General features: G+C 26.7%; 2 protein-coding genes across 5 annotated transcripts; both read right to left on the bottom strand.

Moving 5' to 3' along the window:
• Positions 1 to 5,273: 5,273 nt before the first annotated feature.
• On the bottom strand, positions 5,274 to 6,706 carry LOC132923126 (uncharacterized). Of its 2 annotated transcripts, XR_009661100.1 has the most exons (3): positions 5,917 to 6,706; positions 5,662 to 5,826; positions 5,274 to 5,602 (listed from the first exon to the last, which is right to left on the bottom strand). XR_009661100.1 is itself a non-coding variant. In XM_060986959.1 (2 exons), exons 1-2 carry the CDS (start codon positions 5,840 to 5,842, stop codon positions 5,472 to 5,474), a joined length of 312 nt encoding a protein of 103 aa, XP_060842942.1. In that variant the 5' UTR covers positions 5,843 to 6,706; the 3' UTR covers positions 5,274 to 5,471. The 2 variants fall into 2 exon arrangements, 1 of the variants encoding a protein (XP_060842942.1); XM_060986959.1 differs by having other exon boundaries at positions 5,662 to 6,706.
• Positions 6,707 to 21,677: 14,971 nt separating this feature from the next.
• LOC132920033 (lysosomal alpha-mannosidase-like) lies at positions 21,678 to 42,630 on the bottom strand. 3 transcript variants are annotated; one of them, XM_060982062.1, is made up of 16 exons: positions 42,280 to 42,630; positions 39,179 to 39,281; positions 37,681 to 37,762; positions 37,393 to 37,578; positions 36,148 to 36,353; positions 31,200 to 31,336; positions 30,688 to 30,821; positions 27,075 to 27,294; positions 26,589 to 26,788; positions 25,511 to 25,928; positions 24,786 to 25,002; positions 24,579 to 24,696; positions 24,223 to 24,499; positions 23,893 to 24,132; positions 22,500 to 22,649; positions 21,678 to 22,116 (listed from the first exon to the last, which is right to left on the bottom strand). In XM_060982062.1, the coding sequence occupies exons 1-16, from the start codon at positions 42,382 to 42,384 to the stop codon at positions 21,889 to 21,891; spliced, it is 3,021 nt and encodes a 1,006-aa protein (XP_060838045.1). In that variant the 5' UTR covers positions 42,385 to 42,630; the 3' UTR covers positions 21,678 to 21,888. The 3 variants fall into 3 exon arrangements, with proteins under 3 accessions (XP_060838045.1, XP_060838044.1, XP_060838042.1); XM_060982061.1 differs by lacking the exon at positions 30,688 to 30,821 and adding an exon at positions 28,406 to 28,539; XM_060982059.1 differs by lacking the exon at positions 30,688 to 30,821 and adding an exon at positions 30,896 to 31,032 and having other exon boundaries at positions 42,280 to 42,629.
• Between the last annotated feature and the right edge of the window lie 18,318 nt (positions 42,631 to 60,948).

Raw genomic sequence — 60,948 nt, 5'->3', positions numbered from 1 at the left:
ACTGCTCTGTTGTATATATATTTTTTTTTTTTTTTTTTTTATTATAATATTATAAAATGTTTCAGCACACAGGGTGCTGTTACAAGTATTTTTAACGGTTAACAATTAATTAATTAAATTAGATTATACTAGGTACATGCATTATTTACATTGATACAAATGAGTTTATTATAGTTATAAACTTATATAATATAGTATAAGTGTAAATATATTTTCTATGGGTCTTCTGATGATGAATCTTCGCTATCCGTTAGGAGAATGTCTTGAGGGAGCCGTGGACGCAGACGTCTGTTTAGTGTTTTTTTCCCTAGGTTGTAGTGGCAGGCTCCGTCCGAATTTTTAAGATTGGTGTGAAAGTTTTGGAATTGTGTCTTTATCCATATGTTGATAAATGGTATACCCGTGTCATTGTGGGTTTGGCTGTTTCTCGTACCACTTTTTAAATTATTATAATATGTACCTATAAGTTCAAATATAACTGTAGAAGATGTGAAAACATCACTAATGGAACAGTTTGGCATTTTCATAATTCCATTATTATATTCACACATTGTGTTATTGTGTACTAATGTGTATAAATAAAAATAGCATTTAAAAATGTCGTTTTGATGATGATAGAATAAAAATACTACATTTCGTCATGCCGTTGCTACGCCTCTTGCTATATACATATTTAATACTTATACTTTATAGTGATTTAGTAGTTAATATATTATTATTTATTTTTATCGTGTTGGCTATTATAGACATAATATAAAACGTAAACAATATTTTATATTATAATTTATAATAAATAGTAATAAAATAATATTATGCTGGTTAATTAATATTTGTTATTAATTTTATTTTAATAAATATAAGGAACTAATAATAAACTATTTTTATTAATATTTTTATTTTTACTGTTATTATTTCTTATTATTATTTTTTAATTTCGTTCAAAAAACATTTTCAGTTTTTATTTTCATAAAATATAATATTTGTATTTTTCGATTTCTGTTTTTATTTATAATTTCTAAAGGTTTTCCCACAATTCTTTTTAACTTTCATTGTTTCTTTTTATTCAAGACGCATAATTTGTTTTTTTTATCCTTAATATAAATCATTATAACGTTATAGTTTCATAGATGCACACATCAACAACGAATGCAATTTTAAATTAATTATGGTTCCTATTCTCTAGAACACAGACCCGAAATAGTTTTATGAATCTACATCATTGTTACTACATAACAGTTAAACGTACACTATACAATAATTATTACGAGTCCGTGTGATGTTAAGAAATTACTTTTATATAAGTCTTAGGAAGGCCGGATTGGCTCTACGAGTTACCGAGTAAAACTCTATGCACGACGGTCCGCGACAATTTTGGGCCGTTCAAATCATGAGTAGTCGCTGATATTTTAAGAGTTAAAAGTTGAAGAAATGAAGATTAAATGTTGGATTTGCACAATTCTAACCGATTACAGACACAAGACTCACAAACAATTGCACCCGATTTTAAACGCAAAACCCGTTACTCATAAGATTTTTACCCGGATTTTAATACAAAATCCAACAAGTTTTAACTCATTTTAACTTCCTGAAATTACCATACAATATGATTAATAATTATTTAGCACCTGCAGCAGCTTCACTTATTTCTTTAGACGCTAGTAAGCTGGAAATAGACGTACGCGTGCTAAGACAAAATTAAAATGGTAGATTTAAACCAATTAACATCTTCTTATTAAATATTGTATAATTCGATGTTCATTTGTTTATATTACATATATATCACGTATTACTTATTATATTGGTGTATAAGATGCATCTTTTTAAAACATTTTTTACATAAGTGAGGAAATCGTAAATTCTTACATGTGAGTAGCAGGTAAAAAATTACATACGTTAATTCCCACATAAGTGATGTGTTAATAATAGTTTTTTAGTTAAAAATTAGAAACTTTTGGACTGTTCACGCTGACGTTTTTGCGGAATCAAATTGTTATATCGCTTAAGTGTGATATCGGATCTCTCATTAATATTTTAGGTTAAAGCTAGCTTAATTATCCACCTACTCATTACAACTGAGTTACATTTTTATTATTTTTTTATTTAATAAAAATTCTTGTAGTTTTAAAAATTTAGACTTTTTTCATTTCAATTACCATGCTTAATTTATTAAAAATCATGAAAGTAAAATATGTATGATAAAAAACTGTTTACATTTTTCATAGTATTTCTCAAATAAGATTTTATTCTGAATAATTTTATTTAATATAAATACTATTATTATGAAAAAAAATATATATTTTTTTAAATTTTATGATATATTTTTATGTAATTTTTTTTTAAAATGTATTATAACTTAAAATATTTCAACACCCTGGGTATTATTACAAGTATTATGGCAATTTTAAAATGTATAAGTAACATATTTATAACATAAGTAATATTGATAATAAATAATTAATATTTTTGTAAAATAATTGAGATTGTTATTGGGAATACAATTTGACGTTTTGGACAGAGTTAATGAAAAGTGATAAGATTATGGAGTACTGATATTAGCTTTAAGTGCATTTAGGACTGAGAGATAGGGGAGCCAATTAATGAGTTTAAGTTTGAAATAAAAGTTGATATAGTGTCGGCGATGTTATTCTCCGTGTGTAATAATTGAATTTTTGTTGCTTCCGCATGTTTGGTCTTAGACTGTGCGTTTGAATCACAGCCCTTGGCTGGACGGATTCTTGTGACTGTTTTTTTGAAAGTAGCTTTGTAAACTGGGCATCCCTTGAAATTTGCAATGTGTTCCGTTGTGCAAAGGACGCATTTGGGCGGACTATGACGGTCTTTGGACCGTGGTGATTCGTGTGGTGATTACTACCATACTTTACGCATTTAGGTTCGTGGCAGCAATTGTTTCGTGTGTGTCCGTAGAGTTGGCAGTTGTGACATTGTGGTGGGCTGCGTACCTTTTTATGTGGTTTCTCAATCGAAACTTTGGTATTGAGTAGAAACTTGATGTCAAGAGCATCATTGTTATTGTCTTGTGTTATTATATCCACAAAGAATTAAGGTAAAGGTTATTTGTTTTTATTCTTAACATTGTATATGTGTTTAACTGAGTGTCCTAACTCAGCTAAGGCACTAGAAATGTCATTACTTAAGGTGAAAAAGTGTAGGTTTCTGATAACTATTCTGTATGGGCGAAGGTGATGGGGGGGGGTGTTGAATGGAAACTATAGCATTTGTTTCATGTAAGTGGTCAATGATTTTATTGAAATATTCCCGATTTGCAAGTTGTATATGATGATGTATGACGTCGTTGACTTACAGGTAAAGCCATTTGAGCCGGTGATGTTGGTTAATACCTTATTGAAAGCGGAGTAGTTTTTTATATTTTTAACATGGATTGGTGGAGCTGGAGGTCCCTTGTCTCGTTCAACGCGAAGCAAGTTCACAGGATCTTCCTTGAGGTTGATTAAGGGCGTAGTTGTTGCTACGTCGTTGGTGTCATTAGTGGCGAGTAGGACGAAACGGTTTGGCGTAATAGAGACTTTGGTTTTTTTGCCATTTTGACTTGGCACGAGGATGACAAATTTCGTTTTGTGGGTTTTGGTGTATGTAGCAAAGCGGGACCAGTTTTCTGAACGTTGTTTTCATAATGATTTCATTATAAAATTGGAACTGTTAGTCAATATAGTGACCGTAATAAATTACTAATGAGCGCGCACAGTGATAACGGAACGAATACGATACGATACGATGCACACGTGTTCATGATGAACGCTATAGCCGAACTGTTTAATTAATTGAACATGGTGAAAAAATGTCAAGGAGGGGGGGGGTTGAACCTCCAAACCCCTACAGTGTGTCCTCCAAACATAATTTGTGTGATCACGGAACAAAAAAAAAGGATTGCATAAACTGGGAAAAAATATGGTTTAATTAAAGGATGGTTCAGTAGTGAATGTTTGAAAAAATCAACAACTCAACTTCTCACTTCTGACCAAATTGATAAAAATGTTGAATTTTTGGTGTGAAAAATTGTTCATGTAAGGCAATAACTCCTTGCTAATCAAGTAGGTGTGCTTGTTTTAAAAACAATATATGTAACAGTTGATGCGATGATCAATTGACAATATTATTGTTTAATTTAATCAATTAATTATTTTGTTAATAAAAAATATAAGAAATATAGGTAAATAAAACTTACAAATTACTCATAATATGACATAAAAATTACAAAAAGTGTCCTTTAAAATTAAATAAAATATTAAAAAAAAAAAAATAATAAAATTTAGGTATAATAATATTCACTACAACACGACAACGACGACTGTAATCGGTGAGATAAAATTAGATAGGTACTAATCTTATTCTTTGGTAATTTCAAAGTTCTAAGTAAGTTATGAGCATAATGATAAGAAGTGAACAAATGTGAAATCAGTAAAAATGACTAAAAATGTGGTAAAATGACCTAAAATGTCAAAAAATGACTTAAAAAGTAATAAACACCAAAAAACGAAAAAAAAAAATGCATAATAAAAATTAGTTGTTCAGATTCACATACTAATGAAACACATTTGTGGCCAGGAGAGCATTGTCTAAAAAGTTCCAAAAAAAAAAAAAAAAAAAAATGCAAAATGCATCAGCTCCCGAGCCCTACAGTAATAGCGTTCGTTCTCGTCATTGACCATTCTACTAACGTTTGTGTGTATAGTTGTAATTTTACAATTTAAATTATCATGTGTTTTAATTATTTCACTTAAAATGTAACTTCTTTGCTCTGTCTATATTTTCTCTGTGGACTTTCATCCTTTGGATTCAACACAGAGAAGGATCACCTCTACTCAAAGTATACAAGTAAGTGATCATACTATAAAAATCATCAAGCGTAAGGAATTTACATTGAGTGTGATAAAACAATAAGGTTTTATCTATACAAATAATAAAGGGTAATTGTAATAATATATATATGTTACCGGAAATGTTGACATTTAGGAAATGATGACAATTCCTAGTAAATGTTGACAATTCCTAAAATCGGAAGGAAATTATATTATCGCCTAGTATATGTTATCATTTCCTAACGATAGTAGGCAAAGATGCCAGATTTTTAAATTTAATCTGACTTATTTAAATATTACTTTTATCAAACATAATTATTAATTAATCTAGTATCACCTTAATAAATAATCAATAAATAAACAAGTATTTTTTTAACATTTAAATTTATGTAATTTAAGCTTTTTAAAATTTTTCTTATGATTTTCAACGTAGGTATTCATTTTTATTTTCACATGGCAAACTTCTATGACATTTAGAATTAGATGCCGATCTGCAAGCACACCTGTTCGTCTTGCATTTTGTCTTACATTGACATCGGGTATATCCTTGTGCCCCTGAAATACTATTTAGAGTAGTTGCCTCCTGAAGAGATAACGGTTTTTCTGCTTGACCTACCGATTTTAAAACAGTACTTAGATCCAATAAATTTGCTTTGCAAGGATATATTTTTTATTGGATGTTTTAACCATTTTTAGTGCCTGTTTTTTTAAATTGTGTGCAGATGATTGACGTGCATCAAGTATATTTTGTTTTCGTTGATCAACTAAATAAATACATTATTAACTTAAACATATTAAACTATATTACATTTTTTTTTTTTACCAAGTTCTAAGTCACTAGTCACTTGTTCTGAGTTACTAGTACACGGTACATTTTCTTCGGCTCCCTCGTCTTTGTTTGACTTCAAAATACATTCAATATCTTCCTCAGATTTCAAAGAGCTAATTTCGTCTACTGGTAAACCAATTGATGCAACACCTAAACGAGCTGGACAACCACACATTGCCTCATAAGGTGATCGACCGATACTAAAAAGTATCAATTAAAATTATTTTTTAAATTAATTATTTATCATACCAGAATGAAAAGCACGATTTTTTCAAAATTGGATAAATTTTAATTCAGATGGCCAATCTGTTGATTTTGTTTCCGCCATCCATGTCGCCAACATATCTTCCACGTCCCGGTTCGCACGTTCTATAGACCCCTGGCTCTGACTATGTCTTGGTTTTCCGTGCACTATTTTAACAAACATCACCCCACATATTATGTAATTCATTAATTACACTATTAACAAACTCTCTCCCATTATCGGAATGTAGAATTGCTGGCGCTCCAAAAGTTGTATAAATTTCCATTAAGTTATATGCTATTTCTTCTGCTCGTTTAGTCTTTAGTGGTTTAAGTATAACAAATTTTGTCAAGTGATCCTGATAATTCATTTTAAATCTGTAATTGTTTATACTCTGCGATTGCATATAAATTAGATCTATTTGTGCACGCGAGTTGTATGCTGAATGCAAAATTGGTTTAGAAACAAGACCTCTTTTTGGATTAGATGATTTTTTATGACAGTCGGTACAAAGACTCAAAAAAATCATTATTGTTTCTTTTATTATATTACAATATTTTAACTTTATTTCAGCCATCATACGATCGCGGCCACCATGGCCGATAGCTATATGTCATATGTGTAGAGTGAAGAATATTGAATAGCTCTTCATTTTTAATGAAATAACGTATACTGTCATTATTATGGTTCATGGCTTTAATTAATCGCTCTTTATTATTTATTAAAATAACGTCGTACTTACGAATATTTCTATAATCTTTTTTGCATTTTGTTTGAGTCTTGGATAATTTTACGTCTTCTATGCGACGATCGTATTCTTCATTATTCATGAACGATTTGTTGTTATCACGTTTAGCATCAATAATTAATGAAATTGCTTTATTAAATTCATTTTGCATTTTATTTCAATCCATTTTTAAGCTTTTAACAAAATAAATACGTACTGAACTACTAATAACCCTAGGTACTACTAAACGGATCGTGTATTCGTGTTGAATGTACAGGTTATATATTAAACAGATAAATACTGCGATATGCGATATCCACGATATTTTTCAATCAACCATTTTAAATATTTTTAGATCTCGGAAAATATTGACAGTTGACACCAAACTTACTATTTTATGCCAGGGACACACATGCGTGTTTAAAATCGGTTATCGCAATCGACATAAACCCGTGTTTGATATAATAATTTCATGCCTCCGCACAGATATATAAAATAATTTTATAAGTTTATTTTATATACCCGTGTATCACCGTTTCTCATTTAATATGAGTTCGACAGCATTATTAGTTGCCTAATTTTTGCCCAATTTTAAATGTTGCCTATTAGTAACCTAACTAAATGCCTAACCGTATATTTTCGCTCTTTTTAAATTTCATTGTTTTTATTTTCGCTATCATTATTTCGCGATTTTAAATTCGCGGTTATTGTATTGCTATTTTGGCCGAATACCACTAACTATGTATATGATTGAAAATTCGTATTGTAAATCGTAAAGTTCTGTCAATCGTCATTATTGTCAATAACGATCCGGCTAAAATAGCAATACAATAACCGCGAATTTAAAATCGCGAAATAATGATAGCGAAAATAAAAACAACGAAATTTAAAAAGAGCGAAAATATACGTATAATAGCGAAAATATTAAATGAGAAACGGTGATACACGGGTATATAAAATAAACTTATAAAATTATTTTATAGGTATATCTGTGCGGAGGCATGAAATTATTATATCAAACACGGGTTTATGTCGATTGCGATAACCGATTTTAAACACGCATGTGTGTCCCTGGCATAAAATAGTAAGTTTGGTGTCAACTGTCAATATTTTCCGAGATCTAAAAATATCAGGTGGGTAAATGACTGATATCAATAAAATGGTTGATTGAAAAATATCGTGGATATCGCATATCGCAGTATTTATCTGTTTAATATATAACCTGTACATTCAACACGAATACACGATCCGTTTAGTAGTACCTAGGGTTATTAGTAGTTCAGTACGTATTTATTTTGTTAAAAGCTTAAAAATGGATTGAAATAAAATGCAAAATGAATTTAATAAAGCAATTTCATTAATTATTGATGCTAAACGTGATAACAACAAATCGTTTATGAATAATGAAGAATACGATTGTCGCATAGAAGAATTTACAATTATTTACAATTAATATGCAATTGTTTGAAATAATTTTGAAATTGTTTGCAACAAAGTCGGGGGGCCAACTTCATGTACGTGTTTGCAGCTTGTGTTAATTTGTTATTTCTTTTTTTTTTTTGTTGTTTGCATGCAAAATAAAATTAGTATTATTATTATTATTATATATTATTCGTGCCACTTTGTAATGCTACTATAAACTATTGTTTTAAGCGATCAGTGGAGAATTTGTTCTGATTTTGTAAACATATTAATGTTTATCATTACTAATATTTTGCATAATTGCAAAATAAAAATTATGATTAAACTATGTCATCAAATTCAGAATAGATTTTCCATAATCTCGTGCTTATTAATAATATTAAAATTTTATAGTGGTCACAAATAATATAAAATAAAATGAAGTAGGGATTCATTTGTGACTAAGGCCGGTTTTAATGAAAATAATTAATTATTAATTAAAAATTAATTGTAGAATATGAATATATTTATGCATTAACAATAGCTATATTGTCTTTGAATATGTTAATCCATATAAATACTTTGAGAATTAAGAGTAAAAATACTTTAAATTTTTAAATCGGCCATCATGCTAAAAAAAAAATATAATAATAATAAAGCTATACTTACCTAACCATCGCTTACGCGGATCCGGGGTTTGGCGAGTTCAAGAATACGCTTTGATGGTTCATAAACTAGTGACTTTGGATTCACGCGGTAATACTTATTTTTGTCTTCTCGTTTTCTTATTCGCCGGGGTTTGGCCAATTGTACAATGCGGTCCGACGCAATATAATTAAGCGCTGCGCGAGATATGCCTGATTTTGTTGTTTTTGGGAAAGGGAAGTCGGTGATTATACTTTGTTCAGTTAAATTTGTTTTCGGTTGCGACAGGAACTCTGTCTTTTCATTGAACGTATCTAACTGTGAAATATAATGATATTGTGATGAGTATTGTATGAACACAGCGTTGTAGATTGACGAAAAAAAACTAAAACAACGTTCGGATAAATTAATAAAAAAAAAATAATAATAATAATAATAATTGAGTAAGAAAGTATTTTGGCTGTTATAATATTTACTATCCAAAATAGTTTTATTATAAAATATTACGCATGTTATTATTGAAAAAAGTTCTCACCATTTAAGATATAAAATGGAATTTATATTAAACTGTTCGTTTTATATAATGAATGAACTATGAAATTAATATTAAAATATCTTAATATTTCGATTTTTTGTTTTTTGCTTAAAGTGTGCAGAATAAAAATATTGTTGGTATTTTTAATAAAATTGAACAAGACATACTAAATTACACGTATTAATTTTTACTACTTAAGGAAATAATTTATCAAATAACCAATTTGAAATTTATATTTAGTGTGAAATTTATTCCATAAGGGCACGTCCTTATATTTTGTATGTTAGAAGAGTAATTGCAATGGATATAAATATATATTTGTCATCAACCAATTAAAATGAATAAAATTCATAAGTCAAATATACCTAAATGAAATGTTGCAACGTTTATTATAAAACTTAGAGTTTGAAATAATAAGGAAAGATAAGGGCCTAGTATTGCATACTATTATAATCAACTGTCAATTTATTATGATATTATTTTTTTATTTTTATTTAATGTATAAACAAATGAATATGGTTAATGACGTCTTTTGTCAGACTGAGAGTAAGATATTATTAAATTTCTTGCATTACAATACACTATGATCAATTTAATCATAATAAATAAAATTGTATGAATATAGTATAACATATCAGTACAAATTTTAGGTTTTATAATAAATTACACAATCATATATTATTTTGTATTTACTTTAACTATTGAGACACGATTACTACTTAGACCAGTGTTTCCTAAAGAATAATATATCGCGGATTTAATGCGTTGTGTTAATTTTGATTGCGTGCGGTAAGCAATTGAGTATTCATTTATTTAGATCCATAAAAATAACTAAAATACTTATTATTAAATACATTATAAAGCATTATAAATATAAATATAAAAACTACTCGAGATACGATTTTTATTAGGAAAGAAATAATAATTATATATGTATATTGTATATAAAATGTATAAATGTGTACTTTAATTTTGTTTTTAAATGTTGTAATAATTGTTTTTTTAGCGTTTATTTCACCTTGACCCAAAAGAAATTCATTTTTAAGAAGTACAAAATGTGTATTGAAAATGTATCTCAAATTTCAGTGATTAGTATAACAATGTGCACATGAAAGAAAATCCGTTTTAGACCCACTGCAGATTTAGTTATACTGAAAACTAGCAGTATGCGTCTTTCTATTCCCTAACTAGAATGTATGTATAGTTTAAATTATGCAACCTACATCATAATCATCATGGTTACTCTTTACTTCATACGTAATAGATGGTTCGGAAAATATGTGTTCATTGAGTCCGCTCCTGAATCCTTGTTTCATTTTCTTGAGTTCCAATGCCTTAATCGTTTTGTTGATATCGATTGTTTTAACTGGTATGATGCTATCCTCACTTTCAGTGTCACCCCATTCTACCTGTTAATTATAGTTAATTTCGTACCAAGTATTATATCAAAGGAATTGTTATATTGAGTTTTACGGTTCGCTGTTCGAAATAGATGAAATAGTCCTTACCCATTCGTCATCTGAGTATTTGCCGTTGATATAAGTATGATACATATTATATGCACGTATTTCGATGGGTATTTCGATGGGTATCATTTTATGTCTTTTTTAAATATTTATCTACTGAAATCAAACTCAGGATATAAGAATTAATATTCGTGAAAAATAATAAATAAACACTTTGAATCTCCTATGATTTATATGCATAAACATACAAATGATTTAATTATTAATTGTTTATTTTTATTTAGACATGTTAAATCAAGTATGTTTACTTTAATAATAATAAATTCAATAAGTATAGGTTACTTACTTAATTTTATGTCTCAAAATTAATTAATTAAATAAATTATTATAAATGTGCGCGAAAGAAATCACAAGATTATATTAGAAACAAAAATGGTTATATTTATAGTAAAAATTATATTTTGTAAATTTCAAATTGTGTAAAAACTATTTAATTTTTATTTTAAAAATTTATTCATCAATAATTACTGTTCAATCTATTTATATTTTAAACAAGTAAAATAATTCACTATAGTTACCGGTGATTTATAAATATGTTACAGTTAAAACCTGAAATCTGTCGAAAATAGTTTTAACAAAACAAATTATTTTACAAAAACACATTAAACCACCCTAATCCACTCATTTCCAATCTCTCATCCGTCACTCTCCCAGATAACCCTTCACGTCGTCTAAAGCGAAATTGGCCCAGGGACCTCCTCAACCAATAAAAAAAAAAAAAAAAAAAAAAAAAAAGAAAAAACATAAATAACTAGTCAAATAACAGATGTTATTAGCAATATGATTATCAATTAAATATTTTTAAATACACCGCAGGTACAATTATTATTCTGGATACAATAGTAAATATATCAGAACGTTATCGATACAAATACTACTTTTAATTTTTAAATTATATTTATTACCTTTTTTTAAACCGGCCATCATGCTAAAAAAATATATAATAATAATAATTAAAGCAATACTTACCTGACCTTCGGTACGCGGATCCGGGGTTTGGAGAGTTCGAGAATACGATTTGATGGTTCATAAACTAGTGACTTTGGATTCACGCGAAAATATTTTTCTTTGTTTTCCCGTCTTCTTATTCGCCGGGGTTTGGCCAATTGTAGAATGCGGATCGAGGCAATATATTTAAGAGATGCGCGTGATACGCCTCTTCGTGTTGTTTTGCGGGGGGGTGGTGGATATACTTCGTCCATTTTGTAACGGGGAGCGTCAGGACCTCTTGTGGACCATGGTGGAATATATCTTTCTGTGAAAAATAATGATATTGTGATAAGTTATAAGTGATTATATGAACACAGCGTTGTAGATTGACGAAAGAAAAACTAAAACAACGTTCGGATAAATTAATAAAAAATAAATAAAATAATAATTATAATAATTGAGTAAGAAAGTACTGTAGCCGGGGCTGAATCGAGATTAAGATTTTATTTTAGTTCAATTATATAAAAGTTAAAGTTGTGATATTATTGTTATATCTTTAAAAAGTGCCATCGTGGTCGTATTTTATGATTTATTAACATGTAAATAGCAAAACTATACTTTTAGCGACGAATATTTTGGCTGTTATAATATTTATTATCCAAAATAGTATTGTTATAAAATATTACGCATGATATGATTGAAAAAAGTTCTCACCGTTTATGATATCAAATGGAATTTATATAAAACTAATCGTTTTACATAATGAATGGACTATGCAATTTATATTAAATATCTTAATATTTCAATTTTTTTTTTTGCTTTAAGTGTGCAGAATAAAAATATTGTTGGTATTTGTAATTAAATCGAACAAGACGTAGTTAATTACACGTATTAATTTTTATTACTTAAGGAAATAATTTATCAAATTAACAATTTGAAATTTATTTTTAGTGTGAAATTTATTTCATAAGGGCACGTCATTACATTTTGTACGTTCGAAGAATACTAATTGCAATGGATATAAATATATTTTTGTCATCAATCAATCAATTAAAATTAATAAAATTCATAAGTTTATGGTCTCTTGAGTAATTTTAATAATTAGACACTAATTGTAATAAGGAATGTATTTTAGAACTTTTTTCATAAGTCAGATATACCTACTTGAAACGATGCAACGTTTATTATAAGACTTACTTAGAGTATGAAATGATAAGGAATGATAAGGACTTAGTATACCATTATAATCAACAGTCATTTATGATATTATTTTTTTATTTTTATTTAATGTATAAACAAATTAATATGGTTAATGACGTCTTTTGTCAAACTGAGAGTAAGATATTATTAAATTTCTTGCATAACAATACACTATGATCAATTTCATCATAAGCAAATCATTTTTAAGATGTACAAAATGTTTATTGAAAATGTGTCTCAAATTTCAGTGATTAGTATAACAATGTGCACATGGAAGAAAATCCGTTTTGGAGCCACTGCGGATTTAGTTATACTGAAGACTAGACTAGGAGTATGCGTCTTTCTATTCACTAACCACAATATATGTATAGTTTAAATTATTCATCCTACATTATTATTGTAATGGTTTAGCTTACTCCTCCTCTTCTTGCATGGTTTATATTTAATTTTTTCAACCATAATAGATGCTTCGGAAAATATGCGCATTTCTTCCCAGAATCCTCCCTCGAATTCTCCTTCGAATCCTTCCCCAAATCCTTCCATTTCATCAAATTGTTCTTCCCTAATCTCTTCGTCATCAGATCTGGTTGATATTGAAAAACTTTCCCAGTCGTCCGAGTAATCCTCCACCTCCTAATTATTAGTTAAGTCAATTTTTTTTATAATTTCGAACCAACGATTATCCCAAAATAATTGTTATATTTAGTTGGACCGTTCGCTGTTCGAAATAGATGAAATAGTCCTTACCCCTTGCTCATCCAAGAATTCTTCGTTAAAAATACTCTTGTATAAAGCCAACAACTTTTTATGTTCTTCGTCGCTATATACCATTTTCTCCTATGATTTATATGCGTAAACATACAAATGATTTAATTATTAATTGTTTATTTTTATTTAGACATGTTAAATCAAGTATGTTTATTTTAATAATAATTATTATTATAATAATAAATTCAATAGGTATAGGTTACTTACGTAATTTTATGTCTCAAAATTAATTAAATAAATTATTATAAATGTGCGCGAAAGAAATCACAAGATTATACTAGAAACAAAAATGGTTATATTTATAACAAAAATTCAATTTTGTAAGTTTCAAATTGTGTAAAAACAATTTGATTTTTATCTTAACAATGTTTTCATCAATATTTATTTTTCAATCTATTTATGTTTTAAACAAGTAAAATAATTCACTATAGTTACCGGTGATATATAAAAATGTTACATTTAAAACCAGAAATCTGTCGAAAATAGTTTTAACTAGTTAAAACTAGTATTAACCGCAGGCTCAAATAAGTAATTAAATTTAGTTTTAATTTTAATATACGTCTTCGAACTTGAACTAACTACATAAAACGCACGTGACCACAGAAGATATATTCAATAAATATTGTTCGATAATTCGACCGGCCGATTATCAAATCAATAAAGATAAATTTAATTAGTCGTCCATCACTTAGATACGATAAGAAAATTCATCACAAAGAATCAAGTTTCGAAAAATCATATTTCCCTCTGTGCAGCCGCAACAAAAGCATCAACAAAAATTCAACATGTAAAATGCACATGTAAAACATCCCGCAGAACAAATCGCTGTTTATGTAGAAAAAATAAAATTCTATGTACATACCTCTAAATGCCACGATAGGTTTGTCCTGTTAAATGTAATAATATAATAAATGTCTGTATTTAATAATTATTCTAATATGTACTTATATTTCTACTTTTCCCTAGTTAAAACTAGTTTTACCTATCAATTTAAACAATATGGATTTTCATTAGATAATTTTAGTTTAACTAGTTAAAACCAGGAGTGACTAAAGGAATTTGTCGAAACTAGTTTCAACGGATTTCGGGTTTTAACCGTAACTAATATACACACCAAAATGACATGTATTTGTTAATGAATTAATTCAAAAACAATTTATTTTAATTCAGTTGTTCTGTTTACATAAATCAATAATTTTTGGTTTGAAAATATGAACACATAAACCAAATGTGGTTGTTTATTTTTTTACGCAACTTAAAGTTATTCAAATCCTAAATCAATTCAAAATATATAATTTACGTAGATAGTTTATGATCGATCTGCGTGAATGCGATTTTTAATATACCTAGTTACCACCCCCACTTTAATAAGTGTAATAGAAAAGTTTAACACAATAAGACTTCATAATCTGATATCCTTCAATCCTTTAAGGGTAAAAACTTAAAACAAAAAATAAAAGTTTGTTTTCTTACTTCTTGTAATATGTACAGTTCCATTAAATTGATTGATACTTTTTAAAATGTTTACAGGTACATCATACACATCTTTTTAGATTGTTTATGGTTAAAAATGAAATCTATTGGTTTTCTTTATTTATTAAAAATGTTATCATCCTACGTTATATTAATATCATCTATCAAAAATGTGAACCAATTAGTTATTTTTCTATTTTATATAATTTAGAGAAATACCAAAATAGCATAATAACATAAAATGAGTAATGTGTATAAATATTATTTTGAATAACATTTATGTTAAAATAAAATCCTTCTATGATTTTAATGGAATAAATGTATAAATTATTCTAAGATAATATATAAAATAAATATATTTTACATGATCTATGATAAATATTAATATTATTATTATTGCGACAATTTACTACGAATCTATTAATATTAAACTTATACTGAATAAGAGTATATTATCCTGTTCAGTGTTCACTGCAAAGTCTTTTGCTATAGTAAAAGCTCTTGAGTTAATTACCTATCACTGACTCCAAGACACCGCTATTTTCACTGACTCCCTCAACGCCATAAATAATATTAAAAATACATATAACCCTTCAGACATCGGCTTATATATCCAAGACAAAATGTTCACGCTGCTAAACATCAATAAATAGATAATTAAACTCTTCTGGATCCCCGGACACTCCAGCATTGTAGAAAATGAGCTCGCCGATCACACAGGCCAAAACCGCAATTACCTCCCCATTATCAACATTTACTAAATTCACTTCATTCGGAGGAACGTACAACTGTTAATAACAAATTATTGTCAACTAAGATGACAAGTTTCAAGTGTGTCATTGTTATATGAGGGAGATAAATTTGAATTCAATAATATATCATTCTATAATTTCTACGATGATTAAAAATATAAATTCACATTTATCATTATTTTATTATGTTATATTTAATTTTACATAACCAATTAAAATTAAATATTAATCATTTACCGTTATTCTTATTTTGTTATTGTAAGTACAGTACTAAGTAGCAAAGTATCAAATATTTTAATAGTGTGTCGCCGTAATATAAAGGTCGATAAATACTGATATAAAATATTGCGTTTGCTTAATTTCATCGGTATTTCATTAGGGCTAACTTAACTTAACCTAATCTTAGGCAAGCAAACTAACAGTTAAGACGAATTTTATTCACTATATTGTTGATTCTATAATTACATAATATAATAAATTATAGTTGATGCTTTGAGGACATTTTTTTGTCGTATTAGCTCCATGTTTGTTAAATGGTTTACGTAAAAAAATAAATATTTTTACAGGCTACTTCTGAAATAGATAATAAGCTTACTTTAAAGGTAACAATATTTAAATGTAGTCAGATGAAGCTAATAAAGAAATTATTTGAAGATTAAGCAGTGTGATATTTTAATTGAGTTTATGCATACATTTTCAAATTGAATAATTATTATAACTGGTTAAAATACTTGTTCATCTTATTTTTTATAATTGAATACAATTACGGTATAAATTATAAACTAATGAACAGTTAAAGGGAATTATTGTGTTTAATATTATATTTTATCTTCAATAATTTTATTTTATAAAAAAAATGTCTTGCTTCTAGTCATATTATTATATCTTCCATAACCATTCTTTATTTACTTTGTTCTGTGTTTTAATTATCTATATTGCCATTGTACTAAAAGTAATCATCATTTCAAATTAAAAAAGTAAAATAAAATAACTAGCAAAAAACAATATTTATCTTAGTAATACTCGAAAAAAATTATAAACATTTAAAGTCAATATTAATAGTAGAATTTTAATATATTATACAATGTATATATTATTATACATTGAACATCATTTGTTGTGGCGTACATATGTGAGAGTCATAAAAAGCTGCAAACAAGTTGTGTCCGAAATACTGAGATGTGTCCCTTGAGTTTATTCTAGTTACACGAGTTGTGTACTTGTGTTTGGTAGACTTGTTAGGTTGTTTGGTAGATTTTAAAGATATTAAATTCAAATATTCAAATTGAAAAATCTTTCTATTAACATTTTATAATATATTCTACACTAGAAAGACGTCATTTCGTCATATCTATACCTAAATTAAAAATAACGATAATTGTGGATATTTTTAAATAAAACAGCTTTTATAAATTAAAATCGAGAAGACGAGAAATGTGTCTATTTTAATATTATATATTAATATTATACTCGAAAAATGAAAATAAATAATATTGTTATACTAATAAATAAAAATAAAAATAATTATACGCCATTATATGGTTTTTAAATAAAGCAGTTAACCCAACCTACCAATAATAAAATTTAATATAGGTATTGTATATAAATTAAAATATATATGTATAAATAATTTTAATAATATTACACATAATACCTACTCGTATATTAAGTCAATTCATGAAATTTATCCATATTAGCATTTAATTTTTAATTAAGAAAGAAGTATTTTTCACGTGTCGTTTTTAATAATTATCAAGTTTTTTTAATTGCAATATTAACATCACATAAACAAAATTTATGACTTCAAGAAATTAATAATTAATAATGGCATAGGAAGGAAATAAGACAAAATTCATAATATAGTTATTTATTAAGTAAATTGTAAATTTTAGAAGTTAAAAATTATTTGAAACGTCATAGACATCAAATCAAACACAATAATGTACATTATTTCAGTTTAAAATATTACTCATTTTCTATCTATGAAGAATAGGCGGTTCATGTTTTTCATGATTATGGTTAATTTTGCGTACAATTATTTCAGTAAGATTATTTATATTTAATTTTTATAAAAGATTTACATGCAGTTTTAGTACCTACATCTCCATCTCTGCAAATAACAATTTAATAATTAATGAAAACAAAATTTTGTAATCATTAATTACCAATAGCATCTCGATTGTAATTTACTCAACATTGAACAGATAATGTTTAAATAGCAACTAATTGTATAATATTGTATTATACTATCCTATCGAATCTTGTGGAAAATACAAGTGTATAATACCCATTGGAATTTTTACATAACAGTAATAGTATTAACATATTTTTATTATAAAATCAATGATAAAACTCAAGTGTCTTGTTGTACTTAACATCAAAATCCTTTCGTCATCTCTCGTTTTGGTATTTAATCTGTCACCGATATAAAGTATCAGAGATAGAAAACATTTTATACTTACTTCTATCGAAAAAATGTTTGTAGTTTATTGCTAAACCTATTCATAAAACGTCTATAGCATTGATTTTGTTAGTATAGATTGTATATGTATATTATTGTGAGTCATCAATATATCTGCGAATCGAAGAGTGTACTTCTATGATCGACAATGATCGAGTAAACATTCACTTATCGGCCGTCAATGTGTTTCATTGATTGACAATAACATCACCGTTTTTCAATTTTTGTTACATTATTTTGTTTTTTATTACTCGAATGATTTTTATTTTTAAACGACAGTTTTGGCAATGGAAGTAAGGCAGTTAAGCAACTACGCGCAAAAACGCCGCATAAATAAAAATCAACCACCGTCTGACGAAGATAGGATGACTTTTCTTCTTTTCTCAAGTATTGATTTTAAAACCAAAAAATATAATTCTCGGTGATATGTCCCGTGTCTATCCATGGCCGTATAGGGTTTGCGCATCAACATATTTCATAATAATAGAAAACTGAAAGAGATTAGAAATTCTCAAACTAAATGTAAGTAGATCACTCACTAACTTTCAGCATATAATTTAATAGCGCTCGTATAACATTCAATTTTAAAATATTGTGGAAGTATTTCTGTTTAAAAATATACCTATACGTATACTAAAACAATATATGTAACAACTATAGGTACTTTAGTGTACGGGTTAGTGTGGACTCATTATCATGACCAATATATTTATTTTTATCGCAATTTGTTTATTGAATAATACCTATTATTCACATTAATAAATTGTGACTTTTGTTTAAAATTTAATTGAATAGTCCAATGTATTTTTTAATTTCATATGTATACATATTATTTGTGAATTATAATAAGTATTAAAATTTAAAATCCAATCAGAATTTTATATTAAAATAGTTCTTGTAACGTGTAACGTACTTATTTTGTACTTTTCAAAATGTATCAACACCATTCGCCTATTATTATTTAACCTATGTTGATTTTCAATAAATGATATGCGATATTTTAGCACAGTCAAAGAGGCAGCACGCACACGCACACAATTTTGCGCTATCCATCTCATACATACAATATTTATGCTTAGACATCGGTCGATTTGCAAATCAAATTATTCACGAGTGTATCAAAATGGGTTTTTTTTTTAATACATATTGTTCCTTTAGACACTTAACAGTCTATATTGACAGTCGTCTAGTACACAGTACACACACTATATTGTTTATAACCAGTGTTATACTTTGAACCCTCCCTCATATCAACACTTAAACTCTGTTGTTGACTCATCCAATAAACATTTGAATCCCTGATGAATTCAACTACAGAATAAAGTAAAGTTCTGATTGCGAAATGCGCCAAAGACATACGTATACACTATACGGGTCACCATAGAACCGCAGGTACGTAATACACATATATCCTAAAGTCCTGTTTCGCATATATTTATGAGAGCACAAATTTATATTAAGGACATAATAACATTTATTACAGTACGCATTCTAGTAAGCAGCGATTCAACGTTTCTGGAATGATATATTGATATATAATGATATATGTATATACGCGAGCCTTTACTTACCTACCTATCTACCTACCTAAAGAACGCGGAAAATCAACTTTGTTTTCATATTAACGATTTCACATATTGTTTGCATTTTATGAATATAATATATATTTTTACATATTTACGTTTAAATGCTTTTAAAATATCATATTTTATTAAGATATAAATTTATATCTATTTTCTAAATTTAGTTTTTTATTTCAAATTTCATTACAATACAATTACAGGATGGTAAAAATTATTACACATATTATATTATAAGCTAATATTTTTTTTTAATTTTAAACTTTGGGTATTATACATAGACTTATAATAGTTATAGTTTATAATCTTATATTATGTTGAGAAAAAATTTGGAAACTTAAATGTCTACATAAACTTTTTTAGGAAAACTCTAAGTGTATAATTATTTATACGTGCAATCTTCAAATCAATGTATTAACATATTATACATCATTTAATATCATTATATTTTATTTAATCATTTTAAATTATATTTTTCGCAAGAATAAGAGTTGATTTAATTGAATGGTTAAGCTATACGACGTTAATTGTGTTGAATTTTCCGTACAATTATAAAATATCTTATAGATATACAAGGCCGTAACTGAAAAAAAATTCGAGGGAGGGGGTCCAACATTTTTTTTAAATATAAATGCTGAAAATTTTTAGTCAATAAACTTTATTCACCACTAAAATATTTCTACTTTTAAAAAAAAAAATGTTGGGGGGTAAGGGGGTCCAGACCCTTTGGACCCCCCTCAGATACGGCTTTGTAGATATACCTGTACATAATGTGTGTTATATGATAAAAGTTTTAGAAAAAATATTTTACTTAATCATAATATAATTTATGTAATCAAAAATAAATTTGACTATTTTAATATAAAAAAATCTTTTTGTAATTTAATTGTGTACCTAACAAATTATGAATTATAAAAATATCATAATTTGATTATTATTTTAATACTATTCAATACTGAGTGAAATTATGATATTCCAGAAAGCTATTACTTTTACTTCAACGGTATGCATTTTTAAGTAATTGCTACCCTTTTAAAATACATATAATATCATTGATTATGACGTATAGATTTAGAAAAAATGTCTATGGTCTAATACTGAAAAATTGAGGGTATTCAACTAGAACATTTTAAAAATATACATAAAATCCGTGAAAAATGTGATATTATCAATATTAAAATAAGATTAGTTTAAATAATTTAGTATAAACATAAAAAACAATTTAATAATCTTATTCGTGGCCAGAAAATCATATTAATTTCGGAATTATGATGTCGTTTAATTTCAGAAATTTTTGATGTCTTAAACGGAAATTTCTGCTTAACTATTTAAATAATTTATCTTATTATCAGAAATATATAGCTATGTGTCATTTTTTTTATATTTCATCGAAATATAGGTTTAAAATATACCAAACTATGGTAAATTTGTTATTATTAAACTGCTTTCATCGTTTCTTTTGAAAATAAAAGATTAATTTGAGTAGGAAACAAAGAAATTATAATATGAAAGTATTAAAAAGAAACTTTGACATTGTTCATGTAACTCATAATTAAATTTCTTGTTCTTATTTCACGAATTTGAACAGAAATTATTCATTATTATTAAGTTTATACTATACAGTTATGCGGAATTTATACTTGTAAAATCTTAGTTGCCGACTAATCTATGCTAACTTTTAAGTTATAAATCGTTTGGTTTTATTCTTGTTTTTATAATCTTTATATGGTTATAAAAATAATTATTCATTCAATAAATTAAACACAAATTTGCTGTAGAAAAACAGTTTTAATTTCAGTCTAAATCGTACCTCTGTAATATATTAATTAGGAATAACCTATGTAAATGTATAAATTATAAATACCTTACATTCTACGAACCTAGATATAATAAGTTGTATCAGTAAAAATTATAAATATAATACTACCTAAGTAGTATTCTAAAATGCACTACACTACAATTTTTAGTAAGGTAACAAATCACGCAGTATTTGGAATTATCTCGGCTACAAACGTCCTTATTTGCATTGGAGTTAACATGATGTGCTTGGGATCAGACAATTTTTGTTCAGGCCTTGTCGGCTGTTCGGTGTCTGTAGAATTCTTATTTTCTGACATCCAAGTAAGTTTAGTGTTTTCCGAGAGCCATTGATTTCCACCTAATATTGTCTCCTTCAGTGAAGCTATACGGAACTTCGTAAACAAATCCTAAATCAATCAACAAGTCGTTATAAAATATGAAAAAAACAAAAAAACAAAAAGCGTATAATAAATTATGAAATAACAGATATTTCGATATATAATCAAGTTAAATACGAACTGAACCTTCATAGTCGTCCAAACTATGCAATATATTATATATAAAATATTAGAACGATATATAACATGTTCGATTTAAATCAAACTTAAAATTCATATATCAAGACCATATAAATATTTTAAATTAAATAAAATTAATTATTTTTTTTATTTTTTCTTTATTTGGTTATTATTTTTTAGATTTAAATATTAATCACATTGCCCTTAGTACATAATATGATCTTCAATTTACATTAATTTCAAACTAAAATGTAGTAATAAAAAAAACAAACCTGTACGTCTAAAACAACTGGAGTGGATAAATTTTTATCTTCATTGTACTCGAATATGTGCTCAAATCTTAATAACACTGACCCGTCTTTCCACGGTTCCAAAGTAAGTAACTGTACGTTATTTGGTAAAGGTCTTTTTAAACCAGAATACTAAAAAAATGAATTCTCAATTAAGATTTTACAAAAATAATTGAAAATAAAATGCATACCAATTAATTGCAAACTTAGTTTGTATTACCATTTTTGTACAAACAGTAAAAAATATACATGCTTAAAAATGTAATTAAATTTATATTCAGATTATATTTATTTTTAATGTCGATTTTATATTTTTGCGACTTGCAGTATGCTTCATTAATACAATTTACATTTTTTTATTTAGCTATAAACACTTATTATAATTATTCATAAGCTGTTTAATTCTACTACGAAACTGTAAAATGAAGTTTACTAAATGCAAGTGTTTTAATAAAACAACCAGAGTTAACAAATACGTAGTTAAAATGATAAGGTGATGGTAACTATTTAATTATTATTTTTTTTCTATTATTTTTTAATTGTTTAAGGTTATTTTTTTCAATACTCTTTAATTATACGTAGGAACTTAGATTTTTATTAAATATTTTGTGACTTATTGTTTAGAACAGATTTATTAAAAATTGTCTATTTTAATATAATAATATATTAATCAATGAATAATTTAAAAATTGTAAAAATATTAACAGTTGGCATTTTATGTATCATTAAAGTTGGAAATTTTTCAAGAATACGTTTTCGTTTTTATATAATTTGATAAGTTAACTATAAAAAGTAAACCTAATTTCATCCTTAATAATATCACTGTTTTTGTTATTACTTCGATTTAATAAACGATATCAGTTTTTTTCTATAATATTTTTACTGAAAATATAAATTATTTTCTTATGGGATTAAGATATCACATAGACCAGGAAAGCGAGTTTTCTTAGTTGATTATAATGTATTAGTTTCCCTTGTAGTTTTGAAATAATATTTTACAGAAGTAGTTTTTTTGAATTTTTATTATTTAATTAATAATATGTTAAGTATCCTTATTATAATATTTTGTATCTCGTTAATTTATTTGTATATTTTCTCGTAACTTAATTTTGTTTTTAACCAGATTATAACACGCAAGTAGTTTATTATTTTTTATACCTACATACTAAAATATGTATAATGTAGGAATACATAACGTGACCGTAGGTTTACAATATAAAATTTGAACTAATTATTATTACATGTCTATAAATATTCATGATTCATGTAATCTAATTTATGTACTATAAATATGTATCAATAGTATTATTAGAATAAATTCGTAGTTTTTATATTCAAAACGTATTTTTTGAGATAAATATTTATTTTGTTTTACCTGTAGAGCAGTGGATTTCTTTAGCTCTTCATAGGATACAACACTCTGTTTCTTTGTGAAAAAATATTGTGGTCGAATAAGTTTTCTTTGAGCCAATAGTCTTTCTACTGCAAATTGTTTATCAACTGATCCTAAAGTTAAATAGTGATTTCCTCTGGCTACCAAGCCCACTCCAAATGCGGTCTCATTTAACGCTTCGTTAACGCCAAAGGCATCGTCTTGGAATATTCTTCTATGTACCTAAGAATGATATTTAAAGTCATTATAATTATATCGCAAAATAATACTTGATACAACTAAAATTATAATATATATGACGTGTGCGAGTACCATGAGCTCGATTTCACCATCCTGAAGACTCGATCCACCTTGAGACCTATCATTGAGAATGGAAAATCGTGTTTGTAGGTCTGTCAACGATATGCGGGAAGTAATTGGATAATAGTTTCCGGATACGTTTTCCACGTTTTCTTTTAATGAGAATGAAGGTCTGTAGTTCAATACACGTTTCAACATTTCTCGGCCGTTAGAATCGGTATAGAATGTTTGATTGTTTTTGTAAAACGGAATGTGAAAACGTGATATGATTTCCTTTCCAATTTTATCGCTGAGAAAGAACAAACAAAATTAGTAACTTTTTATTGGTCTGATTAGGACTAACAATAAAAATTATTTTATTTACTTACTCATCTGGTATTGGTCCTACGAGCCATTCGAATTCGATATTATCATTTCCGTTGTATTTTCTTATCACCTGACTTACCCATTCATTACATTCTTTATGAATTTCTTGTACAACGGGTCCTGAATATAGATATAAATAGTACTATTATTTTATATTACTATCGTTGTGACGCTAATACAAATCGATTTAATTTAAAAAAACATCTAACCTGATACGCGTCGTGGTTTTTTCTGATTATCGCAAAGAGGTATAGGTGCACCGTCAGGACGAAATATATAAGCTCCCGAGGCTCTATGAGAATCTCTTTGGTTATCTCCGGACATACTTTTGTAATATAAAAATTCCTGAATTAGCGGTATTTCCTCGTTGTCGACGTGCAATACAAAACGCTTTGGGTCGCTTTCGTCGATTGTCAGACCTAAACGCTAAAAACATATATTTAAATAAACATATGTGTAAAAATGATCCTGAGTTATATAATTATTCGAGTATTTAGCAAAATAGTCATATGGAAAAATTATTATTTTTTTTTTTATTAAAACACGTGGTTTAGTGTGAAAACTCCAAAATAAAATTATTTTAATGCAATCATAATATTATGTAAGAAATATAAAAGTATGTATCCATGTGTATCTATATGTTAAATTTTTCTTGAATGAGATCAATTTTGGCAAGTTTTTATAAAAAAAAACTATTGAAAACAATTTTTGCACTATTTAATCGAATTGCATCTTTATTCTTTAATACAAATTAATAAATAGAAAATCTGTCATTAAAGAAATTATTTGAAGATGGAACCATAGAACATATGTTAACCCAATTTGTTTATTTCAAATGTAAAACATACAAGTTGAATATATATAGCACTACTTATTTAATATTATGCCATATACTTATGTCCTATAATGATGTTATAAGAACCGTGATGCTTACTCTATCGCCGACGTCCACGGGACCTTCGGTCTCTGATCCTTCTGACCTCTTGGCCCGTAAGCTGTTGGTATAGCTACTCGGTTGTTTGGTAATTAAATACGACTTGTACCCCAGTGGCGGTATATCTTCGGCCTGGAAAACGAGTTCGGCAGTGGCCGACGATTCGCGGCCTGGTATACGTAGTACTGCATCTGGCAACGGTACGAACTGCACCGTCAGATTTTGTCCCCAAGGATCGGTTACGGTATAGGCCGTTTCGGCGATTATGGGTAACCGGACGAATTCCGTTACCGGTCGACTCAACGGATTATAAAGAGTGAGTACGAACTGTTCACTGTGTTCGGATACTTCGCATTGGCTGATATTCAAAAGATGACAGGACTTACACCCTGAAGTTTCTATGCCGGTGGCTAAACCTCTGAAAACGAATGCGTCAACTACAGCAGTTGTTGTTTATTCGACGGATACGCCGTTATTATTATCAGTGATGTACATTTATAACTTGACGAATGTATAACTAAGATAAGCGACAGTGTTAAAGACCTTATCGTAAGTCGAAAAAAGTTGTCTCACTTCTGTCGTAATAAATATTTTGTCCTAATAACTGTGCAAATTGAGTACGAGATGTACACTTTGTACTTTAAGGGGGCCCTTTTTAGATATTTATTGAAAATACTTAAAAAAAAACCAAAATGAAAAATATTTACTATTCGTGGTTTTTATAAAAGCAATATGGATTGTTGTGTACGAAATTAAGAACTTCGAAATGTTCACACGTTAGTATGTGTAAGAGTATAGCAACTAGCAATCATGACACGTATGATAAATATATTTTAAAAGGGTAAACATTTACGGTTAGTGTTTATCGGAATCGTGAAATTGGCTATTGGCTCTTGAAACATTTTTTTGATAATCACCGGATTGAAAATTGCAAATAATTTTAGAATATTTAATTTACGAGACTAAAATGTGTGATGAGTATACGTCATATATCCTCGTAAAACACGGTGAGTAGGTACTTCCGTATCCCCCCCCCCATCCAATACATCACTGATTATTATTATTGTTTGTGCATTACGATAATATTGAGCACGACGCATCTTCGCACTCTTCGATCGCCTCGCTCAATAACCGTGCGTAATCATTGGCCACGTGTTGCTTTTCTGTACCGGTAATGGCATCGTGATGTTGCATCACCCCCATCGTTTCACGGAGCACTGTGATTTTTTGCTCATATTTAGCGCCTGTTAGGCTTTGAACGGCCAATTGTTTGCACGCCTAAAATATTATTAATAATCAAAATAATATTAGTTTCGATTTGATATTATTAAAACGGTGTTTCATTACAATATATTATTATTGTAAATGCTACAACACGCAGCTATAAACATATGTGTGTAATATCGCTGGAGTCCTATTTCGTTGGTATTAGTAGGTTGAGTATTTCGGTATATATTAAAACACGATTAGAAGAATTAATAAGCATATTGAATATGTATGGTGTACGTAAATGTTAAATAAATGTTTAGCACACTCAATGATTTCAATTAGTTGGGTTACGTACTTGTAAATGATTATTTCCCCTTCTTTCATAGTATTTTTGTGTAGGCCTGGACGTAAAATATCCAGTCCAATACGAATGTTTGTCACTTTTGTATGGGAAGAAGTCGTCTTGCTTGGTCGGGAACGTTATTTTCTGATCGTTTACAGCTTTCAGATAACATGATGGTGTAGAGTAAATAGCATTAACTTTACTTCCAGACGCTTGTTTTGAGTTTATATGTCTACAAACGATAAAAGGTTAAAGTTCGGAATCTGGGAATATTTTGATTAATCAAAGAAAATTAATTGTCCATAATATACCACAGTTGTTAAAAGAATTAATTTTATTTTTTGACTAAACCAAACCACCGTGTAAAATAGTTTTCAAATAATTGTATTGTTAATGGTGCAGTGGCAAACATAAAATATAATCTATATACTATATTGAGTGTCCTGATATAGCATTTTTCCCGTTTCACTACCGGCTGTGCGCCAGTGGCTTTGTTCTAATTAATAATATTTTAAAATTTAATTTTTGAAAAATATTGCTTTATTACACGATTGCGTTTACTATTATTTTTTACAGTAACTTTATTTTTCATAACTCGTATATATGTAGGTATATATATAAGATATAAATTATCATTATCAATCTTCTATAAATTTATGATTTGAATTGTTAAGTTTCATTAGGAATTTAAAAAACATGTCATAATAATAATACAATTATACAGTATTAATTACAAAATATTTAAATTTTAAAGGGTTTTATTTCTAAAACGAAAATAAATTTAAATTTAGATTGTATACACATTAATAATAAATAGTAATTAGTAGATTCGTTATCCAGTCTGTCATTACTTTTATCTGGGTGGTTAATTAATTTTGAATGCATTAAAAAAAAAAACTATTATTATACATACAAATATAATAATATGTCTTTTAGATGCGCGTACTTAATATAGTTATATTTAATAAAAACCTTTTGAAAGTACTATATGCATTCATTTCAGAATAAAAATAATATTTATAAAAATAAATGTTCCACGGGTAAAAGCCAGATCAAAGTTATATATTTAAAAAAAACAATACTAATATAACTGTAAGTTTATGTAGTTTATGATATTGTTATTATTTCCAAGATTATAAAAATGTAAAATGATTTAGTATTACGTCTTTTTAACAATTATTCCATTCGTTTTTCAATCGAGTTATAAATTGTTTACCTATAATATTTCTAAAAATACCCAAGTAAAATAATAAATAATTAAAAATAACAATATGCTCGTTCTTTGAATGTACCATTCAATTTGAAAAATTATGAATGCACATCATATACAATATTATACTGACTTAATTAGTTTATCCATGCTATAAAAATTAACAGCTGCATCTGTGTATTGGAAATCATCACCCATTGTTAATATAATATGATTAGTTCGATAGTGAGAGGACTGGTTGGTTGCATATGCAATAAGCCTTTGTGCCTGAAAACATTGACCGATATTAAGATTCCCGATATATAAAAAAAAAACCCATGCACCATATTTTAATTGTATAATATATGATCTACACTTGATTGATTTATTGAATAACTACAAGAAGCAATCGTATTTCGTTCATTTTAATGGTGGATAAAATGTTTTATTCCGACAAATAATATGAGTTACACTCGTTATGCTATTGTTTGATTTTTTTTAATAAATAATATATTATAATATGCTGTTTTTGTGGTGGCATAAAATAACAATATTTAGTGGATTTAATTACATAGGATATTTTGGCGAAAAAATAAGCATACAATTTTATCCATTTTATGAATAAACAAATAAATGCTAACAATTCAATATTGCTTTCATTCTGTGCGTCACTGATAAATCCCCGAACATTGTGTTCAAAACAAACGTTATTTTTAATCAATAATAATTTCCAAGTATTATAATTTATAAAAAGCTTAGTATTTTTAAGTAAATAAGCTATAAGAAATACCACCATAGATATTTTCTACAAAGTTATAACCAATGTTAGATAAGCTGTGCTTATTCTGAAAATGACGGATATGATAATTATTGTAAAATTAAAAGAATCGCAGCACTATCTTATAAAACAAATAAAATAAAGCATTGTTTAGTATTATAAAATATTGTTTACTATAAAAAATATATATAATTATTATATATTGAACTTAAGAAATCTTTTTGATTTTTATAATAGAAATTTTATAATTATTAAGTTATTTAGGATGTATAAAAAACTATGTAACGTATGGGCAAAAGCTGAAAAAACCTTTAGCTAGAAATTATTTACTTGGTCTTGTTTTAAATGTTATTGTTTTATTAAATAAAAATTAGAATGTATAATTCAACCGGGGAAAAAAATTAATAACTATACCTCATAAGTATATTATTGAAACTTTGTAAATAATAAAGAGGCTTATGAAAGTTTTGGAAAGTTGACACTTTGCAATACATACATATTTAATGTGTTGCCATTAAAAAAAAAAAAAAAATGTTAATATTTTTTTATTCTTTTTTATTTTATTTTATCCGGGGTCATAGAAATTAGAAATAATGAATCTAGTTTCTCATTATTTTAATACATATTTATTATGGCAAAAAGATAAAATAAGACGTGATAAAATATAAAACTCAAAAATCAATAAAATATTTTTGAAAATTGGAAGAGTTAATATTTTATTGAGTGTAATTCAATAACCTAACCTATTGATTTCAAAACATATATTTTATATTTTACACTTTTAGTTTGAGGATTTTCAAAAAAAAAAAATTGTTCTATACATAAAGAATATAATTATAACTTGAAGAATTTCAAGTTTATTACTAAAAATAATCAAAATTATTTGTAAGAAAACTTATTTTAAGATAAAAGTATATTTCTTATTATTTTAGCCTTTCTTCATTAAAATAATTTTGAACCTGACTTTTAGAACTTGTTTTACTTTAATTTAATATGAAATTCCAAAAAATAAATGTGGTTTAATTAAATGAAATATATGGTTACACGGTATACATGAATAAATTATTATAAATTATAATATTATTGGTTTCGCGCAACTTATAAGCATACATCAGTTAATTTTTAATCAAATCAAAATTATAATTATTTGAATTTAGGTTAACAATTTATAGTTGCTAAAATTTTATATTGTACTAAATATAAACGTAAAAATAATTATGTTCAGACTTTTTAAATTTCTCGTTAAAAAGATTATATTTAACTTCGAAATTTGTAATCATTATTTTATCTACCATAATACACGACGTACATGCCATTTTACCCATAGCAACACTCACATCATTAACACAATACCACGAAAAACTGCAATCCCGATCGTGTTAATATCATCATATACAATTTTAAAAACAAACCAAAAAATTATCAATTATTGTTGTTACGTTGTGCTAAACCAAAAAATAATGTATTAATATGTCACTGCAGGACGTTTATAAAGACGAATTACATGTCATATACACTTATTAATGTTATATACATCCGCACAACGGGTCATTTACGCGATTTAATGATTATTATTTCGCCGCGTGCAAGTGAAGTGAAACCAAAAAAAAAAAAAAACTATATAAAATGTGATTGTGCACCACGTCGAGTGTACTAACTTAATGAGTTTGTCCATACTACGAAAGTTAATAGCAGCAGAAGTGTACTGGAAGTCTTCGCCCATTGTTAATATCACACTGTTAGAGCGGTATTGAGAACTTTGTTTTTTAACGTACTCAATCAACCGGTTCGCCTGCGTGTGTATATACAACGTACGTCCGTACGTACATGTGCTTAATAATCGAATATATAACGTTAGTGATTTACTTGATTAATTTGTCTAAGGATTTGAAATAGTAATTGGCATCTTGGTACGTAAAGTCTCCGCCCATTGTCAATATCACGTTGCCGTGGTTCTGGTATGCGTTCTCTTGGTACCGCAAGTAATTGATCAAATAATTCGCCTAATTTATTTATTTTTCATGCAGAGTGCACAAAAATATAATATAATATATATAATGTATATATTATTAAATGCGCGAACAGCCAACGGAGTGATTGACGACAAAAATATGCATAAGGATCTTTGGGGAAGGGAAAGGAGGAAGGATTTTATTTTTCAATACTCTACCTTGGCCTCTACGTTGTACTCGGGACTCCTTATGTCGTCCACGATTGGGTTAACGCCACACACGATGTCGAAACAAAAGCCGTCAGGTGCACTGTAATAGTTGTAGAGAACTTGTGTGTAGAGATCTGCCGATGAACCTAAATCGAAAGTGAAACGATTATGAGATTGGTGAAGAACATATTAATGGCACTCAAGTACAACTGTCTATATACGCATATATTATAATAATTATGAACGGTATACTGCATGTGGTATGCCGGGCCACAAAATATGTTACCGATACAATAAGTTTAGGTTTACCGAATTTATGCCTTTGAAGACTTATGCATAATATTTTAATATAATGTATGGGTATAGTCTTTAAAACACGAATACGATCTAATACAATTCGTGTTTATGATATCAAATAAATATCACACGACTTAATTTAAATTAATTAAAATACAATTAAAAATTAAAAGTAGGGTCAACATTGGTGTTTGATATCAACCCTCCAATACACTCGTCGATCATAATATATACATAATATAAAAAATGGTGACATTTGGAATGTTAAAAGGAGCAGTGAATCGAGAATGGTAGAATTGGTGCAGAGAGCGGAAAAGTTTTTTTTTTATCAAATAAACCAGTGGACCGACAGTATTTACAATTCTTTACATACGTTGTACATGTGCGTGTTGTTGCCGTCTTACTAACGAATAATATAAATACAATTACATAACACAGTTTAAATTTTGTATTGTTAACCTAAATATTACAACTAGGGTTCTAAATTTGAAATATTTCAATGAAATATTAAAAAATATTTTTTCTTCTTTTAAACGTGTTCGGTTATATAGTTGATAAGAAATAATATATTGATAATACACAGAAAATATCCATAGTAAATATTCAAAAATATGCACTATAAATTTTTGATAATTTGTTCGTGGTGTCTGGAAAAGATTTTTAGCTCGCTAAGCAATAAATCAAATAGTCAAAAAAGAAAGTAAATATGTACAACAACTTCCGAGCCCTAGAATTTACCACTTGTATTATTAATTGGATCCTTATTGGTTATTATTTATTATACATATTTTCTTTATTTTTACACAATAAACCAACTTTTAAAATTTTTCACTTGCAAGTTGACGTGATTATAAACATTAAGATATAATAATTTATATTTTGTTTTTCATCATGTTTTTATCCTTCCGTCAATTGTGCGAGATACCTGCTTATTTACTCCGAGCTTATATGTGAATAAGGTATTATATTATAATATTATTATTCATTAATGGTAGACCAATTTTTGTGTAACTCTCGTCAATAGGTGTGATCAATGTTTTGATGTGAAACATCTAATGGCGCGGTACGGTGGTGAGACCGACTGTGGCGTGGCGACGCCCCACTCGTGGTTCATCGGCTCAATTCACCGAAGCTCGACAAAAAATTAATAATAATAATAATTTTCAACATTATTACAAAAAGAAAATTGTTAATGTTTCACATCTTCCAGGCAGATTTGAAGTTTAATGTTTGTGTTAAGTTTTGTTATATCTAAGTATTACATTACCGTCAAATACTACTGTTTACGTGAGTTCCTCGTGTGTCTAAATGTATACATTTTAGTGCCAATATAATGAATATGGTGTTTATATCCTGGAGAAATTAGGTAGGTAGTAAAAATATATTTTTATCTCGATCAATTATACTATGGAAATGTATTTTATTATGTTTAGCAAAGTTCTTTATTTGCTTTTATTTAATAGTGGTTTTACAATTTTAAAAATTAGGATTTTTTGGTTTTTATTTGTAAAATGTTAGTTTTTTTTCCATTAATATATAAACGGACTAACTATAGTATTTCTTGGTATCCATTTAATCATAATAAAAAAAACAAATAAAACGTAATTCAAATGGTTTAAAACAACAAATACTCGTACTATTGGGTACAATTATTTTATCCCACGCAATAACTAACGTCACAAAATAACGAGCGATTAACGAAGGGTTGGGGTAACCAACAGTACCAAAAATATATATGAATCTAATGAGTTTTTGGATTATTTCAATTGTATTAAAGAAAATACGATGCTGGGGTTATAACATGGATAATACAGACTTGAGTTCATGATATTTTAGTTTATAGGAATTAATACTTAAAGCTATAACATTTCAAATGAATAATTTAATTCAAGTCCCATCTGAGTCAAAATGTATGCCCGAAGCGAAATTGTACATTTTAAAAATTCAATCATCATCAGGTTTTCACCAAACACATTCTTATTGAACTTTTTGTTATTTAGCACGTAATATTCTCGTAAAACATCTATTAGTACCTTGTTTAGTATTTATTATTACACTTTTATCATTATGTGCTCATTATAGTAATCACATAGATACAATAAATATTATATTTTTTATAATTATTTATGAAAAAATGTATTTAACTTTATAAATTATAAAAATCAATGTTGTGAACATTGTTAGTGGAAATAAAGACATTTATAAGAAATATTATGATACTGGTAAGAAACAAATTAAAGAAAAATCAAAATCATATTTATAAAAACCTATGTTGATATTAAACAAAAATCATATTTTTAATAAGCGCCAATAAATTTTTTTAATAAAATTGTTAATAAATACTATTGTTGTATACACAAATACACATTCACAATGTTAAAATCAATAAACATATATTGTAAATTACTGATTTAAGATACCACTAGCAATATTTATGTTTTTAATTGAATGAAAAAATGTTCGAGTCAATAAACACTACTAATGTCTTTAATTAAAATTTATATTTTTTATTCGTAACATTTTTTATATTATTTTTACTATGTTCATACTTAATCGCGATCTAAATATTTATGATATTTTAGGTTTTAATATTTGTATTATAATTTTAATAATTATAATATTTTATCATAATAGACATAATAATGTCATTGTAACAATAAGCAATTATAGGTATACAAAATGATTTATATTTTATTGTGGTTTGTAATGATTGAGTTATAGCCTATAGTAAAAACTAGTCCACGAATAACATATATTATATGAAGTGAAAATTATAATACAAACATTTAAATGTACCAATATATTGATTCCGAATAGTCCTAAATGAATATCATTGGTCAACAAATTTAGAATGTAATGAATAATTGAATCCATTTTTTGAACACTGGAAATTAAAAACATTTCTGAATATATTCAACTAACCAAAAAAATGTGATAATACAATTACCCAGTTTATTTAGTATTATCTAGTATTAATTTTAAACAAATGAAAAATCACAACTAACCAGACATTACATTTACACATGAATTTCTCGTGGGATAGAGCGATAACCGAATGTATACGCTATGTTCACGATTATTCAAAGATAAACGCTACGGAAAAAATGTGAATTTGAATGAAGAATATAAAGAGTGGAGCAAATTAATTAAAGTTGATGAATTGAGTAGGTGGTAACACTTAGGGGGGTATTACCTGGTAAAAATATGATACATTTAATTTAAAAGATATAAAATATTACTGAACGAGCGGCTAAGCTAATTAAAAATGTTGGCTCAAAAAAGAAAGTCTGCAATAACACGAGTAAAACGAAATTAGATATAAAGTTGAAGATTATCCTTCAAAATATACAGCTTGGACATTATGATCCATTTTGTAAACACGACTTGTGATAATAACAATGAGTTTAATAAAACAAATTGCATTGTGTACGTGAGAAATTTATTAACGCGGTTAGATTAAAGATTTCGATTCGTATTGAAATACAGTGGTTCCTGGATGTAAATAATCAACAATAAATGAGGAGATTGATTAAATATTGAATAATATTACCTAAAGATAAACACTAAATAATATTATAATGAATAACGTTGGTTTACTGTTAGTACAAAATTATAATTATGTTTACCGCACGTTTTTTAAATAAACAAATCATTAATATCTGTCTTATTTAACTAAAACTAATTTTAGACTATATCATTTAATCATGTATAAACAAATTCGATATAATATCAAAAAATCATAAATTAAATTTTAAATAAACTGTGAATCGTAATAATCCTATTGGTTTACGCTTGAGCGCGTTACTAGTAGGTATTAAGTATGCATACCAGTATACCTAGTAAATTTATAAAGAAGCGATTGACTAAAATTGTCTGGAAACAATACTGAAATTATTAAATTAAAAATCCATAATTATAATATTGTTCTTTAACTCGTAAGTATTTTAATGCCATTCTATACAAAACTGTGTACACCATTAAGTAATTAAAACAAAACTGGATATTGAGCATTGGTTTCGCTTCCTATAATATGATTTGAACTCACAGTATTCTTTTAGGTGTGTATTTATTTATTATTTTTTAAATTTTAAAATGATCTTGCATTTAAAACAATATTTTAAATGGTATTTCACACAGGTTTATCTAAAAATTGTACACATTTTGTTCAAAAATGATGTGTTTACAAATATTCTTCTCCATATTTTTATCACGCTATTTAAAATACATTTTTTAAACTAAATACTCTAAAATTGTTTTCTTCGAAGTAAAATCTTTAGTGCTCAAATTGTCTACTCCGAGAAAAAAATACTTTTTAAAAATATTGTAAAACCAATAGCCTCGAGCTTTATTCGTCTTGATAAAACGGAATTTAAAATATTTTTCTTGTTATTACTGTCGTTGTATAACAAAAAACGTTATATTATAATATAATTATTTATGTTGGTTCGAATTACCGCATCTGGTAGTTTACTTCAAAGTCCGATCTCGTAATATTTCGTTGACGTTAAAAGATTTAATCTTTCTTTGCGTACGTATAAGTTTACTTATCATTACAAAAACAGATGTTGTTTTCGTTCTTAAAACACAGATAACACATAACAAACGAAATCGGTCCGATGAACAAGTTCTCTAGTATATTGTTGTATAATATTATAATTACCAATATTAGGACTGGATTGCCATATCATTTCCGCCGTCTTATTCGTCAGCCTTTGTATTTTGTCCTCGAAGTCCAATCTTCCAAAAAATAGTCCATCGTAACCGAATTGTGAAAACAATGTGGCCATTTGCCTCGAGTGGCCAAATGGATCGATTTGCCACCCGATGTGAGGTCTTCCACACTCGCCGAACGTATCATTTAATTTTCTGTGATCAAGCCAATGATTTTAGTTGATAATCAATTCCATACATTATATAGGTAGATGTACTTATGGACAAAATAAAAATGGAACTTGGAAGGATTTAGACTCTACTTTAAAAAAACTCTACTAAGTCCTTATAAAGTAATTACTAAGTAAATATCAATTTGTCTAGAATTTTTAAATCAAATACAATGAATATCATTGAAAAAATAAAAATAAATTTAAAATGTTTTTTTTATGGCACAGTATTTTAGATATGTGATTTAAACACGGACAATAAGAATTGTTGAGTTTCCACAAAATATGTGGTAAAAAAATAATTTTAACACACAGTATAAGTAATATTTTATCACAAATATTAAATATTGGTGTTTTTCATTTTATTCCGTTTGCTTAATACATATTGGATAGATATGAGATAGATATTGCATGTAAATTATCTTATAATTAACAATTTGTATTTGTATACCAATAACCATAATTGGAGGAGGTGTGGTACTATAAATCCCGTTTTAATTTTAATAAATACTACGGGGACCTGAGTCTCCTCAATCAATGGTAAACATTTTATACAAACAAAATCGGTAAACTATATGCAATGTTTTTAATTATCAATATTATTACCGATTAAACGGAAATGTTTATAAAAAATATATATTTTTTGAAATGTAATATTATCTACTTTGGTGGTTTAGGAGCCTATATAATATATTTTACACTGGTCTCGGACTGTTTCGTATTGGTCCCGAAATTCACACATACATTTTGTTCCGGCCTTGGTTCCTATTGTATTATTCGAAAATTCATGCGAAATAAACGTCAACCGAAATTTCTAATGAACGTCCTTTGTCGTTACTCGTCAAGTATACGAACGACAAATGATCATTACCATGAATGAAATTCAAATGGTTACCAATTGGGTGGATGCTAATTTTATTATTATAGGTACCAGGTACGGTTAACAATCGATCTGCGCGGTGACGACATAAGCGATTTACGCCGTACCCGTTGAGCTTTGCGAATCGGACGCATTTATTATTTACCTTAAACCCCAAGTAAACTGGTCGACAATGGACACATAATTTGAAGCGGCTTCGTCGTTCATGCTCCACGCGCCGCCGATAAACTCCAACCGCCCGGACGCCACTAGGTCTTTTACGATACTCTGCGTCTCCTCGGACTGATCTACCCACCATTTCCAGAAGAATGCCGTCTCTACGTAGATGAACCTGAGACATACAACACGCGTTAATTACAAGAGTTCGGGGGGGGGGAAGGATATTACTTTTATCAACAGCTCGTAACAAAATATGTTTATCTTTAGAACCTACCTCTTGTTCGGGTCTTTTGCCAGTTCGTTAACTACAGAGTCTAAAATGAATTGTACGCCGGCCAATTGAATGGAACTGTTTGCTAAAAAAAAAAAAAAAATGATTAATTAATAAAAAAACTATCATACGAACATTAAACAGCCATTCTTTTGTTCTTTTTCTATACCTACATCAGTACATACAATATTGTATTATACGCTATGAACAATATGAACTTATATTAAAGCAAAGCAGAATAATTAGTTGTGTCATCATAAACTAAACGAAAGAGTTTACAAAGTAATTAAATTTACAGCACAAATTTAATACTGTGAATCGGTATACATGTTTTTAGTTTACATAATATTATGTATAATATTTAAATGTATTAATTTAATTATATTATTTTTGCACGTAATAACATGAGCTCAAGTTGCAGAAGCTCTTATAAAAAATAATCAGTATTTATTTTACTAAGTATTAACTGACATTTTAAATTTTTTAAATGTTCTTTGTATCTTAAATTAATTTTTTTTACAATAGCAATAACAATTTTTCCAATTATAACTCAATAATATTTAAATATTATACCTGAATAAATTTCAGGTGATTTGTTAAAATGTTTTATCGCAGTGTTTTTTATGTGTATTTTTTCAAATGGCAACCCATTAATTTTTTAACATTACGTTCTGAAGCAGAATACTCATTTGACACTTTTAGTGTTTAAAATATCAAATATCAAACTAATAATTTATTATAGTATATTATATTATTTTTAAGCTTTTAGATAAGTAGATAAGTACATCACAATGTTTTAAGTTCTCTTGTGACCTCACTTCTTTAAACTTTAAATAGGTAAGTATTTAAAATGTATAAATAAGAAACAATTTATACACTCACATTTTCAAAATAAAACTTTGTGTGTCATAACATCAAATAAAAAATATGACGTGTAAAGCAATTAAATCGAAATAAATTAAAAATATAAATCACGAGGATTGAATATGGTAAAATTCGCATAAATATTTTACAAAATAAATGTGGCACATTTAAATAAAATATATAGGTCAGCCTAGTTGTATATAACAGGGGTAGCCAGCGAGAAGAAACTCGTGAGCCACCAAATATATTAATAAATATGGAAGAGCCAAAATGTAAAAAAAAAATAAAAATAGGTCATACATAAATATACATAAATTCATACTAAAAATTTTTTTTGTAAAAATGTTACGATAAGTTGCGAGCCACGAAAGTCTATGACGCGAGCCGCGGTTTGGCCACCCCTGGTAAATAGATACTTCAATGTATATTATATTATTTAATGTTTTGATCTATAACTCAAGTGTTATGTATTTATAAAATATACCATTAAAGTTATATTATGTATAACCACTTTAATAGATTACCTATTTTGTATTATTACATATTGTATTGATGTACTGCATTCGAATAAGTAAAAATAGATTTTTTGGATTATTCAAACTAAATGATTAATTGTATACTATTATAATATAATTACTGCCGAAGTAATATTGATCGACGGTCTTCAGCCAGCCAACGTCATCGTGTGTATGAGGTATAAAGTGCACATTGAGATATCCATCTTTGACCGGATGACACGACTGAAAAAAATAACCATAAAAATAAAAAAAATATTACTCGTCTCAGTAAATGTTCACCGTTAAGTCGTTCTACAAATATAAGATTGTGCAGGAAACGTCATTATTATTTGTATACGTGCTTAGTTTATTTAATAATATAGGGAAGTTTGCCCAGATATACTGTATTACCATAGTTCGCAGTTTATCAAAAATATTACGAAAAATGGCCGGACTTGTCATTTTAAATTATAAAAAAATAATGTGTGTTATTTATTATTATTTATTATTCCTCGTTAAACGTTTATCGGCGTAGATACGGTATATATATATATATGTTGTATATAATAACTCTAAAATGGTTTTACTTATTCATGAGGTTCTTATTCTCCGTCGCTGGTTTACATATAATTTTATGTCTTAACACGTAGAGTTGCCCAAGTTGCATGTTGTATACCTGTATAGTATATATATATATATATATATATATATATATGTATAGAATACCTTTGTAAAACTAAAATAAAAACTGAACAATTAATCAACGTGTACGATAATATAAATATTCTACAAACTAAACTTTAGTTACTAAAGCATCGATAAAACATCAGATATACGGTAAACTTCATGTAATATGGATAATAAATTATATTATTTATTTTATTTTATCACGTTCTACTACGTTTGGCCATATTCTATATTATTTAAATTCTTGTTGTATTTAAGTTTTATCTACTGATAATACCTAATTACTATGATTTAAAATGTTAAAAAGGCACCTATACATTATATTATTATTATTTTATTTATATACACGAGTTTACCTATATTTACCTATATTATTTAGAAATCAATAACTGGCTAGTTTAACTATTTTTATACATGCATATTGTATAAAAAAGTTAATTTGTTCAATAATAAAAATAACTCAATCATTTTTAATAGCTTTTAATACCATATCATAACTGATTTAATTGTGTTACATAATATAGTTTATCATAATTCAAAAAAAAAATTAATTCACTCGTATTTTTTCTACCAGAAATGCTAAAATTGTAACATTGATTTGTATTTTAGATAAAATTGTATCGAAAATGTATTGTTCTGCTGTTTATATGCCGTTTTTATCATCAAATAAAATCCAAGAGTTTTACCGCGACACCAATAATCCTTTAAAATTGGATTGTAATAAAATGATTTGACTAAATTACATACATTGTATTCCATTACTTAAATAAACACAATGTTTTAATGTTGATACTTAAATAATATAGGCAAATATTATACGGTTCAATTCGTTTTAATCTCGTACACGCATTTAGAACTTCAAACGATATTATATATTTTTACAATGATATACATATATTGGTAAAATACAATTATTGCAAATTGTGTTTATCGATGGTATAACATGATTTTTGTCTGTTAAAATATATTTTAATTTTGTGCAATGCTGTCAGGTTTTATAAATTTCAAAAATATGTAGAAATAACAAAATATAATTAATCTATATAATATCAACCAGTGATCCAGAAAGCTCCCACATAACTTATACTGTAATTGATACAATTGCATAGTATTTACTCACCAGCACAAAATATTTAATCAATTTAAGTTAATGGCTTAAAAAAGTTGAAACAATATCAAAAATGTATTTATTCTCAATGGAAATCCATAAAAACATTGTCTACTTCCGAATTGAAACGCATTAAAATTTCAATTAATATTATCAAGTATTAGGTCATATGAAATTCAAAAGAAAATGTTTATGTAAGTATAAGTATTTATCTTCAATAATTGGCGATCCATATTTGAAAAGAAATGTTTCTTTTTTATTTTGATGAAGTTGGCTAATATATTGATATTATATCTAAAATTTTTTAAACATTTTTAAAATTTTTAAAATTTAAACGATGATATCAAATTATAGTATTTGATAGGACTGATTATTGAATAAATAAATCAACCTTAAAATATCGGTTATTATTATTTATTTATTTTTAACTGACAAAAAGCTTTTAATTTGATCGTTTTATATGGAAAATTATAGTGCAATTTTAAATTTGACAATATTGGAGTTGATTTAGTACTATGCAACCGTTTCGTATATGTAAATGATTTCTTTATTATTCGTTAAATAAATGCAATCGGATTCTTCCGAAACAATAGATTTTATTTATTATGATCTCATTCAACTTTAACGCCATTTACACTCATATATAAATTATCATGGCGAGCGACAAATTGTCTTAATTGTTAATATAATATTATATCCTAATCCTTGCTTATCTTAAAAGCAATTATTATTATTTAATTTTTATGAAAATATCGTACATGCATGCATAAATATGCCTATACTGATTAAAAAAAACCCAGCAGATTAGATTTTTATTATTTATATATTTTTAATTAATTTTTTTAAAAATTTTTATTTGAGTTTAACTTTAATTACTATATGATAACATTTTTGATTAACAAATTCACACATCAAAATAAAGTGATATATATATATAGCGAATTAGCTTTTAAAAATTAAGAATTATGTTCATAGTTATTTTATAAGTAAAAAAATACTTAATAAATACTAATAAACTAATACATAAGTTAACAATCAATTCACGCTGCATTATTATCGGATGAATGAACCTAATGATAAAACATGAAAACGATTACTGTTTAACTCAAATATTGATTAACAAAACTTTTGATTACGAATTATAAAGAATAAATGTATGTCATCTATATTTTATGTTGTAAAATTAAGACACTGCAAACATAAATAAAATAGTTTACAGGTTTAACGTAAAAAATATTACAATGCTCTAATTTTTATTGTTTGATTATAAGTCTATAAATAGTATAATTAATATATATTTAATTATGTTTAAGATATCAATATAAAAAAACTACCTGTTAATGAATATTAGTTACCTAAATATACTATACAGTGTAACATTTAATGCGAATGTATTATATACTATTTATATTATTTTATTAGTCGTACACTACTATATGACCGTACCTCATATCCACATTTTGCACTCGGTTCGCTTTTTCTCCAGGGTAAGGCGTAAGTACTCGTGCAAGCGATCAGCACCAGCAACGCCTTGTCAACTGAGTAATGCATGTTTCGTAATTATTAGGTATGCGGAAAACGGCTTTTCGACACAACTAAAATAATAATAATACAATGTTATTGTCATCAGCCACCAAGTTCAGCGAGAGCAAGACGAGCGCGAATTCAACAACCGCTGCATTAGTTGAAGTCGGCAGTTGTAATAGTCGCCGACTGATACGAAGACCGGACGTTTTGACCGGTATTATAGTGTGCCATTCTACCGGTTTCACTACTCCTCCTGTGAACAGATTACACCGCGCGAGTGTGAGCGTGTGCGTGCGAGTGAGTGGTAGCCGATTACGATGTTATCTCAGCCACAATAACCTTTGATCAGCGGTCAGGTGTTCAAAATAAAAACACCGTTGAAAAGATAAAACACAAGCAAACGCTTATCCATTAACGGTTTTTGTCGGTTTGATTGTTATTGCAAAAGTTAATGAAGCATATTGTAGGCGACGAGTATTACCTATAATTGTCGGCGCATTGTCTGCAATCCCCAGTAGTTAACACTACACCGGTCTTTTGTTAACATTATTAATATATTTTGTTATATTTTCGTTCGAGTGTTGTTATAACGAGTGATTGTGGCCTGAAGTATGAGCGAAGTGAATGGATGTTATGATTGATTTGAAAAAAAAAAATATAATAATTAAAATTATATCATTATTTCAATATGTACGCACTAATCAACGCCATATAATATGCTTTTCGGGTTTTTAATATGTACGCAGAGTAGCGAATAGCAAGTGCCTAGTTTAAAATAAATTATTTAAAATTAGTTTTATTTTTCTGACGACATTTGTTATTCACTACTTAGAAAAAACTTTTAAAAAATATGGTCGAGTTTTTCCGTGTACATTAAAATATGAATGACTTTTACCTACTTACTGACAATACGTTTGGACGAGAATACGTTTTTAAATATTAGCAATAAATAAACACAAGCTCTTTTGTTCATAGCTCTTGCATTTACTTTTTTTAAATAAAAATTGAATGCCTACGTTTTGAAAGCTAAAATTGCTTCTTTTGCCTTTATTTAAATTTCTTTTTGACTTGAAATCTTCATATATAATTTAAGCATATTGTTCCAAAATAAAAATAAACCATTTTTAAGTAAATAATTTTTTTAGAACATTTTACATTTTAAGACGCTGTTTTTTTACATATTTAAATAAATTTAAAAAATATTCATTCACTAAATAGTAAATAATATCTACAATAAATTTAATTTAAAAATAATCATTGAAATTTATGCTGTACGATTTTTTCATGATATTTTTATTAACATAAAAATATGAAGTATTTAAATATATAAACGTATTATAAATGTATGGAATTTCCTCGTGGCTTGTCAATTGGCCGTTTGGTGTGTTATTATATATTAATATAAAGTGGTTGCTGGTGTTAATACAATCAATTATAGTTACTATATTTATATATTCCTTTGTGGGATAAGACAAAATATACATTTTTTTTTTTATAGTTGAAAAATCCGATGAAAAAGATTCGAAGTATTTAGTGAAAACGTCGAAGATCTAATTCTTTCAAAGCAGTTCGATCGACAATAATATTATCACAGAATATTATTGAATTATAAATAAAATATGTTTAAAAAAAATTAATAATTTAAGCAACACAAGAAATTATTTACATATGCCGATGGTATAGAGCAGAGGTTCTCTACTAGGATGTCGCAAACTTTCCGTAAAATTATTTTAAATATTCTTATTTATCATAGCAATCATTCATATTTTTCACAGTTAAAAACAAATAATTTTATAAAATATAATAATATGTACATAAGTATACTCGTAATACGAGTATTTTAAATTTTTACACTAACAATTATTATTGTTTTGTTTGTTTTTTGTCCTGTCATTTTTTTTTTTTTTTTAATAATTAGATATTAACATTTGAATAGGTGCGTAAGTATATGTTGTATATGTCATATATAGAAGTCAAATGAAAATTTATCAATAGTTAACTCAAAGTTTTCAAAAAACGATAAATGATCTAAAAAATGCTTTCTCTCTCGATATATATATCAATAGCCCTAGAAATCTCTGGTAAAAAAAAATTTAGAAATTCAAAACACTTTATAGGCACATTATTGCGCTGAACGATATTGAGGTATACCTGTAGGCATAAATAGTTTTTGTCAGCAACACATTTTAGCATCTACATAAGATAAAATTATCTAATTATATTAAATATCTAAATTCTCTTAATTATCATAATAAAAATTAATAGAAAAAGATAAAACATCATAAAAAACAAACGTTAAAAATAAATACATTTTAAGATATAAAAACGACACTATCAATATATTATAATTTGCGAAGTCAGTAAGTTATCATTACGCAAAACACAAAATGATACCATAGACATATCCATTTAAACATATTACATCTTATTGGCATATCATTTGTTTTTTTATTTTTAACCTTTTTAGTTAAATTAATTGTATTATTTATTATAGATTCGACAAATCAAATAAATCAATCAAATTAAGTTTTAAAAATTTAGTGAGACTAATATGGTCAATAATTTTATGTCCAACTGAATGTGTTCTTTATATTCTTTGTCTAGTAAAAAATATTTTATTATTTTTTTTATTTGTACTTTGTATTGTATTTTTATAGTAATTGAATTATTTTACTACTTAAATTAAAAATTAAAATTAAAAACTAATTATACATAATGAAATGACCTATTTAATTAGTGATAAATTCGCACAGATGTAAAGGAAGTATGTAAAATTTTTTTAATTGTGATAATTCCACTTTACTGGTGTAAAAGATTCATATAATTCAGGTAGTCTAAACAAATCGGGCATATTGACGAACGCTGGTACAAAGGACGCCGGTTTTATTCGTTTCAGACTTAAGCACGGAGAGCTACTGTGATTAATTTAATTTTAAATTCAAAGGTCAACGTGGCTTCTAGTATAGGTCACGCATTCGTATAGTTGGTACAGTTGTAAGCTTACGCAGACTACGGTGTCTGATTATAATACACAATATGGCACTCCGTTCCAGGCGAATTCCCAAGCGTGAGACTTTAAACAACACGCGTATTAAATTCAACTCGTACATACGACTAAACAGGAAATTTTTCCGTGAGGATTTTTGGACAAAAACTAAACGCATGATTTTAATACTGTTCGAGAACGTTTGCTTCATGTAAAACGTAAAAACTCAATGGTTATTTGATAAATATTATGTTGGTGATCCTCGATCGAAATTCCAAACTCTGCTCAAAGTTAGTTTTTACCACAGTTTACGCGACGTATCAAAACCTCTTCATAAGTATTAATATATATTATTGTAATATAAATTACCATCGCATGAGTGATGGACGCATGGTGTATGCATTTCGATATTCAACACCGTCCCTAATCCAACTAATTATATTGAATTCATGCAAACACGCAGTTCATATTTTATTTATAATATATATTTTAATCTATGTACCGGCTGATATACGGAATAGTGTCAGTCATATTATTGTAGTTGATGTTTCATATTAAATCATATTTGCATCTAGCTATTAAATTAATTAATTGTTCAAATATTTTCCATACGTTAATAGTTTCGGCCTTATGTTATGAATATTAAATATGCCGGCACATAAAGTAGCTGTTACTTAAGAACAATTTAAATAACTTATATCGGTAATTCGGGCCAATATAATTAATTAAAAATAAATTTATTTATTTCGAATTTAAATCATAATTTCAATCAGTTTATACTAAGTATGCAATACCGTTTTATTCATTTTTTCTAATTGGATTGTATATTTATATTTGATAATCATAAGGTAATAACTTCAGCAACTATATATTATCGTTAAGTCACTTTATTAGCCACTACTTTTTTACTGTTTAGTTGTATACACTTTTGAGTTATATAACCATACAAACGAATAAATGATGTTAGGGTTGCCATACTATAATTTAGTATGTTTTTTGTAATTTTGTGTTTATTCTTATTACTATTATTATTCACATAGTAAAATTTAAATAATGTACTCATATGTTTATTTAAATATATACATTTTTTTATTATTTAAACAATATTAACCTTAATTCTTTAAATAATAAAATTAAAAAAACATTTCGAATAGAATACAAAGACAGATAGGTGTTAATCAGATTAAAAAAGTAAAGAATATTGTGATCTATAAAGTTCAATCATGAAAGGAAACTAAACAAAGTTTATATGAAGTATGGAATCGGAAAGTAAAGGGAAGTTTGTTTCTTGTAAGATTTCAAATGTTTAGCTAATTTTATTAAACCAAAAACGAAATGAATTTACTTAAAAGTATTCGTATTTTACCGTATCACATTTATATATTAAAACGTGAAGTGATTTTTCAACAGATATATTATCTAAAGCTCTGAAGAACCAATTTATGTTATTTTTTTTTCAAACGTGAGTCCTTGGTGTAAAGATGGACTGTTTAAAGAGAAAAGTTAAAAATTAATTGAATGGCGTTTTTGTATTACATGAAGTAATAAAGCGATGTGAAGATGTGTCAATAATGAAACATTATCGAGGCTCAACTTAATTAGTGTGAGTGTACTGAGAAGATATCGAAAACGAGGATGACTTTGTATAATTACACTAAGTGTTCAGTAGTTTCTTGTGTATGGAAATTACCAAAAAAATTTAAAATTGATAATTAAAAAGCCTATGTAAGTATTTTATATTAACATATTGTAAATTTAATACTGTATGTTTGTGTGGATAATATATTATCTACATAATATATAAATTTGAAATTAGTTTTTTGTTTACTGACAATTAATTTCAAAAACTACTGAACTGATTTAAATAAAAGTTATATCACTATAATATTCCCATGAAATGCATTTTGACTCACGAAAATCTAATAGTTTTTTGTTTATATATATAGGATCGCCATAAAAAAAATAAAGTTGTATACGTTGCTATGAAATTTTTTTTAAATAAAAGAAAATAATATCTAATTTATTGATTGTTATTATTCAAATGTACAACACGCAATATTCTTACTTTTGTAGCTTATATGCACAAAAACTTTTCGACCGAATTTGACAAAAATATCAGAGATTTTTTTTTAGAGATACGAGGAAATTGAAGTTGTATATTGGTATATGCAAGTATATTTAATAAATTGGAGTTCGATACAATTAATTCCTTTAAACAGGTTGAACTAAAAATAATTTTTTTAATGGTTTCCTCGTAATCAATAAAATATACATTATTATCACATTTTTGTATTTTATGTATGTACATATTGTATACATTGACTACAACCTATAAGCATTCATAGTGGACTATTATACTTTATAACATGTGTATAATTTATAAATTATTATTGACTAGGTACTGAGTAACTTTCATTCTCTGAAAAATCATTTTCAATATAATTGATGAAGTACGGAAACGTTAACAATCATATTTAACAAATGACTAGAAATGTTATCACGTAGGTATATATAAATATTGTAAAAAACACATACATAATTATAAAATCATCCATAATAGATCCACTCGAAATCTAATATTTCACTCAATCTATCATGATTGATATTTTAATTATTTAATAGACTTAGTACTATAAAAACGATTTTGGATCAATTTCTATGTACAATACTATTATTATAGTTGCATTATACTATCGTACAAAATTAGATATTTGATTTTTATAAATTTAATTTAATTTTTAATTTTTTTTATAAAAACACCATTATTGCTTTTGAATAATCCGAACGTTAATTTGGTACGCGAACGGAGAATAGTCCATTGTTAATGTCACGAGTACAATTCTAAGAGTATAATGGATTCGTTACTGAGCATCAAAATCTCGACAACAATTATTTCTCGTTTTTAGGTTTTATTATGTAGTCGAAATTCGGAATATTAACGTGAATAAGAAATATGATGGTAGAATGATACATTTCACGATTGAAAAGATGCAGTTTTTTCATTAATGTTCGATAAAAATGGGGAAAAATATCAGTGTTGCTCAACGGAATCAAAATAAGGAGGACAATACAAATGTTTGCATAAGAATATATTTGTTTACAAAATATATGGAATTACTATATTATGGATAGGTATATCAAAAATCAGCCGTCTATAATGCACCAGAATGTCTGCTACTCACGAATCATCTCGATATTCAAAATCCATGTAGATGACATATAAGAGCATAAACTAGGATAGTAAATATGATTAAACGTTAAATAATATTTATTATGTTATAGACACAATAAAAGTACACCGAATAATAAAATATCGCTATTGTATTTATTATTATATATTATGTTTTTATGAATATGCTTTTTTTTTTTTTTTTTTGTAGTGTCCTTTTATATATTTGGTAAGTGTTTGCACTCGAATCACTACATCGTATTTGATATTGATACTAATGATAAATAATTCATAATTTAACTGAAAGTTAAAGTAGTGAAAAGGGCTAAATATCACGTAATATATTATACTCTTAATTTAAATTTCGTAAACCAGTGATCTTATCATTGATGTAAAAATGGTATGGATTTATTTAAAAATACGACTAAAAAAAAAGTAAATTGGCTTACACACAAGTAACTTTATTTAATCTCTGTTAAAACTATAAATGTTTTTCTTTCATAATAGTTTGGTTACCAAACTTTGGTACATCAGTAAATTAATTGTATTTTATTATATTTATATTGCATATTTTATTAAAATTACATCTGTATTTTACTATTTAACACTGCTTATAAATCCTAGACCTAGAAATGATTACAAAACAAACATGTATATTGTATACATGTGAAAATTGTATACTATAAGTAAAATATTTTTTTCTTTATCGTCTACTATAACCTAAACTCACATACAATTATGAAAATATTTATTTTTTCAAACGTTCAAAATTTCAGATCTCAAACCAAGAACTATAATAACGCTAATTTAGTGATAATACAATTTAACTTTTATTCAGTGATTCAATAAAACACAATATTATTATGGAATGTTATGTTATCGTTGTATATTAGAAAGAAATACCTTAAAATAATTTATCACAATAATTGTTTGAAATATTAGGATTTAAAGTAATTAACAACACGTATCTAGGTACTAACTGTTCTATGAAAATAAGGTGTATAATATGTTAATATGCAGGTCATAATTCACAATATCGTGCTATATTATAGGTATCATTAGTTTTGCTATTGAGAGATGTCTACTGTCCTTTTAACTGTTGTCTGATGAATATATTATTAAAAAATCGTATTAATACCAATTAAAAAAAATAAAAAGGTACGTGTAATTACCGGTTTTGCACATATCGTTGACAAATTTATGATTCGTATTATTAATTAAATTACATTTCGTTATAAAATGAATTGTACAACTGTTTTAATTAAAATGACTTAAAATAAAGCTATTCTAATTTTTTTTATCGCATTACACTCGAATAAAATGTATGAAGGTCTGACATAGTAGCCAAATATTTATATATTTTGTTCATTGTGTTCACCCTATAGTCTATTTTATTGCTTACTAACCTATATAAGCATACTAAATTACTATTTTAAAATAAGTGCACGTGATGTTATGATCACAATCATGAGATAACACAACCACTGTTCCTCCCACTGGTGATCGGTAGAGTAAGTAGGGCATTATTCGAATACTTTTTTTTAATTTAAATACAATTTTATTTGAATATATTCTTTTTGTAATTATTCGAATATAAATGTATAGTGTATATGAATGATTCATTGAAATAATTAAAAATAATTATTCGAGTAAAATCTTAATCATTTAAAAATCGATTATGTTCAAATATTTTTTTCATTAAAAAAGGTAAATATTTATTTGAGCTATTATTTTATATCAAGATTAAAATTTACCAAACACTAGTAATCGGTTTTAGAGGAATGTGTCGAAAGTTATATAATATAAAGTACGATATGTAGACAATGATTGATTTGAACCTGACGGGTCAATCACTGAACCATCGCAGTCTAATTGACTTAGCATCGATAAACCTATTCTATATGTGTTGATCTGTTTACAGCCAATGCAATATTGCAACCACGTAATGTTATTTTACTCAATTCAGACAAAGTTTGGTAATTGTATTGCATTTTAAATTAAATTAAATAATTAAGTTTTTTTTTTCTGAATGCATGTTAAAAGCTTTTTAATCTATTTCAGCTTTTCACTAAATACATAATAATATACGAGTATCTCATTCAGGGCCCCCGCATACAATCTCGGCCCCCTGTACCAAATATTTGTCCGGGCCCTTTATGAAACTCTAAAAATTAATTTTAACGGGCCCCTGTACTCAAGGACATTTTTGCACAGTTTGAGATTGCACTATGATTTCCTTCGTGCGTCATGTTTGTTGTTTTAGTAAAATGATCAGTGCCGTAGAAACCGCCAGTGCAGGCGCACCATTGAACCGGGGCACTTGATCTTGAAAGGGCCCTGCAGATTACCTGATATTGTGACAAAAAACATTTAATATAACAAATAAAAAATAAAATAATGTGAGATGATGAATAATAGAATGATCTTTTTAGTTATTAATGTCATTATGTAGGTAGACGCGTAGACGGTAATAGACAATGGTTACATATAGTGTCGTTAGCATGAGACGTGAGTTCGACCTAACCTAGTACAATAATTAGTATCTGACTTATGACAAATATAATTTTGATAATTATTTAATACTTTTATTAATTATTGTTATTATTTTTACAAAGAAAAATTTAAGTTTGATGTTTTTTTTTTATAAAGATTGATATAGATATATTTTATTGATGTTTTTATACCAAATAGTATAAAAAAAAATATGTTGAAGCCATCACACCTATAATTATTAATAATGTGTATTTCAATTAATTTTTTTTTTAAATTTTACAAAATAAAATTTAAATTATATATTAGTTTTTTTTAAATAATAACATGTATTTTGTTTTAATTTGTTATGTGTTTATAGTAGGTATATGAATATAATATAATACAATCATTAACATTAGTGATATAATAATTTTAAATAGATTATATTACAATCTAGTTATTAATTTATTATTATAATTTAGGTAGGAACTTCATAACGTTTTAGATGTTAACTTAATAAAATTATAAAAAATTTGAAACTTGTGTAAATTTGTTTGTCTCCATATATTTATTCTACTATACATGTATTCATAAATGGTACACTATAAATGGCTATTTAATTAAGTAATTACAATTTACAGGTAAATTTTGACCGTTTGATATCTACTTTTATGTTTAACAGAATAGAAATCTAATAAGTTTCATACCAAATACCACAATTAACTAATATCATTTTATGTTGGAATAAACACATTTTATGGACAAAGACGTAATTTGAAAAGCCAAAACTAAAATGTTTTAGTGGACTTTTGTAGTGCTTGTGGGGCCCTGACCTAATTATTCTATTATTATTAATATTATACTATTCAATTATCTCATCTATGTTAATATGTTTTAAAACATTCTTTTGATTATTATTTCTGTATATGAGAAAATATAAATTACCAAATTATGCAACTTTTTGTTTTTCTTTAGTAAAAAAAAGGTTCTTATCAACTATAAACTATATTCGAGTAAATACTCGCACATATAACATGTTAATTTAATTAATTATAATATTTATATCTGATAAATTGCTTTGATATCACTCGAATATTAATTAATAATTAAGTATAACATTTTGATATTTTTTGTAACATCATTATTCACCACCATATAAATACATTTATAAGTCACAATTAAAATAATGTCATTCTCTCTTTGAAGTTAATAATAAGTAAAACATACTATTTATATTATGTATTATAATTGTATGACGAAAAGAATAAATAAATTATAATTTATACTTAGGAGTTGATAAGTTCAAAAAATTATTAATATTAAAATAATGATACATAATAAAATACATTATAATATACTATACGGTTACACTGTGACGGTGGTGGCAAAATTTTGGACTGCACGCCGATATGCTGTGTTAAATGGATAGATATTATATAGAATATTATGTCGAAGATATAATATTCAATAAACTGCAAACCACCAAACTTTTTTTTATATGGACAAAAAAATAATTCAAAATTAAATATCACACCAATTTAACAAAATTATATTAAATTATTTTACACAATAAATAATAATAAATGATGATATGAAATTTAAAAAAAAAAATTGAAGTTAAATTAAATTTACTTTTAATCGATTTATTTGTATCATTTATAAATAACTAATACCCCCTTCATCCACACCATAAGCACATTAATTACTATTTTCAGGCGGCGTAACATAATAAAAATTAGTAAGAGTCCCAAACAACCACAAGGTTGATTGTGGCAGTCTGAAATACGTCGGGTGCACAACGTTCGTTCTACAGAAGAGTGGTCAACGAGCAATCTCACCACAGCGCAGTGACAAAAATGTACGAAATATATTATATTATAATATTATCGTAAGAGTATATGACTTAAGTCACTCCTTAGGTCTTTTACATTTCCCATGAGAACGAAACAAAATTTAGTTAGAGATATCCACGTGATTTATTATGGCGTATTATTCTGAGTAACTTTGTAAAAAACTTGGCAATTTCATTTAATTAATTTAGATGCGTTTAACTTTTTATATAATCAAAACTGCATTATAGTATTGTAAACGTAACATTCCGAATGACGTTGTATGGAATTAAAAGCCAGATTTTAAACTAAAAATAAAATGCCAATCAATGCTTATCCTAGTTACCGAACACCACTCGACATTTTTAATAAATATGCCTAAAATAACTGTAGGAAGGGTTCTTCCTATACCTACCATATTTTTATTTGATATATTTTTAAGTATAAATATATTGTATAATTGGTGCCAGGGGGAAGTCCTTCACTAGACACCTTGTTCAGTAAAATCATAATTAATGTACATATTATTTTGTTTCGAGTTTAACATATTTCATAATATACAGGATAGGAAGGCGCCTTTGTGTACTCAGTTCACTAAGATCTGAGATAGGTCGTCAACCGGATAAGTAACTTTGATATATTATCATATTAAATAATATTGTATCTCAAAATTCTCATTATTTATAATATAATACATGACGATAAGATAAATCATTTAAATCACTCTAATTTTAAATAAACGGCGCAACTTATAACATCAGTCTCCCGTGGCCCGGCCTAATAATATTTTATAAGTCATCGCTACCACTTTACCAAAATCTAAAATATAATACGTATATCGCAGCATGTGGGTACGTACACAGGTCACAGATAACTCGGCAAACTGCTAAAGTAGGTACGAATATTATCATTTTCGCTGTTTCAACTTGCCGGAAATTTGTCATTTGTCGCACGGACGACGACTGCGTACAAACTTGTCGGTATTTGATTAACAGTGTAGATAGGTTAGTTCAGTATTATAAAAATACTTTTAAAATCGTATTAAACATAGATACGTAGGTACATTCATAAAATATTTTATATACATTTTAAATACTATTTATTCAATAACAATTTAACTGCTGTAAAATTATTTAAATAAATTTACTAAAATACTTTACAAGACTGGTAATAACTTACACAAGTTTTCGAGATTCACGTACATACCTATAAGTTTGTTTGATATTATGATGTAAACGCGATTAAGACCATGTTGTTTTTACCGGGTTAGGATCAAATGGTATTATTTTACTAAAACAACAATCATGCCGCACGAAGGAAATCATAGTGCAATCTCAAACTGTGCGAATAATAGACGTAAAAAATGTTCCGAAAATGTTTTATATCGCAATATACACGTGCCTTAAATATGATATTATTTTAGAGGACACTATCCTGAATTTTTTTACCTTTGTGATAAATTATTAAAAATATTGAATTATGGGCAATAAAAACAATAGGCATTTTAATAAATAACCCTTACCTTTTATTCTAGCCTGTTATAAACTCAGTTTTATTCCTATACATTTGACCCGTTTTAATAAAACATTCATGAAGGTAGTAGATATGTTTTCATTTTTGTATCCAATTTCACTGTTATCAAGTACGGAAAAGAAATATATTAATGCGTCACATGATTTAATGGCTATTAATAATATAATATCTATTTTTGAAGGTACCTCTATATTAGTAGCTGCAGAAGCTGCACCCCGACCTCCTGAGACTTAGATCAGGCACTAAATAATGCAATAATTATGATGCGTATTAAAGGTATACCTATATATTATGTGTTATACGTGCTCATGCGCTCATCGCCGGTTTTTTATTCGTTATTATTTTTAAACGCCGTAAATATTATAAAACGAAGCACCTCACACAATGTTTTTTATATTCATCGAATTCCTTTGTTTTTATTAATTCCGACCGGAACGGTGAAATTTATTGGCCGATTGAAAATAGCGGAAGAACAGTGTTTTAAAACTCTTCATGATGCTAGCTAAAAAGTAAAGGTCGAGACTATCCGTGCACTATAGCTGTATTCGTAATTATTTCTCAAATAGTTCAAATACCTATTAAGAAGTTTTTACGTTTTGTATTTTGTAGATTATACATACATACACACACACATATATGTATTGCAAACGATTCAAGCTGTTTTATTTTTTGTTTCATATTTTATTTTGTTAAATAATAATATACAATTCATATAGAAACAAATAAATTTATCACGTTTCTTTGTTTTTAGCATATTATGGGCTAAAATAAAGATATTTCATTACATAATTTACACCATAAAACAAGTTACCAGCGGTTACGTGGCTTGAGTTAGTTTTTTTTTTTACACATTTTTTTAAACAGGAAATACACAAATGAAAATAAATTTTATATTTATATCGCATAAGTATTAATAGAATCTTTAATAACGAGTTATATATAATTTAGTATTAAATAAGGTTTAACACAATGTAGATTTTTTTTCCTTTATATTTTACAGTTTGAGTTATCTGTTGAAACCATTTTCCGCATGTGTTGCTCCACCTGACATTAAATATGATTTAACAAGATTATTGATATTATAGATATGACGTACATAGTGTCATAGATTCGTATTTAGACGTTCGCTTAAAAAGCTAGTTAATATTACCTATTTATAAGAGGTATCTAATGTCTATGTATGTAAATGGTTTAAATACGTTATAACGAAATTGTTTTTCTATTCATTTGCAAGGCATTCATTGGTAATTTATTATATTTAACTAAATTTAAAAGTGTCTCAATAAGGAAAAAATTAATGATAGAAACAAAAACCAAAAAGACCCGTTTATATTTATACCAGTTATCAAAATGATTATTTTGATTTTAATGTTCTGTTACTTTCAATTTTTTAACTAATAATTTATGTTGATACTAATCACAAATTAATCACCATACACTTCTATGGGTACATGAGGTCTTAAAGAAATCGAATACGTAAAACAGTATATAATCGATATGATGAACAAATTGCTAATAAAAAATTATATATTTAACTTACCATATATAATCTATAAAATGTGTTTTTGTATCCAAAATTATTTTATTATGTATTTCGTTCAAAAAAGTTCATTCTCACACAATGTTTCACGTCTGTCGACGTTTTTATGTGTATTTTACCGTGTTCAAGACAAGTATATGTTTTTTTTAAACTGGAATATCGATCATCATATATCAATCAACGACTAAAATTATCTGCAATACGCTGTGTATAATACAAAATTTAAAAAAAATTTATAGTGACAGCAAAACACCATTTTATAGTATTTCAAATGCAATATAATACACTACACACATACACTTATATATATATATATATATATATATATAGGATGATATATTCTAATCTAACCTAACCTGATGTTTGATTTTATATTTATTTATTTTTGATTACTTTACAAAATATATAATAAAATACATAATATACGTGTACCAAAGCCAAAATAGTCTTGTTTCATAGCTTATAATGCTTATATTATATTAACATTTTATTTCAATAAACATTAAATTTTACTTGGCATAACTAAATGTCTTGTCAAATTATTTACATTAAAATCATTTCATATCCCCCTATATTGTCACTATATTGCACCATATCAGAGATGGACAACATTCTATAGTTACTACCAAGTTCATGAGTTTAAGTATTATGAAAATTCGTTATGTTTTAATAATAAATAATAAGTTGAACGAAAGTTTGTTTTGGGCAATTAATCATTATATAAAATTACTGAACGACGATAATAGTAATAATTAATAATATTTAAGACGTAAGACGTCCGATATACGTGTTATATTTTGATAGTGGACAAATTATTATATCCAATTTTCCGTCACCGTAGTGCATTTTAATGACAACTGATAATTCCATTTTAGAAAATACTTGTATGAGTATAATAGTATAACCACCCATTAGACCCAATTCAAAAAATCTTGAAGAAAATGTTCAACGTTTGACGAGTTGCACAGTTGTATTTACGGTTATATATACTAAAAATTTTTTTTTTTAGTTATTATACACAATACATGGTTATAAAAATATCGTTTATATGCTTTTGATATACTATTTTTAAGATGAATTTATAAATACTAACATGTATGTGAAATATTTAATTATTATATACGAAAAGCAATCACTATTTTTTTAAATCGAAATATTACATATTGATTTTGAAATTGGCGATATTGAAGCAACAAAAAAAGTTTTTCCTACTGTATAAATTACAATATGCCATTTTCTCTCGAGAAAAGCTTGGCAGCACAAAATATGTTGAGTAGAATAAAAAAAATATTAAAAAAAAAATAATTAATCAAAATCAATTTTTAGATTAATATCGATACATACAAATTAAGAATGACATATTATGACGATAATAATAACGTTTTATAAATATAGCTTAAATCATTTTTCAGACTTTTTTTCGTCGCTCCAGATGACGTTGAGAATGCTTTTGTAAAACTTATAAGTGCGTGTCCAAATATTGTAGATGAACAACTATTTTTTTATTATGTTTTGGAGACATATATTGAACCTGGTTGTTTATTTCCACATATTTTATGGGCTGACTATCACCAAATCCTAGGTAAATATTTACTAATAAAAGTTTTGAAAATAAAAAAATATTATTTACTATAGTACATAATACATTTTTAGAACTACAGAAGAGACTGAAAGTTTCTATAGTGAATATTAACGCATAGTTTAACAGTGCTCATCTACCGACATCTGTTGTCTTATAACTACCCTTATGGTTTATGGAAACTCAGGCCAAAACGCGGTTACCAAATATTATCAACTCTTTCCAAAGAAATAATTAAGCCAAAAATTAAAGGGAGAATTAAAGAATATTTAATTTATCTCTAAGCATCATGAAAAGTATGTAAAAAATAAAACGGCAGAAAATTTACTTAAGTATTTGGCAACAATTAGAAATAGTTATCAAAGCTTCAAAATATGATTTAAATATATTAAATGTAATTTGTCTAATTTTTTAATTATTTACATTTGAGTTAATGTATTCAAATACTTTCTGAATGGATGTATTTGTATCTGTATTTAAATATTAAAATTAATTATGAAATAACTGAAAATTGTTATAAAAATGTGATAACATTACATCCAATATCACGCGCAATATCCAAAAAGATAAAATGCACGCAATCGTACTCCATCGATTTATCTTAGTTATACTATAATTGTAAGTAATTAGGTACTTGATTAGGCAAAATTATTTAATTTAATAACAACTTTTATAATCTAAAATTAACCTATTGGATTTCTACGTAATAAGATCTAATCGTTTTAGATTACTAAACATAAGTTTAAAACACCTTATAATATCCCCATTGTCACCGTCTGTTCATTTCTCCATTAGTTACCAGCACATGACTACAATATTATGTTAGTTAAAATTAAATTTAACTATAGTCTTATTAATAAAGTAAATATTATAATAATACAGTTAAATAAATAAACAATTGTATAGAAAAAAAAAAGATATCGATTCTATTCAAAGTAAATTCATACTTATCAATATTATTAATAAAATATAAATATATAAGTATCTATTTCTTGCGAATTTAAACTAACCAATATTAAAAACTACGTACTAAAATATATATTTTTTAAATTGTACATGGAATTATAGTTTATTGCGTTATATTAAAATATGTTTCGAAACCAATATTGATCGCCTTCGCAGAGTAAGCTTTTCTAATTTGTTTTTAACTCTTTGAGCACTATTATTTTTTTCAAATTAAATTGTATTCCTGGTACAAAAACTATAAAAATCTTTTTGTTATTGTCAACTATATTATATACTGTCGAAATATATAATTGTTATTTCTGTGTCACTGTTTTATTGTTACAACTAATACGGTGAAAATGTATTCTAGTCTGGAAGTATTATAACATACATTCATAAAATATTAATGTATAATAAAATCGTGCAGAATGTCGCAGTGCAGAATATGATGTCTTTGTATACTCGCAATTGCTCAGAGCTTAAAAATCCAAATTTCTTGAATTTTTTACAATTTTTCTTTAGCTTGTTCTATCCAAACTATTTGAATCTTCAAAAATCTTAATATTCTAGCTTCATAATCAAAATTAAAATTTTGAACCGCGAATTCTTCGGATTCAATTTCAGCATTTCTTGAACGACTAGCAATCACTTTTGATATTGAATAATTTAAAAATCAAAGAAAGTTTAATGATGCTTTATAAAAATTACTTATAAAAAGTTACTTAATTTTAATAATGACTGTCCTCATTTATTGAATCAAACGCCTACTTTTGATAACCCACGTGTTAACATATTAATAAACATTCCATTATACCTTCCGCAAAAATTACAGTCACTTATTTGTCAACTACAGGAAATTTAATAAAACATTTTGATTCTTTCAATGACGACTCAACCAGGTTAAAATCATCGTTCTAAATCATGATTAGACAAATAATATATTTTATATTATTAATTAATATTTTAACTATGTATAATGTATATTATATTGTAATATTAGCTAATATTAAGTATACGTTCTATGTACTGTACGAGTGCATATATTATCAATACAAATAAAATCTTTAATTAATTCGATACGAGTACTTATACTCAATATTATTAAAATTCATAAATGTAATATTAATTTTATTTGTACATCATTTAGTAGAGCATTCCGACACAATAATATTAGGTCGTATATTGATCATTTTATCATCCATTTTCTTTTATACTTACATCGGACAATGCAAGAACCATAATTTACATTAATATATGTAGGTATATATATTCTATTAACTGAAAATATGGAATATTTACTATATTTTAAGGATTATTATGGAATATTTTTTCTCCGTATTTGTATATTGTATAAATCTTAAAAGGTCTTCTCTGGCAAGTTACCAGATTTTTCGTAACTTTTAAACCGCTTCATTACACTGCACCGTAAATAATATTATTAGTATAATATTGACACACCCTCCATAAACAACTGAATGTGACATGTGCATTTGATAATTTGACGGATCGGTAACTTAATTATTTTTATTCAGCCATCCAAATCTTTGTTTGTACATGCCATATCCTACAGGGGGCCGGAGTAATTGAATATGAATTATTTATCATACAATGTTATATGTAGTATATGCACGTGCATATTATATAAATGCATATTACATATTCTTATGAATTATAGCATTTGCAGTTTCAAGTAAACCGACAGACATCGTGAATAGATCTATACTAAACCTTATTAATTTAGTCTATCGTGAAATCGAATGTTTAATAATGTTTTGTTTCTTTTGGTTTTTGATAATATATTAGGTTAGGGTACCCTAGTATACCTAAATCATAGCAAATTGTGGAAAAAAGATACTCTGAGACTGATTATTGAATTTGCAACTGTTATATAACTATAAACTTAAATAAACAAAACTGCTGGCTGATCCAATGATTCTAATTAAAAACAAATTCGTCTACAATAACAAGGATATTATAGAAATTGAAAATAAATGTAAATATATTTTTTTTATATATAAATTGCACATCGTTTCCTACATACGAACGATACGTAGAAAATAAAACAATATAACAGTTTCATTTTATTACAACCATATATATAAAAAAAAATATGTGTGTGTGTGTGTATTTATGTCCTATTTTCACATCGTATCTAAGTTTTTCACTCCGTCACTAAGGATTATTTTAAGATTTGAAATAGTGTGGGACATTTGTCAACTTTTGCGTTATACTTTATTATCGTCCTGGAAATAATTTTAAATTGTATAATAAGAAGTAGGATAAAGTTTATAGTTCATTAAAAATGATACAATTAAAATAAGAATGTCAGCTCATAGCAATACAAGGAATGATTTTGAAATAATTTTTAACCTACGATATTTAATAACGACAACTAGCTACAGTATAGCTGTATACAAAAATTCAATAAATTTACTGCCTTGATTATTGTGTTTAACTCTAATTATAACGTTACACAAACAAATTGATAAAGATTTTTTTATGTTTAAAGCAATAATTAATTTCCTTAAGTTAAAA

Source organism: Rhopalosiphum padi, chromosome 2 (genome assembly GCF_020882245.1).
Source record: "Rhopalosiphum padi isolate XX-2018 chromosome 2, ASM2088224v1, whole genome shotgun sequence".
NCBI lineage: Eukaryota > Metazoa > Arthropoda > Insecta > Hemiptera > Aphididae > Rhopalosiphum > Rhopalosiphum padi.
This window is presented reverse-complemented; position numbering and strand designations above follow the sequence as displayed.

Coding starts and splice junctions, on each gene's coding strand:
- LOC132920033 (XM_060982059.1), bottom strand. CDS start 42,384: ATGCATTACTCAGTTGACAAGGCGTTGCTGGTGCTGATCGCTTGCACG. Junction 24,697..24,785: donor AAAACCACGACGCGTATCAG/GTTAGATGTTTT, acceptor ATCTATATTCAG/GACCCGTTGTACAAGAAATT. Junction 24,500..24,578: donor GTAGGACCAATACCAGATGA/GTAAGTAAATAA, acceptor GTTCTTTCTCAG/CGATAAAATTGGAAAGGAAA.
- LOC132923126 (XM_060986959.1), bottom strand. CDS start 5,842: ATGTGTGGTTGTCCAGCTCGTTTAGGTGTTGCATCAATTGGTTTACCA. Junction 5,603..5,661: donor GACTAGTGACTTAGAACTTG/GTAAAAAAAAAA, acceptor GTATTTATTTAG/TTGATCAACGAAAACAAAAT.